The 57,021-nt window shown below is 35.3% G+C and overlaps 1 protein-coding gene across 1 annotated transcript; it reads right to left on the reverse strand.

Annotated features, from left to right (window-relative positions):
- Nucleotides 1–33,054: 33,054 nt before the first annotated feature.
- Nucleotides 33,055–38,979, reverse strand: LOC114762031 (serine carboxypeptidase-like 11; the record flags this gene model as incomplete). The annotated part of the gene is made up of 14 exons (XM_028951482.1): nt 38,855–38,979; nt 38,207–38,355; nt 37,099–37,175; nt 36,556–36,675; nt 35,830–35,932; nt 35,565–35,602; nt 35,139–35,237; nt 34,964–35,050; nt 34,691–34,846; nt 34,522–34,593; nt 34,245–34,360; nt 33,858–33,971; nt 33,315–33,360; nt 33,055–33,138 (listed from the first exon to the last, which is right to left on the reverse strand). Coding segments are annotated over exons 1-14 (1,386 nt in total), but the record flags the coding sequence as incomplete, so codon positions are not given.
- Nucleotides 38,980–57,021: the final 18,042 nt, after the last annotated feature.

Genomic DNA, 57,021 nt, shown 5'->3' on the forward strand with positions numbered 1-57,021 from the left:
GGTTGTTACAATTCTCCCCCTCTCAAAAAAAATTTCGTCCTCGAAATTTCGGGTCAAATCTCTTTTCTTACCCTTAATGAGAGGTTACCTGAGGGGAGTGCCCTACTTATACTTAACTTTGGCCTTTCAACTTTTCATTATACCTCATTTCGAGATTTCACCTTGGGCTTCATACTTACATAACTCGTCGTTCTAAACTTTTCTGTCATTCAGATGAGCATGGTCTTTGCTTTTAAGTATTTTGTCACCACTACTCACATTCTTCTGATACTTTAGGCTCATTCTTTCAGAATAATACCATGATAGTGTGCCTGTCCTCATGGTATTTTACAATACCATGGCATTTCGGGTTCTCTTAATACATCCTTTATCCATTCTTTGCTGTATACCCTGCTATTCCTCTTTACTTTAAGGGCATATCTCCTTTCTTTCCTTCGTTAACTAGAACAGAATTGAGCCTAGTCTAATCGACAATAGACATGTCTGGAACAAGTCAAGGTTACTCTCTCTATATTAGTCCACCGCTGAGGGAGATTTCAATATTTTAAACTCATCTCTAGTCATCATCTTCCCAAAGAGGTACTGTACTCTTACCCTTATGGCTCAGCTACTTTCTCTTAGGCTTGGTCTACTATGACCTCGAGAGCTACTGCGCTCTACCGTAAGCCTCTTTAGGATCCACTATGACCCTGGAATACTATCATCCATCTGAGCCATCTTAGGATCTCTAGGAGACTCTGGACCATAGAGTTGAGTAATAAAATAAGTCACCTCCACTCAGCTAGTAACTTGACTGATTATTCCCCAAGACTGCTCACAGATATCAGTATTGTCTTCTTAGGCATTGCTCAATCCTTTCTGTCAACTCTTGGAATTCTTAGCCTTTCCCTATTTCTTTAGCCCTTCGTTTAGCTTCCTTAAGTCACTTTCCTTTCTTTGTGCCTTTCGAATCCCTAGGCACTGGCTCATCTCTAGAGCCCATTAACTTGCTATTATATCAATGCCAGCCTACCTTGTCTTAGGACTCTATAGTCTTCGCTGTCTCTTAATAGTTTGGACAGCATCAGGAGAGGACTTATATCATCACATTCTCATTATCCTTCAGTATTCCGTAGTACCCTACTAAGCTCGAGGAGCATCTGTTTGCATATCACACTTCTGTTGTCTTAACCAGTTTCACTCTCTCTCTCTGGGGTAAGGTCCTCCTGTGCCTTATCTCGGCTACTTCTGCTTTTCCTGTGGGAGGACAGATTGCTTTAACTGGAGCATCGTCAACTCAACCACTTGCTTTCTGTTTCATTCCTTCAGAGGATAGCTTACTCTTACTAGAGCAGCATCACTCTGATCCAGAGAACCACTTCCCAATCTTAGAGAGGTACTTCATGGTCAAGACTTTCCTCATGCAATCTCGGCCAGGGTACATTCCTCGAATACCATATCTCTATCAAAGAGGAGCCTCTCTACTGGATTACTCAATCTTATAAGCAGTGGCATCTATCTATAGGAATCTCATTTCTTAGATTCCTTAATGGCCTAATTGCCATGGTTGCATGCTCTTGGATACCTTAGGGACATAAAAGAATATTTTTAGTCCCTGACATATCATATATCTAAGCATCATTAAGCTCTAGGTATCACAAGGAACTTGCTTATCTCTCTTTTTTCATTAGTCCCCAACGCAACCATCCACTATCATGTTCTTATTCATTTCCTTTCATCTCTATCCTCAAGAGGGATCTTGCCTCACTTTACTCTTTCTAACTTTCTTTACCTCTTGACCAATTATTCTTATGGTCAGGTATTGATCACCATACCCTCATCACATCACATCAAATAGTAAATGGTTAATCACCTTGCTGTGCGGTATATCTAGGTCTGGCACCTAGGTCATCATTGACCTTTCATTCGTTGTCATATAATCTCTGTCCCTCTTGGTTCACTATCCCTTAGGAATTTCACCTCTATTCAGGGATTTGAACAAATCTCAAAACATCTCATTTTGTTACCATGCCTCTATCGAGGTCATATGATTACTTAAGGTACAGGTTGATATTCAGTTCCCTTACTAGGGCATTGACTTATACCTCTGACTGGCTTATTGTATCCTTAACCATTTGTTTCTATGGTCAAATGCTAATCATAAAGTGACCATACTACATACAGCAGGCATTAATCATTAAAACATCTCTGCTGTGTGACCTTCCAGTCAGGCACCTTTAACAAATTACCCGAGGCTTAGGTTGTCACCCTGCTTCCCTATTAGGGTCTAGACTCCAATTCCTATTGGCTTACCATATTCTTAGCCATTACCCTCAGGAGGATCTTACAACTTTGACTCATTCCCTGGTCAAGCTCTCTTAGCCAACCATTCCTGTCCTGAGGGGGAGTCTCTTAGCAGTGACTACCTATCTCTCAGGTTACTCTTTGTCATTCCTTACTTCTCTTCTATATCTATTTCCCTTGAAGAGAACACCTCACATCATAATCTCAATTGACCAATCCTAGTCACCCGTTACTTTTCTAATTAGGTTTTCTCTCATACCGGGCTTCGCTTGAACCCAATACTCTGCTTATACCTTAGTCAGGACCTCTACAAGAACTTCCCAACGGCTACCTATCATTAGGTTACTTTTGCCTAAGCACACTTAACTGAATAGTGCTGATAGGCTCGAACCCTAGTACTCTTGCTGTCTTAGGCCCTTCTTATTCTACCTTTAGTCATATCTGTTCAGCTTACATTCTTATCTCTCACCTTATCTTAAGGATTTACCTGTCAATACTCAATCTGTGTCTCTATGTCACATGGGTTCTTCCTGCTAGAGCTAGCCTGAGTGTCTCTTTTTCAGGTCTTATGGCTCCAACTCCTCTAACTTTGGCTTTCCTCTATTAATCGGAAGGAAATTGAATCCAGCTTAATTAATGATAAGGTTATCTGGAAGGAAATCATGGGTACTCTCTCAGTACTGGTTTACAACTGAAGGAGGTTTCCACATCCTCAACTTGTCCCTGGTCTTCATCTTCCCAAATAGGTACCAATCTCTGGGAGACTTAGACCATAGGACTAAGTGAAGTCATCTCCACTCAGTTGGTCACCATACTAATAATTCCCCAAAAACTGTTCCAAGAACCAATACCATTTCTTAAACCTCCTGTCAATTCCCTAGGCCACCTATTTGTCTCTTTAGGTGCCTAAGCCAATCTGTCTTAGGAGTTACTTTAGAACGGTACAGAGAGAGGACTTATGCAACTTCTCTTTTCTCTACTTTACTTTTCAGTACGAGCATACTCTAACATGCATAATGTCTGACATTTTAATGCAAGGAGTGTAAGCTCTTACTGGTTGCTATGTCCGTAGCATGCCAATGGACATCTTATCCCTACAAGAGGGAGCCTCTTTCTCTGTTCGCAGCTGCTTCTGGAAGTTATAGGGAGAGGACTTTTGAGATTCTTTTTCTTTCTATTTGCCTCTCTCTGCTAAGCTCAAGGACATGAACCCTAGCTTATTCTTGGCTAGTCGTGCTTCCATTAGGTAAGGTCAACTCCACTTGCCTTGCCTCGGCTGCTTCCCTTTCCTGCTCGGATAGGGCATTTTGCTCCATCTGAGCAACATCAATTCTAACTTGGAGGACCAATTCCTATTTTCTCTAGGAAGATTCCTGGCCAAGAACTTATCCCTTGAAAAGGGTGCCTCTCAACCTAACCCCACGTGACTGAGTATCTCTTAACATCATCGGGAACATGCCAACCTCATAATGCTAGTTCCACACATAATATCTATCTCATTCTCATCTTTAATGAGGCTTCAAGAGTTTGCCCAGCTTAGGTGGCCACTACACCTCTTAGCGGTGTACAGACTCAACCCCTAACTATCTTGTTCAACTCATCATTACTCTTCCTCTTGAGGGGGAATCTGATAGCTTTTAAATAGTGGCTACAACCCTCTCTCTGAGCTCTATCAGTCTTACTCTCAGGGACCTCATAGTCCATCAAGTCGTGCCAAGATACCACCTCAGCATCTGAGAGTCACTATCTCTATTCGTCATGACCAGAATTCTTATTCGCCACCACTTTCTTTGGTTCATCATGACGAAACATACTTTCTCTTACTTCTGCTAGTTTTACTTAGCTTTGTTCATCGTAACCTCAACTGCTGCCTGAAGGACTTCCATGTCCTAGCCTCACTGTAATCCCCAACTAAGTCAACTACTTCCTTTCAAGCAATGAAGGAAGGGTCTGGCTCACAACTCTAGGCCATTAGCACTTTTGCTTTCCCTTATCCTCAGGGATTACCGGCGGCAGAAAGTGATCTTTAGCTCTTCCTAGCTTTTATATCCATTTAGGAATCAAAGATAGCTACTTTGATTATGCTGCCTTAACCTCGTATCAAGGCTACAGTAACTGTATCTAACTTAGGTTGCCACTTGACCCTCTTTCTTCTAGGGTTGAGACTCATACCTCTATCTACTTATGAGCCATTATCCCTTTCTTTAGAGGGAAGTCTCTTTATCTTTACACAGTGGCTACCTTCCTCTGCGTATAACTTCTTATCATTATTTTATCTGTACCTTTCTAACAGAGGACCCCAACTTCATTTAAAGATCCTTATTACTTATTTTCCTAGAGCATTCACCTCCAATCCATAACCTTAGTTGGACTTAGCTAGTATTCCACTACTAGCTCTAACCTGAACTGGGCTTTTCTAAATTCTTGCAGATAGTTCTCTTCTTCCTATGCCAGAACCTCTGCTCTGATACCAAAAATGTCACACCTTACTTATATAATACCTTAGCATTCATTTAGAACCATTCCAGACCACTTTGGATGGTCTTAAGCTTAAAAATTTCAATTTGGACGTTAATTTTCGGAAAATTACTGTTCACTGTCCAGTTTTCAGATTACAGGTCCAACTTTGGAAAATCATAACTAATTCTAGAAAAATCGTATGGAGGTGTTCCAAAATTCTACGGAAAGCTCTTTCAATGCTCTTTAAGGGAAAAATATTCAACTGAACTCATCCTCACTGCAAACGTACAGTTTATTGGATTAAATTACTATTCATTGGTAAAATCTGGACTTTCCAGATTCTGCGCCTTAACTTCGAAAATTCATATCTCATTGTATACACATCCAAATGAGGTGATTTACCACTCATTTTGAAGCTTGGGATGTGCACTATAAGTCTGCCAAATCTCGTGATTTAACTCATTCATTTGATAGGTCAAACTGAAGCTTGAAACTAACTGCTTCAGGACCTACGTTTTATCCTTAATATCTCCTTACTTTAATTCTTTTTATTTCTTTGACATACATAACATGGGCTTAATCTTTCTCATTCATACTCATATACTTTCATTCATGCCATAAACATCCTAAGCATATACATTGAATTGATGGCATTCATAACATAATTTACAGCATAGGAGAATTATACATTGAATATTAATATCAATCATTTGCATTAATAATTCTCCACTTCTTCTCCTTGCTTCTCATGCCATTAGTGCCCATCATTGATTGACCTAAATGGTTGGTTAGGAGGGGGTGAGATTCGGGGGAATCTCAGTAGCAAACAATACCATATTAATCATGCTAAATGGATGCTCATGCACTACACGCAACTTGTTTATTCTCTTGTTAATTAGTGACATACTAGCATGCTCAAAGCTAACTTCTTGATGCATGGCCATGGAGACATAATCTACTCATCATGAATAGCAATTACAGCAGCTAAAACATGTCACAATAACATTCAATAACATGTACACGGCAACACACAAGCATACAACATCAAGCAATGACAATAGGTAAGTTCACTACCTTGCACCTCAAGCCTTCCTCTTACTTTTCCTTTGACTCCCTTGACTTTCCAACCATGTTAGCTTTGGTCAACATCATCAAACATCCTCTTGGATGTTCCAAAGGTCCTAAACATAGTCATAATGATCATACAATCTATTAGGACCACTAGATTACATAAAGTTCAAAGCTAGCTCTCTTGAACCTCAACCCTTTCTCTTAGTCTTAGGGTTTCTTTCTAGCTTTTCTAACATAAATCTCATCATTTCCCATCCTTATGATCCATTTCTTGTCAATTAGGACCACTTTAGATGGCTTTAGATTCAAGAAGATCAAATCTGGGAATTTTGGTTCGCGGGTACTGTTCACGCAGAATCTCCAGAATTTTTGCTCAACTTTGAAAATTCATAATTAAATCTAAAAAATCAAATTGAGTGCTTCCAAGTCTCACTGAAAGATAATTAAGTTAACTTAAAAGGAAAAATAGTTTCAGGAACCAATTCTACGCTGAACAGTACAATTGTACGGAACTCGACAATCTCCTAAAAGTTCAACACTGTTTCCAGATTTCAAACCCTAACTTTGAAAAATCACCATAAATCGTACACATATCCAAATAAGTGTTCTACCCATGGATTTAAAGCTCACAGAGTGTACTTTAAGCATGAAAAATTCAGAATCAATACGCACAGTAACTAATTCGAAATAGGTATCAAATCAGATGCTACAGCCACCACATACCTTGATCTTGAAGCTTGAACTTTGTTCCTTCTTCTTGGCCTTCACCCCTACGTTTTTCTCTCTAAATTTTGGCAGAGTTTCCCCTCTTAAACTCATGTTGGCTGAAAATATGAAGGGGAAGAGGCTCTATTTATAGCCAAAAAAGTTGGCTTGAATGGACCAAAATGCCCTTGGTGGCTAATAGAAAGGGTAAGGGCAAATTTGGAAGTTCAAGTGGACTTTTGCATCATCATTGCATCATCTTATTACATCATGCTTACCTCAACCTTCTAGAAGATGCCAAGTGTCATGAAAGTGGTGGAGGAGATGGGAGATTAGATCCTAGCCGTTGGATCAAACTTGTTTCATAAGCTTCCTCCGAATTTACTTGGCCCACGTTTCTCCGGCTTTCTTTATGGCCTTTCGGAGCTCAGAAAATTGTTCTGTCTGCTTTATAAATTCCCTTTAATTCTAGAGAATATCTATGAATTTTCTTAGGCCATAACATCCTTTAAACCTTGCATAAAAATTCATTTACCAAAATACCCTTTTATCGGCAAAACCGGCTCTTTAATTTATTAAAGCCACTCCACTGGCCTTTTGGTTGCGGGACTAATTTTATAAATTAGTACAACCTTTCAACCATTTAACCTCATTTTTGTATACATTTTTGAGGTCTCTTGCTATTTTAAATAATTACCTCAAATGGTATACTTTTTACGGCCATAACCTCATAAATTCCATTAAGCTGCCTCAGGGGTATTTTTGTCTTTCTCTTCATAGAAGAGTCTTAGAATATTATTTCCCATTTTCTGGGATTTTCTTAGAATTTTCTGTACCCTCTTCCACTTTTACCCCTGTTGGTCATAACTTTCAGAATTTACAGTTTAGTCCCTGGTTGACTTAACTTCATATAATCCTCTCTTTGAGGCTTCTAACTCAACCTTTGGCCTATATCTAGTCTCTTTTCTCTCTCTGGGCCTTCGAGACTTTACTGGAGACTCTAACTTTATTACACTTTAGCCCCTTAAAACTTTTACTTTGCAGTTTAGTCCCTGAAACTACTTGACTTCCTTTCTCATCTTTGGGACTTCTGCTAAAAAAGGGGTTTGATAGCCTATCTAATTCAGGCTATTACTGGTACTTCTAGGCCTAAAACTTTGGATGTTACAATTCTCCCCCTCTCAAAAAAAATTCGTCCTCGAAATTTCGGGTCAAATCTCTTTTCTTACCCTTAATGAGAGGTTACCTGAGGGGAGTGTCCCTACTTATACTTAACTTGGCCTTTTCAACTTTTCATTATACCTCATTTCCGAGATTTCACCTTGGGCTTCATACTTACATAACTCGTCGTTCTAAACTTTTCTGTCATTCAGATGAGCATGGTCTTTGCTTTTAAGTATTTTGTCACCACTACTCACATTCTTCTGATACTTTAGGCTCATTCTTTCAGAATAATACCATGATAGTGTGCCTGTCCTCATGGTATTTTACAATACCATGGCATTTCGGGTTCTCTTAATACATCCTTTATCCATTCTTTGCTGTATACCCTGCTATTCCTCTTTACTTTAAGGGCATATCTCCTTTCTTTCCTTCGTTAACTAGAACAGAATTGAGCCTAGTCTAATCGACAATAGACATGTCTGGAACAAGTCAAGGTTACTCTCTCTATATTAGTCCACCGCTGAGGAGATTTCAATATTTTAAACTCATCTCTAGTCATCATCTTCCCAAAGAGGTACTGTACTCTTACCCTTATGGCTCAGCTACTTTCTCTTAGGCTTGGTCTACTATGACCTCGAGAGCTACTGCGCTCTACCGTAAGCCTCTTTAGGATCCACTATGACCCTGGAATACTATCATCCATCTGAGCTATCTTAGGATCTCTAGGAGACTCTGGACCATAAAGTTGAGTAATAAAATAAGTCACCTCCACTCAGCTAGTAACTTGACTGATTATTCCCCAAGACTGCTCACAGATATCAGTATTGTCTTCTTAGGCATTGCTCAATCCTTTCTGTCAACTCTTGGAATTCTTAGCCTTTCCCTATTTCTTTAGCCCTTCGTTTTAACTTCCTTAAGTCACTTTCCTTTCTTTGTGCCTTTCGAATCCCTAGGCACTGGCTCATCTCTAGAGCCCATTAACTTGCTATTATATCAATGCCAGTCTACCTTGTCTTAGGACTCTATAGTCTTCGCTGTCTCTTAATAGTTTGGACAGCATCAGGAGAGGACTTATATCATCACATTATCATTATCCTTCAGTATTCCGTAGTACCCTACTAAGCTCGAGGAGCATCTGTTTGCATATCACACTTCTGTTGTCTTAACCAGTTTCACTCTCTCTCTCTGGGGTAAGGTCCTCCTGTGCCTTATCTCGGCTACTTCTGCTTTTCCTGTGGGAGGACAGATTGCTTTAACTGGAGCATCGTCAACTCAACCACTTGCTTTCTGTTTCATTCCTTCAGAGGATAGCTTACTCTTACTAGAGCAGCATCACTCTGATCCAGAGAACCACTTCCCAATCTTAGAGAGGTACTTCATGGTCAAGACTTTCCTCATGCAATCTGGCCAGGGTACATTCCTCGAATACCATATCTCTATCAAAGAGAGCCTCTCTACTGGATTACTCAATCTTATAAGCAGTGGTATCTATCTATAGGAATCTCATTTCTTAGATTCTTTAATGGCCTAATTGCCATGGTTGCATGCTCTGGGATACCTTAGGGATATAAAAGAATATTATTTCAGTCCCTGACATAATCACATATCTAAGTATCATTAAGCTCTAGGTATCACAAGGAACTTGCTTATCTCTCTTTATTCATTAGTCCCCAACGCAACCATCCACTATCATGTTCTTATTCCTTTCCTTTCATCTCTATCCTCAAGAGAGATCTTGCCTCACTTTACTCTTTCTAACTTTCTTTACCTCTTGACCAATTATTCTTATGGTCAGATATTGATCACCATACCCTCATCACATCACATCACAGAGTAAATGGTTAATCACCTTGCTGTGCGGTATTTAGGTCTGGCAGTTAGGTCATCATTGACCTTTCATTCGTTGTCATATAATCTCTGTCCCTCTTGGTTCACTATCCCTTAGGAATTTCCACCTCTATTCAGGGATTTGAACAAATCTCAAAACATCTCATTTTGTTACCATGCCTCTATCGAGGTCATATTGATTACTTAAGGTACAGGTTGATATTCAGTTCCCTTACTAGGGCATTGACTTATACCTTTGACTGGCTTATTGTATCCTTAACCATTTGTTTCTATGGTCAAATGCTAATCATAAAGTGACCATACTACATAGCAGGCATTAATCATTAAAACATCTCTGCTGTGTGACCTTCCAGTCAGGCACCTTTAACTAATTACCCGAGGCTTAGGTTGTCACCTTGCTTCCCTATTAGGGTCTAGACTCCAATTCCTTATTGGCTTACCATATTCTTAGCCATTACCCTCAGGAGGCATCTAACAACTTTGACTCATTCCCTAGTCAAGCTCTCTTAGCCCAACCATTCCTGTCCTGAGGGGGAGTCTCTTAGTAGTGACTACCAATGGAGAGGATCTTGACTTTAGAATTTAATTACATTATGATTTAAGTTAATTAAGAGAGAAGATTAAGACTAAGTAGGCTCTTGATACTTGGCTCCTCATTAATGATGGTTGGTGGGATATTTTGGTGCATTGAATGAGCTTGTCCTCCCCCTATATCTAATTCATATTTCGTGCAAGGCATGAAGAGAGGGAAAAAAGAGAGAGCTTGAAGGAGAACCAAGGAAAAGCTATCAACTTTGGTCATTCAATCAAGGATTCAAGGTGAGTTCTTAGCTCTAGATGTATTCTTGCCTTGTTTTCCTTCTCTTTTATGGTTGAAAAATATGTCTCCTCTATCTTTAGTGGTTGGCCGAGCTGAATAATAAAAAGGGAAGGGAGTTTGGTTGTTAGATCTTGCTAAGACACAACAACACAAGTTAGATCCTAGTGTTTGCAAGTGATTATAGTTGGTTTTGAAGCATTTTTCATGGTTATTTCCTTGAGTGTTATTTTCGGTCAAAGCAAGATCTGAACCCTAGGATATGTTTTTCAAAGTTTTGAGGCTTCCATTGTGTTCAAAATGAAAAATGGTGTAGGGTAAACCTAAAGAACAAAAGTTGGAAGCCATAGAATCAAAATTGTAATTTTTGGAAAGTGAACCATAGTGGTTCACCCAAGTTGAAACTGAAAGAGGGAACTTTATTTTGCTAAATCTAAGTATATATTTGGAATCTACATGAAAAATCATGTAGGATTGAGTCAAGAGGGAATTTTTAGGGTTTATGGAAACCAACTCTAAAAATTCAAGAACAAAGATGGAAGCTTTAAGGGGCTTAGGAGTTACTTGAGTTATGCTATTAATTTTATGAGGAATGGTTGATGATTCTTGCTACCCTTTTTGTGGATTGTCATGTTAGGGTTTGGCACTTATGGAAGCAAGAAGGAACAAGAAGAAAAACAAAAAGCATTGGATCAAGGTAGTGGGATCTAATTAGCCATTAATGTTAACTTTGCATTGTTATTTATGGCATGTATGCTTGCTATTATATGGTTGAACTATGATGTTGTGATATGGTTGCTCCTTGCATTTGTTGCCATGGCCTTGCATGTTGAGGTTGCCTATTTATAAAAGATTAGTTCTCTTATGATAGCTAATGTTGAAATGCTTTATAATGATGCATGTTAATGTTTGGTTGATTGATCTTGCTATTGGGATTTCTTAAAATCTCATCCCCCCAATATAATCTAAGGAGCTTTCAGTATAATTTTGAACCACCCGAATTGGATTTTTGTGGATTAAGTTATGAATTTTTGAAGTTAGACCAGAAAAACTGGATTTTTACCCGATGAACAGGAAAAATCCGAAATTTAGCGTTTTTAAAATAAAAAGTGAGCCCAAGACCATCAAATGTGGTCTAAAGTGGTTTTAAATGAAACCTAAGTGGATATAATAGTAAGGTGTGACAATATCAAGACATGTATTTTAAACCAATCAATTCCTCTAAAAACATGCAATTAGACATGAATTAATACAGTAAAACTTGGTCAAATCAATGTGCATACCATTTGCCATGGAGAAAAAGCAATGAATCAAACCATAAGCCATTCCTCATACTTATTGTCAAGGCACATTCAACATGTAATCTCATGCATAATCACATAAATTGCTCAATCACATCATGGTAGCATAGATCACGTAACACATACACATTTAAACAAGCAAGAAAGCAATCAAATTATGAGTTCAATACTACCTCTTGGTTGGTGAACCAACTTGACCTCTTTGGGAAAATTAGGTTCCTTTTTGATTCATTGCAATGTGCCTATCAATCCATGCATAAACACATGTCAAATTATCAATAATTCAAGCATAAATACAATTGCTTGACATTAAGCTCAATTAAACCTCTTTTTCCTTGATTTTTTACATAAGTAATTCCTCTTCGTTTTCATTAATCTCTTGACTCATTCCTATATAATTTTTCATGTAGAATCTAAATATCAATTCAGATTAACAAAATCACATTCCTTCCCCTTCAACTGGACTTGGCCGAATAGGGGTAGTATATGTTCCAAAAATTCCATTTTGATTCCAATGATTTCAAACACTTTTCTTTGGTATTTTCTTACACAAAAACACCTTTTGAACTCATTAGAGTCATTAAAACACATCAAAACAAACTCCTACTCTAAGAACAAGTCATAGCCGAATAGGGTGCTATGAAACTCTAACTTTGGTTTCTTCCAAAAATTAATCCAAACACCACTCAAACACGATAATTCCAACTCCTTTTCAAGGCTTCTATCCTTCCTTAATCCACACATGTCTTGACCAAAATATGACAGCAACATCACCTTGAATTATAATTCAAATATTCAACCAAAACAAGCTTTAATCTTAACTATAATAAAGCTTAAATATAACTTGATAAATCCTTGACTAAAGTTTGATGATTCCTTATCCAAAAGTAGTAACTAAAATAAGTTTAAAAGCTCAAAAGAACACTTGAACATCACCTCCCCTCTTTTGTCAGTTTTCACCTATTTTTGTGTATTTTAGGGGGGTATTTATAGAAAAAATTGCTGTCCTCTCCCCCTTCACTTGTGGCATGAAATTTTGCCAACAAAATGGCCATGTGGCTGCCATCCAACCCTTAAATTTTTAGATCATGCCAAGTATCCAGTCTCTAGAACATTCCTATTGATATTTTGACTAAAATTAGGCTTAAATCTATTTAATTGTTAGGCCACCATTTTGCACAAAATTTTGGGCTTTTCCTGGCCCAAAATGAAACCCAAATCTGGCCCAAAAAGAAAGAAAAAGTGGGTGTACTCATAAATATTAATTCCAAACAAAAATGCAGTTTATCAATTACTATTGACTTATAGCTTTGCATAATTTTTCTAGGCCTCCAAAATTACATTTCTCTCCATGAAAAATCCTCTTTTAATATAAGAATATGATATGAAAAATTTTAGGATTTTTCTCCACCTCTAACTATTTATTTTGAATTTCCCCAAATAGGCCCTTAATCGGTAAAACTACAGGAAATAAATTCCCTAAAATAATTTCCTGTGCTTTTAGGGCGTAAAACCAATTTTATAAATTCCAATAAACATTTAGATAATTATTCCATATTTTTTTTCAGAATTATTGTAACATCCAAACTTTTGGGCCTAGAAGTACCAGAAATATCTTGAATTGGATAGGCTACTAGACCCCTTTTGAGCAAAAATCCTAAAGATAAAAAAGAAAGTCAAAGCAGTTTCAGGGACTAAATTGCAAAGTGAAAGTTTTCAGGGGCTCAAGTATAATCAAGTTAGAGGCTCCAGTAAAGTCTCAAAGGCCCAGAGAGAGAAAAGAGACTAGATATAGGCCAAAGGTTAAGCTAGAAGCCTCAAAGAGAGGATTATATGAAGCTAAGTCCAAGCAGGGACTAAACCGTAAATTCAGAAAGTTATGACCAATAGGGGTAAAAATGGAAGAGTATACAAAGAATTCCAAGAAAATGGGAAATAATATTCTAAGGCTTTTCTGTGAAGAGAAAAGACGAAAATGCCCCTGAGGCAGCTTAAATGGAATTTATGAGGTTATGGCCGGTAAAAAGTTTACCGTTTGAGGTAATTATTTAAAATAGCAAGAGACCTAAAAAATGTATACAAAAATGAGATTAAATGTTTGGAATTTTGTACTAATTTATAAAATTAGTCCCACAACTAAAAGGCCAGTGGAACGGCTTTAATAAATTAAAGAGCCGATTATGCCGATAAAAGGGAATTTTAGTAAATGAATTTTATGCAAGGCTTAAAGAGAGTGTTATGGCCTAAGAAAATTCATAGATACTCTCTAGAATTAAAGGGAATTTATGGAGTAGATAGAAGAATTTTCTGAGCTCTGGAAGGCCTTAAAGAAAGCCGGGGAAATGTGGGCCAAGTAAATTCGGAGGAAACTTAGGAAACAAGCTTGATCTAACGGCTAGGATTTAATCTCCCTTCTCCTCCACCACTTTCATAACACTTGGCATCTTCTAGAAGGATGAGGTAAGCATGATGCAAGAAGATAATGCAATGATGATGTAAAAGTCAACTTGAAGCTTTAAAATTGCCCTTACCCTTTCTATTAGCCACCAAGGGTATTTTGGTTCATTCAAGTCAAATTTTTGGCTATAAATAGGCACTCCTCCCCTTCATATTTCAGCCAAGCAAGGAACTATAGGAGAAATTCTGCCGCTCTTGCATTTAGAGAGAGAAAGAGCTATTTCTAGTGAGAGAAAGTCCACCTAAGTTCAAGCTTCAAGATCAAGGTATGTGATGGTTATAGCACCTGATTTTATGCCTATTTCGGATTAGTTGCTGTGCGTATCTGATTCTGAAATTTTGCATGGTTAAATTACACTCTGTGAGATTTAAATCCATGGATAGAACACTTCATTTGGATATGTGTACGATTTATGGTGATTTTTCAAAGTTAGGGTTTGAAATCTGGAAACAGTGTTGAACTTTTGGAAGAGTTTCGAGTTCTGTACAATTCCGATACTGTTCAGCATAGAATTGGTTCCTGAAACTATTTTTCCTGTAAATTTAACTTAAGGATATTTCAGTGAGACTTGGAACCACTCAATTTTTATTTTTCTAGAATTAATTATGAATTTTCAAAGTTGAGCAAAAATTCTGGAATTTCTGTGTGAACAGTACCCGCGAAGCAAATTTTCCAGATTTGATATTCTTGAATCTAAAGCCATCCAAAGTGGTCCTAATTGACAAGAAATAGATCTTAAGGATGGAAAATGATGAGATTTAGGTTAGAAAAGCTAGAAAGAAAACTCTAAGACTAAGAGAAAGGGTTGAGGTACAAGAGAGCTAGTCTTGAACTTTATGTAATCTAGTGGTCTTAATGGATTGTATGATCAATGTGATTATGTTTAGGACCTTGGAACATCCAAGAGGATGTTTGATGATGTTCATCCAATGCCCACATGGTTGGAAAGTCAAGGGAGTCAAAGGAAAAGTAAGAGGAAAGCTTGAGGTGCAAGGTAGTGAACCTACCTATTGTCATTGCTTGATGTTGTATGCTTGTGTGTTGCTGTGTACATGTTATTGAATGTTATTGTGACATGTTTTAGCTGTTGTAATTTCTATTCATGATGAGTAGATTATGTCTCCACGGCCATGCATCAAGAAGTTAGCTTTGAGCATGCTAATATGTCACTAATTAACAAGAGAATAAACAAGTTACGTGTAGTGCATTAGCATCCATCTAGCATGATTATGTGGTATTGTTTGCTACTGAGATTCCCGTGAATCTCACCCCTGCCTAATTAGCCATTTAGGTCAATCATCAATGGGAAATAATGGCATGAGAAGCAAGGAGAAGAAAGTGGAGAATTATTGATGTCAATGAATGATATTATTACTCATTGTGTAATTCTCTTATTATGTAATTTATGTTATGGATGCATATGATGCCATGTATTTAATTATAATACTTATGGCATGTATAGAAATGTATGAGTATGAATGGGAAAGAGTAAGCCCATGTTATGTATGCCAAAGAAATAAAAAGAATTAAAGTAAAGAGATGTTAAGGGACAAAACGTATGTCCTAGAGCAGTGAGTTTGTAGCTCCAATTTGACCTATCAAACAAATGCGTTAAGTGATGAGATTTGGCAGACTCATATTAAACATCCCAAGTTTTAAAATGAGAGGTAGATCATCTCAATTGGATGTGTACACAAGGAGATACGAATTTTCAAAGTTGAAGCATAGAATCTGGAAGTTCTAGATTTTATGAAATGAACAGTATTATTTATTAATTAAACTGTACGAATTGGGCAAGGATAAGTCTAATTGGATATTTTTTCCTTAAAGAGTATCGAAATAGATTTCTGTAGAATTTTAGAATACCTTAATATGATTTTTATGGATTTAGTTATGAATTTTTGAAGTTGGGCTTGTAATCTGGAAATTTAACAGTGAATAGTAACCCGAGTAATTATGTTGAAATTTTAAATCCACGGGCTTGTGTCATGATCTGCTTGAACCATAACGCTTATGAATGTGTGCTCTGAGGGGTTAAAGGTAGGACGTTTCAATTATTAAAGCCTCTAAATATTTAAAATAATTATTTCCACTCAATTTTCACTATTCTCCTTCAAAAAAATTCCGTTTTCAGGAAATTCTGTAAATAACTATTTCCATACCATTTTCACCTTCGGGTCTCAATTGAGGTTTCAAAACCTCTAACTTATCTTTTTACTATTTTCTCAGGAATTTTTTGAAATTTTTTTAAATTTTCCCATTTGCCCTTCCTAGACCAACAATTTCAAAAATATCAGTTCGAAACCTATCAGGGTTTCATACCAAAAGCTGTTTCACCCATTTATCTACTTTCCATATTGGCCCTCATTCTAATTTTTAACTCCCTATGTCAGGGTAAACTTTTTCAGGATGTGACAGAGTTGATGAATAAGAAAGTCCAATTGAGAAGATCTACTAATGTTAAGGCATATGTGTGAGATGCTATGACATCCCAATTAAAAAAAGAAAGCAATGTCATTGGCACTATGGCACAAAAGTGGAAGTGCCATGGCACCTTGTGCAAAGAAAAAAAGCAATGCTTCTAGCGCCACGACACTACGGTAGGAGTGCCATGGAACCCTTACAAAACTTAAAATGCAGAGAATTTCATTTTCTGATATAAAACTAACCCAGAGGACCCAATTTTGGGCATTCTAGATGTCGTCTTCAAGTTAGAAATTGAGAGAGCAACTAAAAACATATTTTAGGAGCAAAGTCGAGCTAGGGTTCAGGATTAAAGATCTTAGAGCTTGAGATTGAAAGATTGAAGAGTTTAAGCTTCCTTTGTTGGCTTTTCTAAACTTCTTTCCCTTCCTTTTTTATTCTTTGATATGGACATGGGTATTTTATATATTTCTTGTTCTTTTTCTATTATGAGTAGCTAAACCATTTATTCTAGGATTATTTCAAACCTTTGTATGGATTGAGACTCATTTATTCCTCTCTTTTAGTATTTAATGATATTTCTGTGTTGAATTTATCCCATGCTTAATGCTTCTTAATGTTTGGCCACTACTTAGACCATTTTGTTTATCTTAATTTGACTTGAGAAAGATGATTTAGATATAGAACTTAGATAAATTCATACTTGACTTGAAATTCAATTGTTGGATGTGTGTTTTGTTAGTAAAATAGAGATATGTTTACTAACTGAGCATTGTCAAATTAAGATTGATGCTTCAAAGGATTTTCATTAAATATTACAAGAGATTGGGCATTTTATTGATAATTGAAATTTGGTTGAGTTTAGAAAGCTTAGTCAAGTAATTTAAAACCTTAAACAAACACATGGTTTGATTTAAATGCCAATTGAGAGGGATTTAATCAAATTTCATGAAATGCAAAAGGGAGAAATAATCCTAGGCTCCATTTATCTAGAAGTTAAATTTGCAGTATTAGTTATTTTCTTATTTTAAGAAACTGCATTTTGAATTACAATCTTTTAAATAATTCCACTCAACCTAATTAAGAGCATAAGTGTTATAATTAGCTAAATTTTACCTTAGTCCTTGTGAGATGATATTGTTATACTACTTGCGACCTATGAACTTAAGGTTTATGCTGGATAGCAAACACTTACGTGAAGATAGTTGTATGGTACATATATATATAGGTTAACTTAAATAATTTGGCTTTGGTATTCGCTTACACATAGGTTATGGGGACTTGATCAACTTTGATTTTGGTTGTTCTATTCATTTACTATATATATATATATAGATGCATAAATTTAACTCCATAACATCCTGAATTTTGAGCCTAAAAATACTAGAATTAGCCTGAAAATGGATAGACTACTAGATCCCTTTTGGCAGAGGTCCTAAAGGTTCCCTGTAAGGATAGAGGGATCCTCATGGACTAAATTACAAAGGGAAAGTTTTCTGGGATTGAGAAAAAAGAAAGTTAGAGACTCTAGTAAAGTCCCAAGACCCAAGAATGAGAAATAGAGATGAATGTAGGCCAATAGTTATGTTGGAGGCCTCAATGAGGTGAATTTTAAGGTTAAGTCAAACTAGGGGCAAAATTATAATTTTGTAAAGTTTTAGGCTAGAAGGGAAAAAGTGGAAATTATGCCCCAAAATCCCAGAAAATAGAAAATATTGGGTTAACGCCTGAATAGCTTAGAAAAATTCCAAAAAAATAGGAATAAGGTTCAGAGGCCTGTATGAGGCTAAAAATAATGAAAATGTCCCTAGAAGGAATTTGTGGAATTCTCAGGGTTTTGACTGATTTTGAATATTATTAAAAATGAATTATTTAAAGTATAAGGAGGCCTCAGATAATTGGAAGAAAATGGGAGAAAATACTTTAGGAATTATCACAAGTTTTAAAAATAATTCCGTCTCCAGAAAGCGAAGAGGTTGGCTTTGATGGAATTTAAAGCCTATTTACGTACTATCCGGGGAAAGTCAAAGTCAAATGTCTAAAGGTTGATTTTTGACTTAAGAAAAATTAGAGGAATTCCCTATGTTGAATAAATAGTATTAGTACCTGGAGACAGATTCTCAGAGTCGTAAATCGGTAGAAAGAATTCGGTTAAGTTCACTCCGAAATAAATATGATTAATTGTTTTAATTATTTTAATGGACGAACAAGGGAAGAGCAGCACTCCCTCTTTAGGCATGATATATAATGTCATGTGAATTTATTTGAGGTGAGAAAATGGTACCAGAACATGTCCTAGTGGTCCCAAAAAAGTCAGGACCCTAAAAAGTATCCTATACGATGCAGAATGGCAAAATATATGGAGGAATGCCTAAGGGTTGTATTTTGCACGAATTTTATATTAATTTTCTCCCTACTTTAATGCCATAATAATGAAGGGACATGGAAGAGATAAGTGTACAGTCAAATGGGAAAAAAATGTATTATGTGTACGGTCAGATGCAAGACACGTGTATGGTTGGATTAAAAGCATGTGGATTGATGATGTAAGCATGATGTCATCATGATGAGATAAGCATGATGTCATAGGACACTTGTCACCATAAGATTAAAAGAGAAAATAGACGGTCCAGATCAAGCCACAAATTTTTAAGATCAACAGCCCAAAATCAGTCTTGTTTTCTATAAATAGCCCCTTCCCACCTGTCATTTTCGTGCAAGCCATGGACTTATGGGGAAAATCTTACAAAATGGATTCTAGAGAGAGAAATAAGAGGGAGAGAGAAAGACCAAGTGACCCTATACAAGATCAAGCTCTAAAACAAGGTATGTTCATGGTTTTTGATGTTTTCACTACCCTTGTTGTTGAGCTTGGTTATGGATTTTAATGATTTTTGGGAGCTTGGAACTCTTAGGGGAGGTGCTGCACGAAATTCTTAAGAGTAGGGGAAGATGAAATTGATGTTAGATTAATGTTCAAAGGCTTAAAAGGAACACGAATCAAGTGGTTTTATACTGAAATTGGTTGAATTTTATGATTGTGTAACCTGAGGAAATGTTTTGGCCAGAATTGGTTCTTATGCCTAGGATGTGATTTTGATGATTTTGATGCTTCCAATGTGTTTAAAATGAAAAATTGTGTAGGGATAAAAGGAAAAAATGAAGTTGGAAGCATTGGAATCAAAACTGAAAATTAAGTGGCAGATTTCGGTTTTAGCCTAGAACCGGGGGAAGGAGCTGGATTTTGATGGATCTAAACTCATAATTGGATTCCTTGGGCAAAATTGTGTAGGACTGGCCTAAGGAAACAATTTTTACAAAGCTAGAACACTACATTATAAATTAAGAAAAAAGAGATTAAGTTTAAGGATATAGGTCTTCCATATTGTGTAATTCTTGGTCCTAATGAGTAATGTGACCCTTGTAGCTGTGATTAGGACCCTGATGCATCCAAAAGAAGGTTTGGATGTGGTTGACCAAGCAACCTTAATAGTTGGAAGTAAAAGAGAGTAAGAAGAAAGCTTAAAGACACAAGGTAGTAAACTTAACCTTACTCTTATGTTCTTAGTATTTGCTTACATGTATGACATGTTTCTATGTTATATGATTTTATGAACTCATGTGTTGTGATTGTGAATATGTTTGAAATATGTTATAGGCCTATGTGTTTTATGATAAATGCATGATGATTTTCAAACATGTCATTATGGTATAGAGATGTTAAGTTGCAAGTATGTTATAAATACTAAGCTTGCCATATATGTTTGGGTGGTTATTGTTTGCTACTGAGATTCTCCTGAATCTCACCCCTCCCTAACCAACCATTTAGGTCAAGTATGATGGACAATAATTGCATGAAGGAGAGCAAGAAAAGGAAGGAGAAAAAAGCGGAGAATTATTGATGTAAATTATGTATATGAATGCCAATGATGCAATGTATTTGTTTAGAATGCTTATGGCATGAATGAAAATGTATGAGAATGAATGGAAAAGGATAGGGCCAAGTTATGCATGCCAAAACAATAAAAAGAACTAAAGCAAGAATTGTCTAATGAATAAAACGTAGGTCCTGGAGTAGTCAACTTCTAACTCCAATTTGACCTATCAAATGAATGAGTTAAGTAATGAAATTTGGCATTCAACATCCCAAGCTTTAAAATGATACACTACAAGAGATTGTAGAAGTAGCAGCGGAACCTTTCTAGCGGTTAAACAAAACCGCTAGAAATTTCAGATATTTCTAGCGGTTCCTATAAAAACCGCTGCAAAATACAGACGGTTTGACCATTATACGCACATTTCTAGCGGTTACCCCCTAACCGCTAGAAAATTAGAGCTAGAAAACTCCCCGGGCTTTGGCGGGAACTTGGCGCCAAATTTGTAGCGTTTACTTTCTAGCGGTTCAGGCTAATAAACCGCTAGACACCGAAAAATTCTAGCGGTTGATGCATGAAGCGCTAGAAATTTTTTTCATTCCCCGAGGAGTTTAGAAATTTCTAGCGGTTCGGTCCTTAACCGCTAGAGATTTCTAGCGGTTCGGCCGTGAACCGCTAGAAAGTCTGGCGGTTCGGGCCTGAACCGCCAGACTTTCTAGCGGTTCTAGGCCTGAACCGCTAGAAATGGCTAGCGGTTCAGGCCTAGAACCGCTAGAAATTCCCAACGGTCATATGACCGTTGGGAATTTCTAGCGGTTAGGCACAAAACCGCTAGAAATTTCTAGCGGTTTTGTGCCTAACCGCTAGAAAGTCTCGGTCTATATATACCCCCCCCACACTCTCACTTCTTCAATCGTTCTGGAAGCGAAGCTCTGCTGAATTTTCTTCACAAACATATTTGAGTTCTGATTCAGTTGCAGATCCTTATTTTCAGGTAAAAATAGTAATTTATTGATAAATAATTTTTATTTTATGTTTTATTTTATTAATTTTATTATGTTATAGCTTATAAATTAATTTTTTTTATTTCATTTATAAATAATTACTATTTGTTGTTATTAGGATGCCTCGTCGACATGGGAAAGACCCAGTTGATCCTGAGAGAGCTGGACCCAGTGAGGTTCATCATGATGCTGATGAGCCATTTCCCAGCATTCATGACTACGATCTGAGCGAGGAGGATATCCTCAGTTTTATGGAGCAGGATGGTATTGAGCGGACTGAGGAGGCTCATTTTACTGGGGATGAGCAACCCCATGCTGATGCTGCTGACGAGGAGGAGGAGGAGGAGGAGGAGCAGGATCAGGGGAATGAGTATCCCCAGGCTGCACAGCGTCCTGCTCCGAGACGTCAGGCTGGTTATGAGGTGGAATTTGTCGGTAAGTATTTATTTAACTTTTTAAAGTTTTGATCAGTATTTAATTTATATAGAAATTATATTAATTTATTGATATATAATTTATTTCTTAATTAAATTTTGTAGACACTGAGGGGAACAGGTCCTATCGGAGGCTGACAGCCAGAGAGCTGTCTATGATGACGGGCGGACGAGTGGTTGTGCCGCTCAATGAGTTGGGCCAACCGACGAAGAAAGGTGGCCAGTTGTACAACAAGTACGTGCGCCTCCTTGGTCAGCAGTGGACGCTGTTCCCCATCTACGTGCAGGACTGGAAGAAGATCACCTCAGACAAGAAGCAGCAAGGCTGGGAAATAATGAAGGTAATATAAAATTGTTATTTATAATTTTTTTTTAATTTAAATAAATGATTATATATTTTGTTTTCAAATAATTTAATTGTTTGATTATAATTTTTTATTTATTTAATTTGTTTGTTATTTATAATATTTTTAAAAGTAGTTAAATGAATATATATTTTTAATTTAAATTATTTAAAAGTAGTTAAATGAAAATAATTTGTTATTGATTTCATTAATTTATTACTTATAATAATTTTAAATTTAGTTGAGTAAAAATATTTTTTCATTTAAATTACTTAATTTTTTAATTATTATTAAACTTTGATTAATTTATATTTTATTTATAATATTGTTAAATTAGTTAAAAACTAATTATTTGTTTTTGATTATTGAAATTGCTTAATTATTTGTTTATAATTTGTTATTTAGTTAATTTATTATTTTAATCATAGAGTAAATTTATTCTGGGGGAGGAGTTGAGGGCTGACACGATCAAGAGGCTTGGGATGGCATGGAAGAACAGGAGGGCCGACCTGTGGAGGGAGAAGAAAGGTGACGGGACGAGGCCCCTCCAGGAGATACTGGCAGATGTACCTGGTGGAGTCCCGGACCAAGACTGGTCCACTTACGTCTATTTTAGGATGACGGCTGACCAGATGGTATGATAATATTGTATTAATTATAATTTCTTTATTTTTATCCGACTTGACTCATTTAATTTAATTTTTTTACATTTTGCTTCAGGCTCTTTCTAGGAGAAATGCTAGGAGCGTCAGGCATCAGACGATACGTCATAGGGCTGGATCCAGGAGCTTTGCGATCACTTATGACGAGATTGTGAGTACTTGAAATAAATTTATTAAATATGTAGATGTATTTAATTTGTAACTAATTATTTCTTTGATTTCATTTACAGATGGAAAAGACGCAGCAGGAGCGGGGATACACGCCCACTTATGGCGAGATGTGGCCGATGGTGTATAGACCCCGAGACGGGCGTGCGTCGGATGAGGTTGAGGAGATAGCGGTAAGTAATAAATTAAATATTAATATAATATCACAGTGTAGATATCATTATATTATAATTAACTTTTTATATTAATTTTGGTAGGCACGGATGACTCAGGTCGATTCCGAGTTGCGTGAGTCTCAGGGGTCTGCCTTGGATCCCACCGCCTCACTTTTAGCGGGTCGTGGCCGGCCGCAGCACCCTGGTCGAGTTAGCGGGCTTGGACTTGGACCTACACCGACTAGGTTGCCCCGCTCAAGTGGCGCTGGCCCTTCATATACTGCTGGGAGCTCTCATGCGAGTGCGAAGCGGCCGGGTTCCTCATCTTCAGAGGAATTGCGAGAGGAGCTCAGACAAGAGTTCGAGGCCAGGATCGTGGAGCGTGATCGTCAGTTCCAGGAGCGTGATCGTCAGCTCCAGACGCAGCTTGACCAGCTCTTGGCAGCTGCTACGGCTCTGCGTCATGTGGTGGTCAGTATAGCTCCAAACATCTCGGTTCCTGACATCCCCGACCTACACATGCCACCAGTCCCGCCCCTACCCCGCCATCCGCCAGTCCAGTCCCAGCAGGTTGAGCGGCCTGCCCACCGTCAGCCGGAGGATTCAGCAGAGGATGATCCCGATGATACTGCTTCTGCCCCCACCCATGATTTGCTTTCATTGTATCGGATTTTATTAGAATCTTGATTTTACGGTTTTATATATTATTTAGATATTTATCTAAATTTTATATTTATTTGTTTCCTTTATTGATTTATTTCTATAATTTTATTTATGTCAAGTACTAATTAATATTGAAATTTATTTATTTATTACAACATCAACATTACAATTTATTAAACACGTTAAACATATTAATTACTCGAAATAATTCTATAATCATTTATTAATTTAATAAATATTTTTAAAAGTGTAGAATTTTCTAGCGGTACTTGAGAACCGCTAGAAAAGTGTAGAATTTTCTAGCGGTTCACGCGAACCGCTAGAAAATTCTACACTTTTCTAGCGGTTCCCAAGGACCGCTAGAAAATTCTACAGTTTTCTAGCGGTTCCCAAGGACCGCTAGAAAATTGTGAAATTTGACCGAATTTTCTAGCGGTTATAAAACCGCTAGAAAATTCAAAACAGATGGAGAGAAAATTCCCGTTAAACCGCTAGAAATTTCTATCGGTTTGTAACCGATATTTAGAATTTCTAGCGGTTAATAACCGCTGGAAATTGAAATTTTCCGTTAAAACCGCTACAAATTTGTAGCGGTTTTGTATTGGCAACCGATGTACGTCTTGCATTGGCAACCGATGGTTTTAATCCCTTCGGAAACATGAGCACAAGTTACAGTATCTGGCCGGTGGTGTTAATTCCATACAATCTACCACCTTGGATGTGCATGAAGCAGAGCTCCTTTTTGCTTTCCATGATCATTCCTGGCAAGAAAGCACCAGGAAATGATATTGACGTATACCTGCAACCGTTGATACACGAATTGCTCGACCTATGGACGAATGGTGTTGAGGCATATGACTCACATGACAAGCAACTATTCAATCTCCGTGCAGCCTTGATGTGGACAATAAGTGATTTTCCCGGTTTGGGAACTTTGTCTGGCTGGAATGTGCATACTGGGTTGGCCTGTCCTGAGTGCAATTTTGATTCTGTGCCATGTCGCCTTCCACACAGTCGCAAGTGGTGCTTCATAGGACATCGACGGTTCCTTGATTCCAAGCACAGACTTAGATTGCAACGGATTCGCTTCGATGGGAAACAGGAGAAGAGAGATCCTCCTGTTACTTTGTCTGGTATGGATATTTTGCGGCAGTTAGAAGATGTTCATATCGAGTTTGGTAAGAGTGTGGATCCCGAACGATTGGGACGACGATCTCGTGGGACATCTGATACGCAACCTATGCAATGGCGGAAGAGAAGCATATTTTTCACTCTTCCTTATTGGGAATCTAATTTGCTACGACACAGTTTGGATGTTATGCACATTGAAAAAAATGTGTGCGATAATGTGCTATATACGTTGCTCAATGAAGCTGGAAAGTCCAAAGACCATCTCGCAGCTAGAAAAGATTTACGGGCCTGGGGAATTCGTGAAGAGGCTTGGCCTGATGAAAACGACAAGTTTCAGCCAGCTAAATTCACCTTGACAAAGCAGAACAAGGATATCTTCCTCTCGACGTTGAAGAACATAAAAGTACCAGATGGATATTCTAGCAACATCTCAAGGTGTATCGATTTGCAGGCTCGAAAGGTTACTGGGTTGAAAAGTCATGACTCTCATGTTCTTATGCAACAGTTACTTCCATTGGCCTTGAAAAACACACTTCCTTCTGATGTATCGGTGGTTTTGGTAGAATTATGTTCATTTTTCAAGAAGTTGTGTGCGAAGGTCTTGGTAGCGGAAGAGCTTGATCAGCTGCAAAATAAAATTATTCTTACACTTTGTCACTTGGAGATGATATTTCCTCCATCATTCTTTACTGTTATGGTTCACTTGACTGTCCACCTTGTTCGAGAAGCAAAGGTTGCTGGCCCAGTTCACTATCGATGGATGTACCTTATAGAGAGGTACTAGATTATCTTTTATTCCCGCCTCTTTAAATTTCACATTGTTCTTTCATTTACTCGTAATTATTAATGCAATTTTAACTTACAGGTACTTGGGAAAATTAAAATCATATGTTAGGAATAAGGCATGGCCTGAGGGGTCAATAGCAGAAGGTTATTCCGGAGATGAGGTCCTAACTTTCTGTTCGAGGTACTTTGATGACATGGAGACATCTTTTAACCGCCCGCGTCGCGTAGATGATTCTCCTCCCGGTCCTTCCACGTCAACTTTATTTCCTCCTGTTGGGAAACCAGTTGGAGGATATGAATTCTTCAGACTCACTCCTACAGAGAAACTCCAGGCACACAGACACGTTTTGATAAATTGCAGCCAAGTTGAACCCTTCATGCAGTAAGCATATATATCATATAAGCTCACTAGCTTTTACACTTTATATTTGTTTCTTACTGACTCTTCTAACAAATTACACTTTACTATAGTGAGTTTAGGAGTTATCTCAGGCGTCAGCTACGGGGCCGTGCGCGTTCTGCTGACATTGATAAAAGAGTCCACAAAGAGTTTCCCAGTTGGTTTACACGTCGAATACGTAATGACAACAGCCCATACACAGATGAATTCAGAGCTCTTTCTCTCGGTCCGTTAGACCATGCACGGAGGTTTACCGCGTACAATGTCAACGGCTTCAAGTTCTGTACGGTTGCACGTGATCAGGGATTGCTCACACAAAACTCTGGAGTTTGCGGGACATTCGGAACGAGATGTTATGCTAGCAGTAGTGATGGCGATATGCGCTTTGGAGGCGTCACTTACTATGGAAAGCTAATTGACATTATTGAGTTGACTTACCAGCTTTTCACCGTGACACTGTTCAAATGCTCCTGGGCAAATACGACAACTTCACGGGGACTCGCTACTGACCATTTGGGCATCACCTCAGTCAATTTCTCAAGACTTATTCATACGGGGGCATCTGAAGATGATGAGCCATATATCCTTGCTTCTGAGGCACACCAAATTTACTATGTCGAGGACGAGAAACATAAAGACTGGAATATGGTCGTTCACCTCAAGCCACGGGATCTTTACGATATGGGTGATGGTGACATTATTTACGACAGTGAACCCTTCCAACCCTCGAATTTTGAAGACTTCTTTCCTCAAGGAGATGATAATTTGCCACTTATCAGGTACACGTCTTTTCTTAAATTATTTAAATAATTAACTACTAATTACTAATTTTTTCCAAATACAACATAAATTTAACAAATTTTTTTAAAATATGTCCTTTCAGGCCGGATGATGATGGAGAGTAGCAGCATCCAAAATAAATTATTTAACAAATTTTTCGTCCATAAATACATATGTATAAATTAAAATTCGTAAAATTTTTTCACGAAATTGTAATTTTGTAGCGGTTATGAACCGCTACAAATTATGTAATTTGTAGCGGTTCATAACCGCTACAAAATTACAATTTCGTGAAAAAAATTTGTAGCGGTTATGAACCGCTACAAAATACATACCTGTAAATTATAATTCGTTCAGATTTTAAAAATAAAAAATACTAAATTTCTAGCGGTTAATAACCGCTACATATGTAACCGCTACTAATTACTAACGCTTTTACATACGCTACAAAATGAATAACAGCTACAAAAAGTTATAAAACGCTACAAAAACACCGCTACAAATGTGTCGCTGATCTCTATAAATACCATATCTTCTCTACATTCATTTACTCCATCTCTTTTCCTTCCTCTCCTATTCTTCTTCATAATTCTCTCTTTTTTTCTTACTATCTCATATTGTGGTTTTTCTCTTTACTCTATGGTAAGTGAATTTTATTTTATAATTCATTGTATCTTTTATTTGTTTTTATTTAAAATTTACTAACATATTTATTTCTCCTTTCCTTTCAGATTTTTCTTCTCCACATTTGTCATGCCCTCCTCAACTGATTCAAATACTCATCAACTTAATACTATAGGTTCAATATTCCAAAATATATCATCTTTAATTCAACTATCTTATTAAATATTCAATTAAATTATCTTATTAGATTAAATTCACTTCTTTTAACACATTCATAATGTAATTACATATTTTTTATTACAAAATTTGAATATATAAAATGTAACATATAACTAATTATACAAATTAACAAAAATTCTTCAAAATAATTTATTTAATGGTTTTTAAAATTATAATATGAAAAACCATAAATTTTTTTTTCTGGCACGGTAAACATTTCTAGCGGTTCAGAACCGCTAGAAATATTTCGTCAAATTTAAATTTCGCGCCAAACTTTCTAGCGGTTAAAAACCGCTAGAAAAGTTTCCCGCCATTCTAAAAATTCAATTGGTGTGAAAATTTAATTTCCCAAACATTTCTAGCGGTTCTATAACCGCTAGTAATTTTCGCGCGCTACTGAAATTATTTAATTCCCGTTTAGCAGGTTTCTAGCGGTTATAAAACCGCTAGAAATTTTTTCCGGGGAAAAGTTTCTAGCAGTTATAAAACCGCTAGAAACGTTTCCCCGGAAAAAATTTCTAGCGGTTTTATAACCGCTAGGAATGTGTCTCCTTCAGATATTTTCTAGCGGTTCCGAACCGCTAGAAATGTTCTATCGTTTTGACCATGATGTGTAGCGGTTGAGATAACCGCTAGAAATTTTTTCTAACACCTGTTTTTCTAGCGGTTTCCTTAACCGCTACAAATGTTATTTGTTGCGGTTAAAACCGCTAGAAATGTAACACCATAACCGCTAGAATTAACATATTTTTTTGTAGTGATAGGTAAATCACTTTAATTGGATGTGTACACAAGAAGATATGAATTTCCAAAGTTGAGGCATGGAATCTGGTAGTTCCAGATTTTACCAAATGAACAGTAATCTTTATTGATTAAACTATACAAATTGGGTAAGGATAAGTCCAATTGGATATTTTTCTCTTAAAGAGCAAACAAAGAGCTTTCTGTAGAATTTTAGAACACCTCAATACGATATTTATAGATTTAGTTATGATTTTTCGAAGTTGGACCTTTAATCTAAAAATTGAACAGTGAATAGTAACTTGAGTAATTATGTTGGAATTTTAAATCCACGGGTTTGTATCGTGATCCGCTTGAACCATAACGCTTACAAATACGTACTCTGAGGGATAAAAAGAAGGATGTTTCAAACTCTCTTATAAATGTGTATAGGTACACGCACACATTAGGAAATATTTGTAAATAGCATATTGTGTAGATATACAAGTTTCTATTATTTTAGTCAATTAATTGTTTCTATAATTTGTTGTTGTATGTATACCTAAGCAATGCTTAACCATGGGTTTATTAATGTAAATTGGAATTTGTATTAAGAAATTTTAATTTATGGATGATATATTCCAACTTTCGTACAAAATTTGAATTTTATCTATTATAATTTGTTTTTGACGCACTAAATATAGCAACTTTCAATTGGATATAACTTTCTCAATTTGAATTCGAATTAGATAAATGATCTATTATTGAAAAGCACTCTGAGTTTACCTTTTAGTACAACAAGTGATAAAACTCATTTGTTCTATGTTATTTCATATCATTTTCGGGGTTTTTATTATAGATTTGGGCTCTTTTCGATGATAAGTATGCTTAATTTAGATGAAGAGTCCTTGCTTTGAGTAGTGTCTTTTTTAGGGTAAAATTATCATAATTAGTATTAATTGTATTTAATTGATTTTTAGGACAATTAATGCTTTAAATTATTACTTGTCATTGTAGGACATTCAAGAATTAGAGCTAAGATAGAGAATGCTTCGCCGCAGTGCAACTTCAAAATCTCACCAGTGACCTCTCAGGAAATAAATTTGTCGCGGCAAAAGTATCCCTTAATCATGACGAAAACGCTCATATCAGTAATTCCTGATTCAGATTAGAACGTGAAATTGAAGCCCAAACTCATATGATCAGACCCAGATTGGCCCCCTAAACCCTTAAAAACCCTATTTTCATCCCATGACTCCATTCTCTCATCTCCAACACTTCTATTCTCTCATCCTCTGGCCTTTCCATCTCCACCTTCCTTCCCATCCATTTCTTCACTTTTTCGTCATCCCATATCATCTCGTTCATCTCCTAACTGCTATGACTAAAAATTCCACTCTGGTTGGGGCTGTTTCCAAGGTTATAGTGGGCTAGGATTTTCCAACTATTGAAGATGGTGGAGTAGCATGAGTTTCCAACCTTCAAAGGTTTTAGTTTCAATCTATAATTTTTAGCTATGTTCTTATTAATTCCCAGGTTTAGAAGTTGTAATTCTTAGTTAAACACTTGGATTGCTGTTGTAGTCATTATTTGATGATTTATAATTATAGTTTGGATTAGTTAATGTTGAATTCTGTGCTTCAATATATGTGGTTGCATATATGTTTCATGTAATCCTATTGATTCTCTTCTATCTTAGATGGTTCTGTTCTGATATTGAGTTAATGTTGGGTTACGTTGAACCAATTGTATTGATCATTCTCAAATTCCACATTAGGAAAGCTTAACAGTGTTTTCATTAATGAAGTTTATTGATTTAAACATTGGACTCAATGGGTAATTGAAGTTGTTATTCAAGAAAACCTAATGACTTTATGAAACTGCCAATATCTTAAGTAAGCCATGATTGCCATTAAAACCATTTTCAAGAGATTTCCTATCATCCATTTCCATTCCATCAACACTTTATGCAAAAATACCAAAAATACTATAGCTTAGGTTTATTTTCATTGCATTTAGTTTAGTCACCATTCATTTAAATCTTTAAAAATCCAAACCCCTTTTCAATTACATGTTTTCATTGCATTTAGCTAGCTTAGATCATCAATAAGGCTCCCAGAAGTGAACATGACCCGGATTGCACTGCTATACTGCATCCCTTGGATCCGATTATAAATTTATTGCATTTGGCCCCAAGGCATAATGACACGGTCAAATCAACAAAATTATTCAAAAAATCTTACTATTAGAAAAAAGATTTTTTTAAACTAGTTAAAATTGACTTTTTAAACTGGAGTTGGGATGGGTGTGGAAAAAGTCTGGTACTTTTTACATTGATTGTACCACTAACCTAAAAATAAAAAAGATATGCAATTTTATCAAACCTGATAAAATACCAAAAGAAGTTGTGAATTTAAATGGTAGCTTCTTTTGAGATTTTATCATATCTCATAAAATCCAAATATTATAACATTGCAACAAAGTATCCAACAATCAAAGAAATAAGAAATAGCATAAGAGTAGAAGCAATTAGATCTAATGAGATAGTACAAAAAGCTAGCCAAGTTTGCCAGAAACAGCCTCGATTCATATTGATTCATACAATAAAAGTATATTTGATAAATAAAGTTGAAAATTATTCATTAAATAGACAAATAGAAAAAGAAAATTGATGTATAAACTTAGAACAAATATGGCGATGATGAAGATGAGTACAAATCTAGAAAAATATTAGCATCTAGATGATAACATAATGAGAGCTTGAGATAGCACGGATCTGTATGCAACAAGCATAGATCTTGATGCCATAGCATGAATCTAGATGGACAGGCATAGATCTAGATGCTTCAAGCACTGATCTCTAAGTGACAATAATGGAAGTCCATGGACCTAAAAAAGATGACAAATACAGAGAAGATGATGTGCTATAAAATAGACGAGCATGAAGAAGACATCACAACACAAAGGAGACGATCATGAAGAAAAGGACTTGCATTGAGGTAACTAGTGAATGGAGTATAGAAAGGAGATTACAAGTGAACTCAAAGAGATTATGAGAGAATGAAGTTTACTTTAGAAGAGACGGCCACAAAATGAAGTGGGTTAGATCAAAAATTTTAAATCACCTTTTAAGAGCATATAAAATATTATGTTTTGAAAAAATATTTTTAAAATTTTTTTTCACCGGTTGAAATAAACATCCAGATAAGAAAGTATATTTTAGACCAGTTGCATTTGAAGCCAATTTAAAAGCTTGGAATTTTTTTTTTTAATTTTAATACTTTTTACACTTGTTGCACAAACAACCAATGTAAAAAGTACTCCTCCGGTCCTAATTATAAGACCCAATTGACTTATTTGAGGAGATTAAGGAGTAAGTTAAGTTGGTTATTTATAATAAATAAGTGTTGTCATTCCTAAAATATCCTTGCTAATTAAGTATATTGGCTAAAACTATCATTATTAGAAGGATTATCTTGGAAAAAAATACATAAATATAAGAGACAAAATGGATTGGGTCTTATAATTAGGATCAAATAAAAAGTCAAATTGGGTCTTATAATAAGGACCGGAGGAGTACATATTTATACCAGTTCTATGTGAAACAGGTTTAAAAATCTATCTATATTTACAAAAATACCACTAGTCACATTTTTTACACCATTGCCACAATAAACAATGTAGAGTAGGCATTGTAAAAAGGTTTTTTTTCCCCCTAGTATTGGCTTTGTAATTTTAAAACTATGATCGAAATAATGAGTAAGGGTCAGAATCATATTTCTCATCAGATTTTAAACCAAATTTAAAAAATCATATCTATTTCATATGAAAACATTTTTCTTGAGGTAGATGTTGTTGAACAGCTTAGAATCTTTTTTTTTTCTTTTGAGCGAAAAGAGTCTATTTTTATATATAACAAGTTTCACTTCAAAAATATTGACATATTGGCCTTGAATGTTACTCAAGTTCTAAATCTGATGATTGAGCGCTTATAGCTCAAGCTTGGGTGATATTTTTACCCTTGTGTTGATATTCTTCCAGGTGCATATGTTTGCCTTTTAAAGCATTTGCAGAATGCTTTTCCTCCTTGTCCGTTCAAAGATTCTTTTTGTTTTTTAATTAATGAAATATTTTGTTTATCTATTGATGAGAAGAGAGGAAGAAGCAATAGGAGAAGGAGAAAAGGGAGAGAGCAATAGCATATGTTTTGTGGGGCAGACTTGTCTTTCGTATTTGCTTGCTTGCGCTAGAAAATTAGTTGCAATAAAAAGGGGGTGGGGACCCATTTTCCTTTATATAGATGAAAATTTCCCACTGCCAGAGAATTGCTACTGATAAAATTGTCCAACCAAACATACCAAGGCTTATTGAAAACCTTGATTTTCCCTTTCCCGAGCCAGATTTTTAGTACACCAAATGGGCCCTGTGATTTGTGTGTGCATATCTAATAAGAGAACAAATTGGCACAGAAAAGGAAGCGGGAAGCAATGCGAGGTCGTTTCATCGAATCCTTGCTTTTGAGCAGAGTAATCGTGAATGAAAGAGACTATATATCTACCCACAAAGGCGTATTAGATATCCACCTAATGAACATCGCAAAAGATTCTTCAGGCTTGTACTCCGGAGTTATATGTCCAGCACCCTGCAATTTACATAAATAAAACCAACAGATTAAACTTCAAAATTAATTATTTAATGCGCACTTCAATTATTTTCAACCCTTCTTCGTTTTTCTTGTCTTCCAAGAAATCAATAATACTATATATACACAGCTTATATTTCATGTTACTTAGTGAACTTCCCGTTCTTTGTTCTTACCTTTACAGTGGCAAATGTCATCTTATTAGAATACCTTCTCGTATATCTGGTCCAAAGGAAACAAATATGTGAGGTAGAGAAGAAAAATACATATATCAAAGGTAAATTGAATCAAATTTTGAATACTACAATTTGGCTTTCAATGGTCAAATTCACGCACGCACATAATATCTTTAGTCCCTAATATAAAAGCTAATTTGTAGTTGAATTTGGTTTTAGATATAAAAACCTTAGTTCATTTTGTCCCCATACTTATAATTTTTTTAAACTATCCCTATTGATTATATATGTTAAGGGAGTTTACATTAAGTGATAGTTTCAATACAAATAATTTAAGAATGTATTTTAGAAAAGGTAGCATGCATATTTTGAAAAAAAAAACTAATTTAATTAGTTTTCTTAATCTATTCCAATTAATTAACTAGATTTTATATTAAGAGACAAAATTAGTATATAATTTTTCCAAAGTTATGCTACATGGAAGACAAATCACACTATATTCATAAGCTAATTAGGTATAGTGTGTGAATATAATATACGCACCCTGCAACCTGGCCATTAACAAGCCAAGGTCTCCAGTCTTCAACAATGGAGTAGTTTAAATCTCTGATCCATGCTTGAGTCGACATAAATGGAACTATTGGGTCATGATCTCCACTGCATCAACAAAGTATTTAAATATCTTGTAATTAGGTCTTCATTATTCAAAAATTGACATAAAATGATAATAACCTGGTGATGAATTTTTTTTAAACCTTTTTCTTAAAATTTTTCAACTGTATGTATAATAATGAGCAATTAATTTGTAATTATTATCAATGCTTTATATATAATATATAAAAATTCTGACAAATTCTATAATATATGAATATACTTCGAGTAACTTGTAAATGGAAGCCGCTAGATTAGTTTTAAAGAAAAGAGACATACTTGTAAATCAAAGATCTAAAGCCTTTTGGGCTTAGATTTGCATGATATGGAAAGGCACTGGTGATGTCGTAACTATAATCGAAGGGATTACAACGTTGCCAATTCCTTTTGCTGCCCTGCACCACAAATTAACCAACCTTTAAAACCTTAGATTTGATTAAATTTCACATTTTTGTAAAGTTTTTAATTTAATTAGTAAAACTTACAAAACTCATGAGAGATCTTATGCCTTAATTATTTTTTTCTAAAAAGAAGGAGAAAATAATTATAATCAAACCTTTCGAATATGTAGTGCCTCCTGAACTTTGTTATCCTGAATCCAATCGTAGCCGAGAAAATATACATAACTCTAAACAATAGAAACAAACGAAAATGAAATATCAAATAAGTTTATAATGGATTTAAAAAGAAATTATTACTAAGTATATACAAAAAAAAAAAATTACTTGGCAACTTAAAGGTGGCCTTGCAAGGCGAGAACTAATTAGGGTCGTTCGAAATTTGTTGATCAGAGATCTTCTACTGAAAAATCCATGAGGCGTATTCAAAGCCATTTCACATTTGGGATTTAAAGTGTCATATTCACTAAGTCCTGAAATGAGCTGAGAGATCAAACAAAATAAAACAGTTTAATAACAAGGTAATTATTGATTATTATATAATTTATAATTGAAATATTAAAAGAGTATATGTGTTTAAATAATGTGACAGTTGCTTGCCTCGTGTAAAATGTTGAAGTCTCTCAGACATGATTTATTTTCTGGATCTATATTTATATAATTTCCTTTACAATTTTTCTTCAACGACTGTTCATAAAATAAATTGTTAGATTCATAATCATAATATAATCATATCAATTTTTCAAAATGTAATTAATATATGATGATAATATACCATATAAAGTTCATCAGAAATAAGCGCCATTCCATGAGCAAATGAGGGCAAATAATTTTCTTCTTCCATTGTTGTGAGGGGATTTCCTAGCACATATCCCTGAAAGAATAATTTATTATGAAACATTAGTTTCAATCTACTTTAAACATAACATAACAATAAAAAAGACATATTTTGGTGGAACGACCTGCTCAAACGATGAGCTCCTTGTTAATTAACCTTAATAAAGTTTCTAAGTATTTTATAAAGCAAAAACAGTGAAGGCAATATTTGATGCACAGAAAAGTGTTTTCTTGGGAAGAAATTGAGAATTGTACCTAGAAAAGAAATGGGATAAGTGTATCCATTTTCTTTATATATAGAAAAGACTTTCCTAAATGCTAAACATTACATAAAAGACAAATTTTGAGAAAATAAATTACGAACCTGGAGATTTATCCATGGCTGGATACCCTTCTCATTTCCTGCGAACCAATAAAATTTTAAAGCGGATATGCCAAGTTTCTCATGGGATATTTTAACATCCAATACTTATTCAACCCAGAAAAGCAGCAAATTAGCGATAAAATTTTCATTGCTAATTAATCAGTCTAATTCCATCGCTAAGTCTTTTTTTAATTTGCAATGGAATTAGCAAATTCAATCACTTGTTGAATTCGCTGTTGTTTTAGTTCTTTAAAGAGTATCTTACCATTTGAAATTTTTTGAACCATAGCAGGAACGGGAATGCCAGAATACGAGTCACCGCCAATATAAACTTGATGTGACAAAAATCTGGGATGATCAATGAGCCACTGCAAATATAATACGGTAAATTTTATAACAAGGTCTATGGATCGCCCTGCATATTGTACAATATTTGAGGCAGCCCGTAATTTTTTTTGATAAAAAGACAATATATATAAATAATAAAAAGCAGAGTTTATAGTACTATAACAGAATTACTAAAAATGGAAAATAAAAAAAATCCTAACTAAATCACTATTAGAAGAACAGATATCATAATTTGAAAAGGAGTTGAGCATCATCAAAATGTCTTGTGAGGCAACCGGCATTTTTTTTTTCAGTTTATGAATGAAATGAATTTTTCATGGATTTCATAAATATATATATTGGGGTTGACTAATTAGCTATATATAGTTCTGTGGGAAAATCGCAAAAAAAGACTTTGGAATTGTAAAAACGCAGATAAGGACCCTTGACAACTTCACTTTGGGTTTTGATAATAATAATATGTCATGAAATTGTTAAAAGCCATAGTGAAGTTGTCAAGGGTCCCTATCTGTGTTTTTGTAATTCCAATATCTTTTTTTACAATTTTCTCTATGGCTGAGTGAAAAAACTGCTGGTAGTGATTTCATAATTAAATTGGTGAGAAATAAAGTTTGGAGTTATTGGGGATTGATATTGTACGTACCTTTCTAATAAATTGATGGGCATGGTTAACTAAAGTCCAGTCACCTCGTTGAAGATAAGGGGTATTTGCATAGGAGAAGCCACTGCCAATAGGCAAATCTACAAAAATTATGCTGCATGCCTAGATCAACAAAATGAACAAAAATCAAAATCATATTCCTAGTAGAAAAGTTTATATAAATTTATTGGTTCTTACTGTTTTTTCTTGTATCATTCTATATTAATATTTCTTTTTGGTTGTTTTGATCCTCCTGTTATGATACCGGTAAACCAAAAAATCCTTTTCAAAGAATTTTTTTTATGAAGATGAATTCAATCTAAAACTAGATTAGTTATAAGTAAGGGAAAATAACCCCCAAAAAAAATCTGTTAAATTTTAAAAAGACAAATAGATTATGTTAACTACTATTGTAATAGTTTTGACTACCGTTATAATAGTTTTAACAAGTTAAAATATGTCAAAATCATCTATTTGTTATTTTAAAATTAAATAGGTATTTTTCTGTCATTTTTCCTATAAGTAAACTTGAAAAAGGTTTTTCACCTTTGTCCACGCTTGAGGCCTCCGAACCAATTTTGGGAGGGTACCATTGTATTTCTCAACTTTGAATGCGATCGGACCTATATTATAATTAAAACAAAAAAAGCAATGAAACGTTTTTGAAAAGCAATTTAATTGACGGCAACAGGTAATATACACCGGAGAGTATGTATATATAGAGCACTTATAAATTATCAGAATACTACTTTGTTTTATGTATATTTATAGTTATAATGCCAAGGGAGATTTTCTATTTATAAATCATTTCATTAAATTTTTAATATGACTATTTTAGCTTTCATTTATTATTGAACAGATTGTTATGTTCTTCAAATTTCATATATTAAATACAGTAAAGTTATAAAAAGTTATTAAATTTTCAAATAGAGTTAATAGAGTTTAAAATATTTCTCTTTTTTTTAAAATTTTTTTTTTTTTGATAAAGCATGTTGAAACTTAAAATAAGTCTCTGTATTAAAGCCGAACAATTGACTAATGGGAATAAATTGAAGATACATAACCTTGAGGAAAAGTCTTATTAAATTGACCTAAGCTATTTTGGTAGAAAAATCAAATTTAATATATACTCCTCTAGTTCTATTTATAGGGTATTTGGATCATTTTTTATATGAGTTAGGAAAATCTTAAACTACATTAAAATATAACAATTTTTCAATTTCATTCTTATTTAATATATACACTTTGTATGAAAATAATAATGCAAACTATAATAAATGAAATATAAAATAGTACATTAATCTAAAAAGTTCAATGATCTGACTTATAAATAGGATAAAAAAATCTTTTCTATTTGCCTTATAAATAGGATTGGAGTACATTATATTTTTCAAGTATCCCGTCCGATAGGGCAAAATAAATTGATGAATTATAATTTCGACTAAACCTAACCCTCAACTTACTTTATGTTAAAAATAAGAGGCAGTATAATATAAGTATTGAAAATCACACTATTTAAATAGTGGTGAATAATACAGTTTCCAATCTGAAGCTTGTGTAAAACAGGGGCCCAATATTTAGATTATATATATTTTTTGTTTAGAGAAACATAATAAGCATATAATAAAGATGAGGAGTACAGATTTGGAGTGACCTATTTCAAAAATGAGGCCTGAAAATGAAGAGCAACCAGGGCCACCAGTGAGCCAAAGCATAAGAGGGTCCTCCTGTGGATTGTTCTCTGACTCAATGAAATAATAGAACACTTGTCCTCCTTTTTCTGAGTCTCCCACTCCCACATACCTACGTAGACACATATCATATACCACATGTCAAAAAAAATAAAAGAGGAGAAGAACATAATATGTAGATTCGAATTGGATCACTGGAGCTCTCACACAGAATTTAGATTATTAATTAGAGCCTATACCAAACGCAAAGTGTAGACCAATATAATAGAGTCTATACTAAAATGGCACAGCAAATGCACTCCGCAAGAGAGAAAAAGAAAGAGAAGGAGAAAGATACTTAGAAAACTCAATGGTTGCAACTAATAACTGACAGAGGCATCCTTTATTCATAGTGTCATGAAGCTAAAATACCCACATTTTAGGAAACAAAAATATTCCTAGAATGCGATAAATTAATTGCTGCATATTTACCACGATCAATCTCAATAAATTAAATTTTGATTTAATGTTTATTTAATTAAGCAAAAGTCCTAAATAATATTCTAGCTTACCAAAGTCCAAATGAAGAAGCAAGGCTTTAAAGTTTGAAAATTGGGGAATTGAGCACTAACCCAGTTTCGAGATGAAAAGGAAGAGGGCCTTCAAAACCAGGAAGGCGGTGAACAGGTGAACCAGAAGTTGCAAACTGAGCACAAATCTGGAGCAAAACAAGAGCAAGAACAAGAATCTCATTCATCACTCTGCAATATGAACCTTCTTGTCTTCGGATTTTAGTGTCCCGTTCCTTCCTCTATGTGGAAAGACGATGGTAACTTGTACGTACATAAATGAATAAGACGAATCAAATGTAGCTCAGGTATATGTTTGCTGGAAATCAAGGATATAAATATTATAGGCTTTTGGCGGAAACGATAGACCCGTGCAACTCGGGAATAACAGAAAACAATATTTTAATGCTCCGCATGCATCTTATTTCATACAATGATAAAGTGTGTGCGTCTATATATATTATATATAAGTCAACTGCAACGTCACGTGGTGCCTTTCTTTTCTTTGCTTTCTTTAAATATTTATTACTATTTGTATGCTTATCTCTATAAATGACGATTTAACTCTATTGTGCTATTTTTATATCAACTAACCAAGAAATAAATTTTAAACAAGAACTTAAAAATGATTATGAAAATATTATATATTTAAGCCTATAAATTCTAAATACCTTTTGCCCATTAAATTATAGGACATATAATTTATTTTACAATAAACTCTTATCGCTAATATTTCCATTTTTTTAAAAATAAACAATGTAATATATAATTTTCATATTAATTAAGTAGATAGATGTAATAATATTACTGCCGGGGATTGGGAAAAGTTGTAATGGATATGTAAAAATCGTTTGACTCAACTGATATGAAATATTTTCTTACGCAAGAGATCGTGAATATGATAGATTCATAAATATTTTTCATTTGGGTGGAGTATGATAATAAATCAATGTGTATGGTAATAATTAATATACCAATGCTTGCAACCAATGGTTTAAAACCCGGACCGGTCGAACCATGGGCCGAAAGCATCAACGGTCCATTTTTGCCGTTCAAACCGTTTGAAAGGTTAGACCAGATTGAGCCGTCTTGAACCGGCTGTTGAGCCGGAAACCGGATTTGGGCCGCGAACCGGAACGGATTTTTAAAAACCGGCCGGATTAGAGTTGGAGTGGGTCTAACGTTGTCGACTGAAAGTGAAGATGAATTGGGAAGGAAGAAAACTGATAGACCGTAGAAGGGAAAAGACGAAATGGTAGAAGGAAGAAAGAAGCAACAAAAAGAAAAGAAAGGGAAGAACAGCTAAAAGAAGAAGGAGGTAAACTTGATCTAACCTAGAAGAAGAACACGAATGAATCCTGAAGGTCGCTGCAACTGGTGTGGGGAGAGTTTTGAAATTGTTAAAATGAAATAGAGTTGATGGACACCGGCATATGAGGCACTGCCCAACGGGCAAAGGGGTGAGTTGCGTAGAGAGTTGAAGAAGCGTGCTCTGTGAAAAGTAAGATCACATAAATGCACCTCGAGAGCGGAAATAAGTAGGTCTTTTAGGTACATCACAGGATCAGATTAATGTCAAATCTCATGTTTTTCCATTCCAATTTACAAAGAGACTCTTACAAGCATGTTCATATTCCGTTGTGTGTGTTTTTTTTTCCCGCAATAAATCAATTTATTCAAAATTTATATAAAATTTATTGAAATATTTTTATATGAAACGATTTTTTGCCAAAATATAAATGACTAAAATAATTTAAATGTGTATATGTATTTAGACAATTTATTTTTTAAAATTTTTAATGATTTGATATTTTATTTTTTACACATATCATTATAAAGATATATAATATCATTTTTAATTTAATTATTATATTAATGGTCCAACCAAACGGTCTGACCGATCCGACCGATTGAACCATGACCCGTTAGTGTTTCCGGTTTAATGTCCGGTCCGGTTTTTAAAACATTGCTTGCAACCCAGGTACCTCGAATAAGTCGTAACTATTTCTTAATGCAAGGGTTTTTTGTCTACCCCAAAAGCATTTTTAAAAAGTACTTTTATACAAGTCGAGATTAAAGTCCTTTCATTATATGGACACCAAATTATGATTTTATAAATGATTTCATAATATACAAAGTAAATATGTCAGAGAAATTTTGTCTTAACTTATATAAAAATACTTTTTAAAAGTGATTTTTGGATAAACAAAATATGTTTTATACACCATAAAATCACTTTTAAAGGTATAGTTTGATTTTCATCCAAATACTGTCATAATTTCCTTTTTCACTGGAAAATGTGAGAATATTTTAATCATATAGCACATCGCATGCAAATGCATGATAATTAATTTTAAAAACAATTCTGTTCACTGTCTAATGTTGAAGTCTCGCGGATCATAAGCGATGCGTGTCAGGCCGGCAAAGCCCAAAAAAAAAAAAAGAAAGATAAAAATAGTGATTAGTGGAAATTCTAGAATTGGGCCTAGTCCACACAACTGGGCTGAACGAGTTTAGCCATATGATCATGCCCAAATATTCTTCCATGTTTCAAAATTTCAACCACCGATCCATTTAGGATATGTCACAAAAGCTCAAAATAAAAGGCATTCAGGGTCCCAAACGTTTAGCACCCATCAATATTTTAAACAACATTGTCTTCAATAATAAAAAAAAAAGAAACTTATGCATAGCCGAAAAAAGGATACCCATAGTTGCATAGGAAAAAAAGTACCCATAGTTTGTAGAAAAAAGTACTCGTAGCTGATAAATGCCTTTTTTCAAATGACCATATATGATTAATACTACTCCCTTTTATCTTATCCTAAATGTATGAGTTAGATAATTAGTTTATAAAAATTAAGAAAATATTTTAGTTTGTTATCCATAAAAATGTTTATTAGTTTTCTAAAATATCCCTTTTAATAATTTGTATATTTGGAACTACTCTCATGATAACAAAATTTGTTAATATATATATATATATATATATATGTTTAATCAATGATGAGAGTTTAGAGAAAACTTATAAATTTACGAAATGAAGTGGATTGAAGTTTTATATTTAGGAATAAAGCGAATTCTTCTACTAATTTTTAGATTTAAAACAAGAGGGAGTACTAGTTATAATAATCATTATAAATTTGTTGTGTTCTTTGGACCAAAAATTTGTTACGTTCTAAAACAAGACTTTAGGTCTTATTTCATATCAACAGAAAGCTGTGTCTATCATCATCTCAATGGTACTTAGATGCTATTCATATACCTCACTCTATCCTTATATATGCAAGCTAATCTCGTTGGCTAGACTTCAAAATTGTTTCTATTTATTTTACTTTTTTATTAATTATTATTTTTGAATGAAGGGCCAATGCATATTTTTCAACTTTAACTGCAACTATATTTTAACAAAATAGCAACAGGTTTGGTTTTTACCAATTTTATGTCGAATTATTCTGTTACACAAATGTCAATTCAGAGAAACTCCAATAGTAAACTTAAAACAATGATTACAACCATTTTCCACGTTCATAAATATAAATAAAAGGGAAAAATGTGTATAATGTATCACAATCACGGTTATAAATGGAGAGCCCTTGTCTTGATAAGATGCAACAAGGATGAAAGAAAAAGTCGAAAGCCTCAAAACCTCAGGTTCGAAGAAGAATAATGGATCAAAGTGGGGCTTACGACATATATATCCTACAATGAGAATATGAAAGAAAAGTGTGCCTCCCCCAACAAATATTGTAAGAAAATGGGTCAGTCCACCCTTGGTGGATTGGATCCAAACCCATTTACTTTGAGGTTCTTGTGTAAATAAACATAACATGTGGGTCGAAAACTGCGATATACTCCTTTTCTTGGTTTAAACTAAGGAGGAAATGGTTACAGGAATGGGATAAGTGGAGGTAGTTAAATAAGAAAACCGCCACATGTATTTTCTGGCTTCCCTCCCTTAGTTCGCAAAAAAAAAAAGTCTTTTTCTTTCTGGCTCTTCGCTCCCTTGTGCATTTATTGTGAAGCATAGTCTGACTCCATCACAGTGATCAGACTTCCGCGCATGGCTATCTGAATTTATTATACACTCCAGGTATACCCGAATCACTACAATGGTATCAGAGCGAGGGTTTATTTTTCTATTGCTGTCATTTTGTGGCTTGCGTTTCATATGCCTTTCTGTTCTAGTGTTTCTTGTTTTTTTCCTCCTTTCGATTCTGAGTATCCATAGATTTGCTTCACATATATACTATGCAAATCCTTTCATTTATACTCCAGTATGATTGTTTTCTGATTTATATTTATAAGTAGATATGATAGACTGCTTCTCTGCCCCCATAAAACTCATAATCTGTATGGTTCGTTTTTTAACAGTTAAAGTGTTCATTTTTTGGTGTCTCAAAAATGAAGTTTTTAGGCTTCAAAAATTATTCCATTGCGTAGAGCTCGAAAAAACGAAGAAAATGACACTAAGAAAGCAAAGAACGGACATCCGACGGAGGAGATATGGGGGAGAGAAGGTTCTGGGTTTGACGGACTTGACTCGCGAAGGAATCCGGGTCAGTCAGACCTGGCTGGAGGTTGAAGACAACCTCCAACCCCCAAATGACGCCATTTTAGTATTGCCTAAAAAAAAAAAAGGGGGTTACCTGGTTGGGCTGGCTTGGTCTGAATCCGGATAGGACCGAACCAGGCCTAACCTATTTCCAAAATTTTTTAAAATTATTATAATTAATTAAATTTAATTTAAAATTTTTTTTGGCTAGAACTGCCACGCGGCTCGTGTCGCCACGTGGTACACTGCTTCGACACGTGGACACTACCACCTGAGAGGTGGTGGCGCGTGGAGGCTGCCGGCACAATACGTGTTGCCGGTTGTAGGCTTCATGTGGCGGGTGGAGTTCACGCGCCGATAGCGTGAGTGGGGCTTAAAATTTTTTATTTTCTCAGATTTTATGCTTCTTGGGATGCGTGTAAGCCCATGGGAGCTCTGTTTGAGGTGTGATTTGTCTCTAAAAATCCATAAAATCAAGGTCTTTATTTGATATATAATTTGTTAATTTTTGAGACAATTAAGGATCTATTTTTTAGTATTTCAGTGTATTTTCTGGTATTTTTATATGGATAAAAATTCTAGAATTTTCAAAATAATTTATATTATTTTGTTTTAGGTGAAAATGAAGCAAGAGGCTTTTGGTAGCACTGAAAATATCGAACATGGTTCATTGGAATACTCATACATGGATGATGGAGTTCCAGAATATAAACCTGAGGATGAGGATCCTGAGGAGGACCCTAAAGAGCTTCTTCAAGACGATCTGGAGGAGTTAATGGATTCTGGACTTGAGTTGGAAACTTTGTTCCCCATTGAACCCCTCCGTGCCGAGCATTATTTGGTCTTTAATGATTCACTTGGTCTTCCCGATCAAACCGAAGTTAAGGAAGGAGAAGAGGTGAATCAACCCTGTACCCTTGCTTTAGCTATGAGTATAGTTGAAAGAGATGTGGCCAAACTGACAAACATAAAAGGCATCAATGGCATGCTCGCTAGTTACATCCAATACATGATTGATAAGAAGAATACCGAATTCTACCTTAAATGTCCCAGTTGTCCCCGTTAAGCTTTTCCCTTTTATTAAGCTTAGCAATTATGTTATTGGTTGTCATTATAGAATACATAAGCTTGGAACACGGCCCAACATGGGAGAGACCACGAAGCTTACCAAGCTTGGAAGAAGAAAAACAGTATAGCAAGAATTACACTTCTAAGTGCCATGGCTGATGACATAATGTGCGAGTTTGAGAGGCACAAAATTGTACGAGCTATGTGGATAGCATTGAAGGATAAGTTTGGTGGTACTTCCACTACTAAACTTAGGAGGTTAACGATTAGGTTTGATATCTACAAACTTAAGCCAAACAATCCTATGAAGCAACATTTAAGAGAGATGGCCAACATGATCAGAGAACTTAAGGAAGTTGGATATGTTCTTTCTGATGAACAGCAAGTACAGGCTATTATCAGATTGCTCCCTACTAGTTGGGAGCATATGAAGGGTAATCTGACCCATAATGAAAGCATCATTACTTTTAACGATGTAGCTAAGCACTTGGAGCTGGAGGATGAATGTTTAGAGGCTTACAAGACCTCTGGACAAGCTTATTAAACTAAGGATGCTAGTAATTCCCAATCAAGGCCTGATTCTACGAAGGGCAAGAAGTTCCAAAAGAAAGGGAAGAAGGGTGGTCCTCAACCCAAAAAGAGAAAGAAGCAATTCAAGAAGAAGGGAAAGAAAGGTGGGAAGAAGAAGCTAGACTGAAGAAGGTCAAATGCTTTGCCTGTCAGAGAATAGGCCATTTCGCACGAGACTGTTAAAAACAGACTGAGAATGAAAAGGTATTAGTGAATTATGTGAATTCACATGTTTCATATATTTCTAGTACTGTTTTTCTAACAGAACCCGTTTCTTCTTCTTGGATTATAGACTCAAGCTCCACAGACCACGTAATCAGGGATCGAGGATCCTTTTTTGAGTACCATTAGTTGTCGTATCAAAGCAAGTGGCTTTACATTGGGAACAATGCAAAGATCGAGGTTAAAGGTTTGGGCACTTGCAAGTTTACTTTGCATGGTGGGAATACCTTAATATTCCATGATGTACTTTACGCTCTCGACATCCTGTGGAACTTGGTTTCTATCTTATGCTTTTTAGAGTTTGGGTTTGATGTAAACTTTCATGGTAAAGTTGCAGACATTTTAAGCAACTCAGTCCTTTATGGTTCAGCTTTCTTGTTTAAAAAGTTCTTTGTTTTGGATATTGTTGGTGATTTTAATAGTAATGAATGCTTTGTTATTTCTTCAAGTAATGTTGATATAAACACCTGGCATGCTAGACTAGGACATATTAATCAAAATAGAATGATTAAATTAGCTAAAGAAGAGTTGTTAGGTGCAATTCTGAATATGAAAATATCACTGTGTGAAAATTGTCTAATTGGTAAGGCAACAAGAAAGCCTTTCGGTAAGGGAACAAGAGCTGAAAATCCATTGCAATTAATCCATTCTGACATATGCAGTCCAATGAGTATGAGGTGAGACATGGAGCTTGGTATTTTATTACCTTTATTGATGATTTCTCACGATATGGTCATGTCTATTTGATCTCACATAAGTCTAAAGCTCTTAAGTGCTTCAAACGATACATAAACGAGGTAGAGAATCAAATGGATAATAAAATTAAAGCATTACGCACTGATCAAGGTCGTGAATATTTATCTAAACAATTCAAACAACTCTTTGAAGAAAAGGGGATAATTAGACAACTGACTATCCTTAGCACTCCACAACAAAATGGAGTTGCTGAAAGAAGAAACAGAACTCTTTTAGACATGGTTAGATCTATGATGGCTCAAGCAAACTTGCCAATTTCATATTGGGGTGATGCTTTGTTAACGAAAACCTTCATACTTAACCGTGTACCCTCAAAATCAGTTGCTTCCACACCCTACGAGTTATAGACGAAATGCAAACCAGATCTAAGCATCTTGAGACCTTGGGGGTTAGCGGCGTATATCCATAACGGTTTCTATAAGCATGGGAAGTTGGGTCCAGAGGAAAGAAATGTATCTTTATAACGTACTTTGAACAATCAAAAGGATACATTTTCATAGGTGAAAACGAAGATGGAACAGTACTGAAATAGAATCAAGAGATACCACATTTATTGAGACTGAATTTCCTAATAGAGGAGATGTTGACCGCACTGTTTCTCTTTATGAGACACATGAATAAGACAATACAGAGCAAATTGACAAACTAGAATCGTCTAGGTGCGTTAGTCTGAGTGGGAGCCAAGAAAGGTCAACACCGAGACCTGAACAAAGAAAGAAAGAAAAGAAAATAGCTCTCGTCAGAAGGAGTAACAGGGAATGTGTTCCCAAAAGACGCTTTCAAATAGAAGGAGAATCTTTCCTAGTTACTCTGGGAGGGGATGATGAGCCCCGTTCTGTACGAGAAGCCTTGTTAAGTCTTGCCAAGGAGGAATAGATGAAAGTGATGGAAGAAGAAATGGACTCAATGAAAAAGAACCAAGTTTAGGTGTTAGTTGATCTTCTAAAAGGGCGTAAAGCCATTGGGAACAAGTGGTTTCTCAAGATTAAAAGAAAAGTGAATGGATCAATTGATAAATATAAGGCTCAATTAGTGGCAAAGGGATACACACAACAGGAAGGCATAGATATGAAGATACTTTCTCACCTGTTGTGCATTTCGACTCAATTAGACTTATTCTTGCAATAGTAAAAAGTTTAGACCTAGAATTACATCAGATGGATGTAAAAACCGCATTCCTGAATGGTGATCTGGATGAAGAAATCTATATGGAACAACCATTAGGTTTCATTGAAAAAGGAAAGGAGAACAAAGTTTGTAAACTTAAAAGGTCCATTTATGGTTTGAAACAATCATCCAGACAGTGGTATTTGAGGTTTCACAAAGCAATAACCTTATATGACTTCAAATATCCTTATATGTAGATGATATACTATTGGCAGGAAATAGTTTATATGTAGATGATATACTATTGGCATCTACATTAAGCAGTTTAAGGGTAATTTTATCATATTATCCTTATATGTAGATGATATACTATTGGCAGGAAATAGTTTATATTCGGTGGTGGCTATTAAAGAATAGCTTTCATCGAATTTTGAGATGAAAGATATGGGTGAAGCAGAATATATACTTGGAGTTAAGATCCAAAGAAATCGTTCGAAATGAATCCTCTTTCTTTCACAAGAGAGTTATATCAACAAGATTCTTGAGCGGTTTAACATGAAAGACTACAATCCCATGAGTACTACTGTTGCTACTGGAGTAGCCTTGAGTCCTGACATGTGTCCCAAAACCGAATCTGACAAAAAGAAGATGGAAAGAGTTCCGTATGCCAGTGCAGTTGGCAGTCTGATGTACACAATGATGTGTACAAGACTAGATATCTATTATGCAGTGGGACTGGTAAGCAGATTCTAGTCTAACCTCGGTGAAAAGTATTGGAAAGCAGTGAAGAGGATCTTGAGATACTTAAAGGGCACTTCCAATTATGCACTGTGCTACAAAAGAAGCGACCTGTGTCTTGTTGGGCACTCCGATGCTGATGTAGGCAGAGATGAAGAAGAACAAAGGTCAACTTCAAGTTATGCCTTCTTGCTAAACAACGATGCCATATGTTGGAGTAGCAAGAAGCAAACATGCATTGCCCTACATTCAATAGAAGCTGAGTTTGTGGCATGCACCGCTGCGGTACAAGAGGCTTTATGGCTGAAGAGGTTTATAGAACACCTTGGATTTGAAAACAAGAGTACCAATCTGGTGTTAGTGCACTGTGACAATACTGTAGGCATCGCCTACACCAAAGATCCCAAGTATCACAGCAAGACCAAGCATATTGACATCAAATATAATTTTGTCAGAGATTATATAGCACAAAAGATTGTTACTGTAGAATACATTGCAACCAAATGTATGGTAGTAGATCCCTTGAAAAGCCAATAGGTGAAAAATTTTTTAAGGAACATGTGTAAGCCCTTAGCATGCGTAAAATGTAATATGCAAACATAATATAATATGCTTTTATGATCAATGAAATTATATCTTTCTATCATTACGTTATGTGTCTGTGTGGAAGTATACAATGTCTAGTATGTCATACAGGTTAAAAAGGTTGGCTCTCTCACGCGGCCAACCGCCTTTGACACTTAAATGGAGTGAGCAAAGATGAGACATTTGTGTTTACGAATAAAGCAGCAAAGAATGCTGATATGGTAGGGAAGAAACACAAACTATATGTCGCCTTGACTGAAGTGTAGCAAGTCAAGATGAGATCTGTATAAATAAAGTTGGATCAAAGCTTGGAATCCCACTTCCATAATACCTGTAGCCAGATAACAAACTCTTCAACATCGACGTCATAGAGATGAATAAAGTTGAAGAATTTGAGTTTAGATATTGAATGTGTCTGGACTTAAGTCTGTACAGTATTAATGATAAGCTCAAGACGACATACACTCTTATAGCAAAAGAGTAACACCGTAACATGTGTTTCATACCACATGTGCTGGAAGAACTGCAAAAGGGGAGCAAGTGAAAGATCCCTGCTTCTTTGCTATGTGAGTTCTAGGGAAGGAACAATCCTCCCATTGGTGTCCTTTGACTTTGACGATATCACGAAGATATGTTTCTGTCACACCTTCATTTTAAACCTATTATATGTCATTTGGAACCATTCGGAATCATTAAACAATGCTCAAAGTAGGTAAAAACCAAGATTTAAAATTTTGATTTCAGTTACTATTCATGTTACTCCTAAAAATCGGGTCAACTTTGAAAAATCATAACTAAATATAAAAAAATTGAAACAAAGTGGTTCCAAGTCTCACACGAAGATTATGAAATGATCTATATAGAAAAATACTCATAGGTATCAATTTATCACAAATCAATGCCAGTTTCCACGAAATTATGTACTGTTCATTTGGTAAATTCTGGAATTTCCAGTATTTTTGCCCAACTTTGGAAGGGCATAACTCTTTCCACAAATTTTCAAATTTAATTATCTACCACTTGACTTAAAGCTAAAAATATGATCTACAAATTTGCCAAATTTCAAATTCAGATTCGAACATTTGCTATTTATTTCATATGTACCAAGTTTGGTCCTTTTTAGTCAAAGGTTATCCCCTAATTACCTTTGTTTTGGCTCTTTCTTAACCTTTTACCCATCCTTAATCATTTGGGGCCTAACACAAGCTTGAACATACATTCTACTATATTTTCACATGTTTAAACATAGACATACATGCTTGGCTCCCCTTAGGAGCTATTATCCAACAAACATTTCCAAAGTCATAATATTACATAACAAGTTCCGAAATTTACACTAGGGTACATTAATTGTTTATTAGGCCTCCAGGATAATTTCTTTGCCTTTGTCCTTGCTTGAACTCCCTCCTAGGTGGTGTTAAACATAAGAGTGAGATTTTAGAGAAATCCCAGTAGCACAAAATCACAATTATCATGCATTCCTGCAAACACTATGTGCAATGCTTTTGTGCATTTATCTTGTTTATGTGTTCATGCTTTTATGCCATGGGAAGTAAGCTATAATACACATATTCAATGGACATAATGCCAAGGCAACATAATTCAAATATTGCAATCAACATTTGCAATAAAGCTTAGTCACATCATGGCACATATTGCACACATACACATTAACACATCAATGTAAGCAAGAAAGCAATCAAATGTAATTCAATCCTACCTTTTGGTACTTGGTCCTTGATTTCCTTTAAGTTCAAGATGTTTTCTTGAGGATTTGGCAAGGTACCTATCAAACCAACACTAATGCCAATCATTCAACAATTATTCAAACACATTCTCCATTACTTAAACATTAAACCCTTTTTCTTGGGAGTTTTGGCCTAATTGTTTTCCCTTTGATTCAAGAAACCTCTTTGGCCATTCCTACATGGTTTTTAATGTAGAATTCAAATATCAAATCAAATTTTACAAAATCAAATCCCTTCCTTAAGTTCTGGTCAAAACAGAAATGAATTTTTACAAGGGAAGATGTCAAAATTTCCAACTTTGATTTTTAATGCTTCCAAATTCAATTCCTCCGCATAACCCTACACAAAAATGCCCAAGGAATTCAATGGAAGCATAAAAACCATCATAAGTCCATGAATTCTAGATTGCCGAACACCTCCCCTTAGGTTCATAAATTTCCACATTTGATTCCAATGAATTTAAACATACTTCCACAGCATAATCCTACACAAAATCACATTTTCAATCCATTGGAACCATTAAAACTTATTGAAACAATTCCTACCCTTGAGTTCTTGAGTTGGCCAAACTGAAAAGTCATAGGTCCTAGGGTAATTTCCATAACCCATTCAAAACCGCACCAAACATCAACAACATAAGCTCATACTCAATTTGCTATCCTTTCCTAGCACTTCCAGCATAACAGAAATGGAACAGCACTTCACCCTCAAATTAAGTCACTATTTGGCCATTTAAAATGCATCAAATTAAAGCCTAAACATATCTTAAGGAGTCTTGGATTAAAGCTTGATGATTAGCCTTGGATTGGAAGTGATTTGAAGGGTGTTTGGAAGTCTAGAAAAATTTGTGCAGAACCTCCCCTATTTTTCTAGATTTTTGCACGAATTTTGGTTGAATTATGGGGGTATTTATAGACCTCATTTGCTGCCCCAAAACCTGCCCTTGGGCAGCTATTTCTGCCCCAAAATTAAGTGTGTAAGTCAGCCAAAATGAGGGAGTAATCTTAGCCACACATCCTTTGACTCAAGTTTCAAGAGAGTTGATCCAATGGTTAAAAATTTGCCCAGAACACAAGCCAGCTGTTCTGATCATGATGAGCACTAATTTGGGCCTTGTTGGATGCTAACTAAATGGTAAAAACTAATTAGGAAGCAATGGAATTGGTTAGGGTAATTTTAAAAATTATTTCGTCACATAATACGCCATTTCTTGCCCCCTATTAGAGAAAAATAGCTAAGGGCTTCCAAAATTCCATTTATTTTCATGATAAATCCCTATTTATTCCAAAAGTGTGATCTGGAAGTTTCAGGAATTTTTCAAGACCTCTAGGTATTTTTTTCACATTTCCTTCGAAATCGGGTCTTAACCAATAAGAATTCGGGAGTAAATTTCCCATAAATTATTTCTTGAATTTCCAATGCTTGGAAACAATTTTATAAATTCATAAATATTCCTATGGAGTGTATCCATATTTTTCCTTGAATTTTTGGAGTCCTTAGGTAATTAAAATAATTATATCACTTTAAATCCCCTTTTATTTTTCCCTATTTTCCCAAAAATTATCATTTTTCTGGGAATTTTCACCAAACTTTATTTTGGGCCATTCTCACTCCCAAAACATCATAGGTGATTTAAAAACCCCTAATTCCACCATTTTCTATTTTTAGGGAATTTTGAGAACTTTTCTCAAACTACCGTTTTGCCCCTAGGGACCCGATAAAGTCAGTTTTATCCATTTTGGGTTTCCATGCTTTACTCATACCTTATGCTTATCAATCATATCTCATTTCTTAGATTCCCATTACTAGGGTTTCAAATTTTGGGATGTTACAGTTTCAGTGACTGCTACTTTAATATATTTTCTACGGTCATGAAAGATGCGATCTAAGGTATTATGCTAGGAAAGCGACTGATTCATATCAAAGTGATATTTAGGCAAAAGCAAGATTAACTACAATATATACACCTATGCTAGTGTCTGTGACATGTCCCTTATGACATTTTGTTGTTGTAAGTGTGGATACTAGACATACAAGGAAGGTAATCTAAGTCAAATATTGACTCAAGAGCGATTATATTTGCCATGAAAAAGTGTATATGGGTAAATCTAGGACATATGACGCATAATTTTAAAATTCAAGCTACACAAAAGAGAGGTTGACTTGTGCTGGTCCTTTAAAAGGGATTTTTAGTATAGGCACCTGAGTGAAAACGTCATGCCCACGTGGTTACGGTAAAGCACAAAGTATGAAATTAAAGGGAGAGAAAGAGACTAGACCCATGACATCTAATCCACCGAATGTGAGTGGGAGATGTAAAAAAATGGACCAGTCTACCCTTGGTGGATTGGACCCAAACCCATTTACTTTGGGGTTCTAGTGTAAATAAACATAACATGTGGGTCGGAACTACGATATACTCCTTTTCTTGATTTAAACTGAGGCGGGAACGGTTACAAGAATGGGATAAGTGGAGGTAGTTAAATGAGAAAACTGAAACATCCTACCTTTAATCCCTCAGAGTGCGCATTAGTAAGCGTTATGGTTCAAGCAGGTCAAAGTACAAGCTTGTGAATTAAAATTCTAACATAACTACTCGGATTACTTTTACTGTTTAAATTCAGATTTCAGGTCTAATTTTGAAAAATCATACGTAATTCCATAAAAATCATATCTCCTTGTGTACATATCCAATTAATGTGATCTAGCACTCATTTTAAAGCCTAGGATGTGTACTATAACTCTACCAAATTTCATGGCTTAACTCATTCATTTGATAGGTCAAACTGGAGCTATAAACTCAGTACTTTAGGACCTACTTTTTATCCCTTAACCTCCTTTTTACTTTAATTCCTTCTATTTCTTTGACATACATAAATTGGGTTTACACTTTCTCAATCATACTCATATATTTCTATCCATCCCATAAACATTGTAATTAAATACATGGCATCAATGACATCCATAATATAAATTACATAATAGGAGAATTACATATTGAATAATAACATCATTCATTAACGTCAATAATTCTCCACTTTCTTCTCCTTGTCTCTCGTGCCATTATTGCCCACCATTGATTGACCTAAATGGTTTGTTAAGGAGGGGTGAGATTTAGGAGAATCTCAGTAGCAAACACTACCCATAAGCATGCAAGACATAATGCACATGCATGATATGTTATAACATTAACACATGAATGCCATGGAAAGTAAGCTAAAACATTTCATGCTTTCATAACATATTGCCAAGGCAAAACATAACATAAACTTGCAAACATAAAATTGCAAACATTTTATCATAGCTTAGTCACATCATGGCAACACAACCACATCATGCAAGCATACATATCAAGCACACAATATAGGTAAGTTCACTACCTTGTAACATAGCTTTCCTCTTGCTTTTTCTTTGATTCCCTTGTCTTTCCAACACTATGATTTTCAGTCAACACCATTAAATATCCTCTTGGATGTTCCAAGGTCCTAAACACATCAATACATGATGCAAAATAATTATTAGAATCAAGTCATCAACTTATCTCTACTTGATTCTTTCTTGAACATACTTGAACTCTAATTTTTGAGTTTCAACTCCAACCTTTCTAAAATTATTTCCACATGCAATTCCCACATAATTTTGCATGTAGAATCCATTTCCAAGCTCAAAACAATCAAAATCCAATCCTAACCATTCAGAACAGTCAAGGTCGAACAGAATCACAAACTAAGGGAAAGTTGGATTTCTTGCAAAATCAACACAGAACTACTTGATTCTTATTGTTTCCAAGCCTTTAAACATGTTTCTAACATCTATTTCATCTTCTCCTATTCTAATAAATTTCGTGCAGCACCTCCCTATAGGATTTTAATCATAAAAAATCCAATCAAACCATCCACCCGCTCAAAAATAACAAGGGAGGTAGAACTACATCAAAAATAACACACATACCTTGTTTTAGAACTTGATCTGGCTTAGAACCACTTGGCCTTTCTTTCTCCCTCTTCTTTCTCTATCTAGAAACCATTTTGCAAGAGCTTTCCCAAGGTTTCCATGGCTTAGGGCGAAATGAGAGGGAGGGGAAGGGTATTTATAGAAAACAAGACCGAATCTCGGCCGTTGATCTTAAAAATACATGGCTTGATCTAGACTGTCCATTTTCTCTTTTTATCTTGTGATGACACGTGTCCTATGACATTATGCTTACCTCATATTGATGACATCATGCTTACATCATCAAGCCATATGTCTTTAATCCAACCCGCACACGTGTCTTGCATCCAACTGTACACGTGTCTTGCATCCGACCGTACACGTAATACCTTCTTTTCCCATCTAACCGTACACTTGTCTCTTCCATATTTCTTCATCATTTTGGCATTAAAATAGGGAGGAAATTAATATAAAATTCGTGCAAAATATAGCCCTTAGGTATTCCTCTACCTATTTTGTCATTCTACACCATATCGGGTACTTTTTTGAGTCCTGACTAACTTGGTACCACCGAGACATGTTCTGGCACCATTTTCTCATCTTAATTAAGTACATATATGGCACCATCTTAGAGGAGTATAAATAAAAATAATTAGCTCTATTGACAGGCTATTTAACCTTACTGAATCACGCAGTAGAAATTTTATTATAACGGGTAGACAAAGGACTGTCTAAAATATTCCCGTACTGCGTTCTGATTTTTATGCTGTCCATAAATATCTTCTGCTGACTTAGCATGATGACTCGTAGGGGTCATGATTACATTTAGTGACTCAACATGATAACTCGTAGGTGTCATGATTGCATTTGGTGACTCAGCATGCTGACTCAGCACTGTCATGATGGTCTTTAGATCTTTTCTTTCTCTTTTTCCCAGAAATATTATTAAATAATACTTAATCAGGGTTATCTTCTCTGAATTCTTTCTATAAGCTTGTAACTCCTTTGATCTGTCTCTGGGTTTCATTTTTTCCCTTTCATCACGGGAAATTCCTCTAATTTTTCTCGGGTCAAAAGTCAAACTGTAGACAGCTATTTTGACTTTTCTCTGATAGGGTATAAATAGGCTTTAAATCTAATTAAAGCTAACCTTGTCATTTTCTTGGGACGGAATTAATTTTACAATCTGTATAAATTCCTCAATTACTGTTCCCCATTTTTTTTCTGATTATTTGAGGCCGTCTCATAGCTTAAATAATTCAATTTAAGTTACTATCTCAAATTGCTCAAAACCCTGGAATGACTTCAGGGCATTTCCGTCATTTCTAGCCTTATATCGGCTCTGGGATCTTATTCCCATTTTTCTAGAATTTTTCTAAGTCATTTGGGCCCTTTTTTGCTAATTCTGAGCATTAGCCAACCAGAACTTTTATTATTTACAATTAGGTCCCTACTTGGCCTAGAAATCTTTTCTTTGCAATTTGGTCCCTCCTTAGGCCTAACCCTTTGGAACCATCTCTTCCAAGTTTCTGGCATAACCTCTGGCCCTTATTGTGTTTCCAGTTCGTCATTCTTTAGTCCCTGAACACTATTGTTTTACATATTTGCCCTTGGAAAATCTCTTTTTCCTTCTGAGGGATCTCTGGGACTTTCATTGCATTGGACTTATAGTATCATCCTTTCCTTGTACTACATTACTTGTATTTGAACTAAAATTTGGGATGTTACAAAAATCGCTGCACATATTTTGTCACCCCCAATTTTGGGCCTAAGAATACATGGATTAGCCTAAGATAGGTAGGCCACCAAATCCCTATGAGCAGGAGTTCCAGAAATGTAAAAAGGAAGGTTGAAGGGTTTCAGGGACTAAACTATAAATAGAGAAAGTTCTAAGGGACTAAAAATGTAAAAAAAGTTAGAGGCTCCAGTGAAGTTTTAAGGCCCAAAAATGAGAAAGGTTAGTTTAAATAAACCCAAAGGTTGTGATAGAGGCCATAATAGGTGATTTATGAGGTTTTACTTGACTAGTGGCAAAACCAATTTTGGAAGGTTTCGGGCTAGGAATGGGTAAAATGAAATTAATATCCAAAAATTCTAGAAAATTCCAAAAAATAAAAATGACATTTTAAGGCCTGACGAAAATGCCTTTGAGTTGACTTAAAGGAATTTATAAGTTTATGACTCAATTTGAGATGTAAAGGTAGACTTAATTGTTTGAGTCATAAGAAAACCTCAAAAATTTATGGTAAAATAGAGATGTATGATCTAAGAGGCTAGAGAATTTATAAAATTAGTTTTAACCCTAGAAGGCCAGCAGAATGGCTTAACATTTTTTTAAGTCCAGAATTGCAGTTATATGGGTTGTTATGGGAAATTTAAAAAGAAATACTTATGGTCTGAGTTTATGATCTGAGAAATTCATATATTTTCTACAGAATTAAACGAATTTATGGTATAAATAGATGAATTTTTGGAGTTCAGGATTGGATAAAATGCTCTAGTCAAATTAATGCCCTTTAATTAGGAGACAAAGCTAGAAAATATCTCGGATATTTTGAGGAAGACAAGTTCAACTTGAATTCTCTTCTTCTTTCCCATGTTCTTTATTATGAGGGTGATGAGTCATCATATAAGTCACAAAAGATATTTTATGGGCAGTAGAAAAAATTAGAATGCAATACCGGGTAGGTGTCAGATAGTTTCCTATCTACCCAGTAGAGCAAAATCTCTATTATGTGACTCAATAAGGTTGACTAATTGGGCAATAGTGTTGACTATTTTTTTTCCCCTCGCCTGCTCCTAAGAGGTGGGCACTATCTAATGTGCTTTTTATTGAACAATATCAATTATTAAAAATACCTAGAGATCTCAGAAAAATTATGAAAAATTAAAAGAAATCATTCAAGAATTATGGAGATTTATAAAATTATTTGCAAACCTAAATGATG

This window comes from Neltuma alba, unplaced genomic scaffold (genome assembly GCF_004799145.2).
Source record: "Neltuma alba isolate B1F8T4 unplaced genomic scaffold, ASM479914v2 tig00011175_pilon, whole genome shotgun sequence".
Classification (NCBI taxonomy): Eukaryota; Viridiplantae; Streptophyta; class Magnoliopsida; order Fabales; family Fabaceae; genus Neltuma; species Neltuma alba.